Below are 72,089 nucleotides of genomic sequence, written 5' to 3' on the forward strand. Positions count from 1 at the left end.
TCTGTGTGTCTCTGCAGTGTGTCTTTCACCACCTGGCTGACCCCACTGTCTCTGACATGCCTCCCCCAGTAACACCATTAGACCTTCTATCCATGCCTCACTACTTCTTTGAGCTCTAAAACAATTTTCCCTCCCTTCTGACCTCACAATTTCCTTTTTGTGCACCACGCAACATCAAAGAACCACAACCACTCCAACCTGGCCACAACATTTACCTTGGTTTCCTAGGCTGAATAGCTCAGATTTGGCCCCAAATTTCAAACAGCACTGAGTAGAATAAAGCCTTAACTTGACCTAGCATGACTCTTCTAGCTCTAGAATTTCACAACAGAATTCAGTTTAAGAACTCATTAACTGAGGGTACCAAAATTACCAAGTATTAAGTTGTATTATATGAGATAAATATCAACAAACTTAAATATCCATGTCTGCATTCATGTGACATCCTGTGCTTTGTAGAAATTCCCCTTCTCAATGATTTTTCACAGCTATTTACAGCCTGCTCCCATTTAAAAAAGGTATAATACCCAAGAAGGAAAGGCCTGTGAAAATACCATTTTTTCTGAAGTTGAGCAGCGCAGAAAGATTTTACTTCATGTTATTTTGCCATGAATGGCTGCAGTGAAACATAAACGCTGTCTTCCTCCCCTTGAGCGTGCAAGGGCCGTACTTTCCCTTGGGTAGTGAACTTTGTTAGGATATTACATTTAGTCAATTGAAGGGCAACACAGGGTTCATCCACAGCACCACAGAAAAGACTTTCAACCAGCAAAAAGAAACAAGGCACGGAGGGGAAACCCACCATCCACCCTCCCTCAGCGCGAGCCATGGCCGCCTCCAGCTGCACACCCATGGCCACCACGGGCAGCTGCAGCCCTGAATAAAGATCCAGGCATGGAGGATTACCCTGTGGAGGGGGGACCCTCTGGCACAGTGGGCTCTGTCACCCCGGGGTGTCGGGCAGGACGTGGCACTGGCACAAAGGAGCAGGGCCAGCAGGTGCAGGAGCCCCGCGGGGTCTGCTGCAGGCTGATAGCATTGAATGAGCCCAAGCTCTGAGACCTTCAGCACAAAGGTGCTCCCGCTCCTTCCCCACCACCCTCACCCTGGAGAAACAATTCCAGCTGGAAAGGTCCCAGCCCCTTATCTCCAGCCCCCATCAGCACGAGGGGCTGTCAGTCTCATCTCTGGCTTATCGCGCCCCAGGGCTGTCCCAGCTCCCTGACTCTGGGAGATTTAAAGTTGCTCCCGTGAAGTCTGAGCGAGTTCTGGTAAACCTGATCCTTATTAAAGCAGATTACAAGCATCCCCTTGAAATGTTAGCGTGCATTTACAGAGACAGCCGTACAAAAACACCCAGCCATCAAATTCTTCCCTGCAAAATGTACATTCAGGGAAAGTGGGCACAGGTAACTGTGTGAGCAAACGGGGCCTGGAAAACACAGAGGACCAAATTTAGGATTTGGTCCAATGCTCACAAGAGCCTAAAGGAAAATCTAACAAAATTTGCATTTAAATGGCTCCATGCAACCCCTGACAACAGTGTCTTACACACGTGTGTGCACACAGGTCCTGACAAGTGGAAACACACCCCGACATCTCCAGTTACCTGCAAGGACCTGTGGCTGAAGGATGCAAGGCCCAGGATTTGGGCCTACAATAAGAGAATAAATAGTTATTAAAATCTATTTATTGTGAGCAGAGTTATGGACATCTAATTGCTGCAGTTAGAGGAACAAAAAGATCTTCCCTGGCTTCAGCCATATCCAAGGGGATTAATTTGCCACTCTTCAAAAACAACTCATTGGAGGAATGCCCTCTTTGATTCTTTATTCTCACATTAATTAGGAGCAATAAGTACACTAGATACACTCTGTACTTAAAACATTAGTAGGAATAAATCTGCCACACATCTCAAGAGGGCAACAAAGATCTGGCTGTTCAGGGTGGGAGCCTTCAAATCAAATCCTATTATTGGGACAACCCATCCAGCACAGCCAGTGCTGCCCCATCCCACCTGCAATGGCCACAACGTGGACATGACTGTCCAGAAGAGCCCGTGGTGGGGGCAGCAAGGCCATGAGTGGGGCCCAGCTGGTCTCTTCACCATTTTTAAGGAACATGCTTTTTTCTGCACTGAACCCACAAAGCACCACGTGCTCCCTGTCAAACCTCCCAGCCCCTGTCTCATGCCCAGGTCCTTTGTGGTGGCTTTGCTTCTGTCAGCAAATTCCTGTGTCTAGGAAGACAGCGGAAAAAGAAAGAAGAATATTTTGTGCTGAAATATAAAATTAAAGACAATTTTATCCTTATTCAAGAAAAGTGGATGCAGGTAACTGTGTTTTTTCTTATTCAAGAAAAAATAAACAACACACACACAAAAAAATGAGGCAACAGAAAATTTCTACATAGAATTATTCTGGGAGAATTGAACCAAACTATTTTCTCCACAACAGATTTCCAGGATGCTTTGTCATTTCTCTCACTCAAGGACCATCAGTGGGATTGCTCACCTGAACAAAGCCATCCCCTGTTTCTGGGGACCCATGTCCTGCAGTATCCCAGGCAGGACTCCTGCCACAGGAGAAGGCTGGAGGAGCACAGGGATGCCAGATTTGCAGCCAGCTGTTGTGGGCTGGGAGTGCTGACATTTCCTCATACCCTTGGAGCACTGGGCTGGAGAGGCAGCTGCCTTTATGTCCTGCTTGTTTAAGGTAATTACTGCTTGTATTTCCTCCCTGCTGGTTCTGCTGGAGCGGAAAAGGCTTTGGCCTTCACTTCACCATACAAAATAAAGAAAAAAAAACCTGGTTTATAAACAGCACTTTTTCTATACTTTCAAAGGCAGGTTGTAGGGTGAGAGTCAGGAGAATGGTCCCTATTTGGAAAGCAGGCTAATAATAATGATGAAGTTGCTGCAGGGAAATCTCTTGTCGAGCCTCCCTGAGCACTCTTTGTTCCCTTGGTAGTAAACAATTATCTTTTAAAGATGCTCTGCTGTCTCCACCACTCACCCAGCTATAAGATATTAAACAACCCCAAAAAGCAGCCCAATTGTGCGCAAAGAGTGGATTTCCTTTCAGAAAGGGTGGGAATTTGCAACTCTTTAAAGACACTTAGTGTTAATTAAAACCTATGCAGCCCAAAGAGAAATATAGCACCGTTTTTCAAGGAGGGATGAAGTCAGTCTGATTAGCAAGTGTTTTGTTACCATGCTAAAATATAATTTTTGATTCTTAAAATTCAGTGCTTACTACTGAGGGAAAACAATTGTTTGTGCTCCATGGCAATGAAAGTTCAAGTGACTTAAAAATACTCCACAATATGATTAAAAAAATACACCTGCATGTTTTACAAGGAAATTTTAAAAAATAAGATTTCTTTTAAAAGTACACTTTGGAGGAAAACATATCAGCAATAAGGAATATGGAAATTCTTCATTTAAAATCTACCTCACAGTCAGCACTGTGTTGATTTGAAATGCTCTGCCTTTCTAACTGTTCCCCTCCTCCTAATAAGCACTGCATCCAATTTGTATGTTGTTCTGATGAAATGGTTTAAGCGAGAGAAAATGAGTAGTTTGAAAAATAAAGGAAAGTTCTACAGAAGAAATGAAGTGCTATCATTGAAATCTTTATTTATGTGAAAAGAAAGGGCTAAAACATTACCTCAGAATTCAAGATTACAACATCAGTAGGATATAAAGTAAATCCGTTCTCGTAGTGAAACATCAGAAACCATAATCCTTTTTCAAAGACCTTTTGTTATTTTAATGTCTGACAAATTATGCTTTTTTAAAAGAAGAAAAACACTTAGATTTAAGAGGTTTCTTTTACTCCAGTAAAAGTAGTTTCACTATTTAAAAGTTTTAATTTTCTGTAACCAATAGCATTTACTATGCTGGCTAAGTATTAACACAAGAGTAAGGTTATTTTAGCCACAGTAGGACCAAATACAAAGTTTCCACCAAAGATTTTTGCATCAAGTTGTTATGGCAACTTAGTGTTCTAAAAAGTATTAAGCTTGAGCAAAAGGTTTTGTTTTTTTTAATTTGATTGCTTTCCCTTCAGGTTTTGAACTTGTTAAGTGCTATGAAAATGTTACATCATTATCATTCAAATGATGGGAGCTCTCAGAACATATTTAAAACTTGTTTATGTCGCAGGATGCTCTGGGATGAGGTCCAAGCACCCCCAGCCCTTGGCCTCAGTATGAGCACAGGAGTCATTCCACAGCAATCCTAGCACCAAGAAACAATGATAAGAAGAAAAAAACTGCATTATTGCCTCCAATGTACTAAAGGAGAGACAGGATGGAAGAAGGTACCCTTCCTTGTGTATCCAGCACGCCTCTTTCATGTGTTCATGTTTAAAGGCACAAACAATAAGTTCCTTGTGGTATTCTGGACTCTTGACATCACGTGAGGAACTGGAAGAGTGAAATAAGCTCCTGAGAGCTCTGCAAGCAGAGAGCAGGTTTTGACTGGTGCAGACACGGCAGGAAATTGCTGCGAGAAGCCTGGTTCAGGTTCTGTTCCACAGGTAGGGAAGAGACAGAATTATGGGCTTAAAACCCCATAATGACCAAGAGAATCACAGGTTTTCTGTCACAGCCATTCCTCTTGGAACGTTCCCAGTGCTGCCAGTCCCAGCTCAGACTCTCAGCTCCCAAATCCTTACCTTGCCCCAGATGTGCAGCACAAGCTCTCACACAGCCCAGTATGTGAGCTCTGGCACCATCCTGGCTCCAGCACTTGTTTGGGCACTGCCAGTTTGGGCAGGGGAGCACTGGGGTTCTCCCAGAAAAGGGGGAACAGTCATGGCAATATTCAGAGTGGCTGGGCAGCCTCAAGGCTGTATGGCCAAAAGGTTCTGCTGGCTTCCTCTCACACTGGGCTTGGGGCCTTTCCTGTATGTGGTAAAAGAAGGGGAAATAAGAGAGAAAATTAATTCTGTCCGTCATGAAATTAATGTTTTTTTCACCTTCACCAATTTTCTGAGTTTTTAAATGAAGCTAAAAACTATGGGGAAGTGGTGTTGTTTTAATTAGAACTTTTATGTATAGTTTTTCCTCACCAGTTCTCTCAACTCTTTCCTCTCCTAGTTTTTCTACTCATCTCTTTTTAAAGAGAAAGATGGGTGGAAATAAACTGGAGAAATTGAAAAGAAAACCAAAATATTCAAAAATAAAACCTGATATTCATGTGACCACAATGGTGGTGACAAAATGAATTTATTTCTTAAATCTGAAATTATTTTGACACTTAAAACCATGTTTTCCTTCTTTTGCAGGAGGAGATCAATCAGCTAAATACCTACCTGGCAAAAAACCAAGAAGCTTTTCCTGCCAAATTCTGCCAGATCTCGCATGAACTTGGGCAAATTATTTAATTTGCCAGTTTCTTAGTGCACTGTTTGTGCAGTGAGAACAATACCAACTCCTTTTTCTCATCCCTTTGTCTTGTTTATTGAGATAGTCACTACTCCAGGGAGTACACAATCTCTAATTATGAGCAACCAGCACAATAGTACCCTGATCTCCAGGACCTACCGCAACACAAAGGACTAATAATCATCACAAGTCTTCTGTTCTGATGCATGGTCTGCAAGAGTTATGAATACTAACATATGCTGGAAAGTTCTGTTTAATTTTATGTCTTTGAAAGAAAATAAAAGCCTATTTTTCCCATTGGTGCCATTTATAGAGGCTTCTACTTTCCAGGAAGCTTCTGCCTTTCCATGTCTTCCTTCTCCCTTTCAAAAGAGAAATAAAAGTCTCACTAAATAAAATAAAGATTATGAATGGCCAGTCTTTTCCTTCCTACCAGTTATTGTCACCCAGGAACATGCAGCAAAGGATGTCTACGTTATCATTCAGTTTTGCAGGGATCTGCCAGCTGCTGGCCATATGCTAAATCCTAAAAGGAATTATCCATGTTCTGTGCTGCCTGTACATGTCTGATTCCCTGTTTATGTATTTTTACTTGATTATGGCATATTATAAATCCAGCTAACTTAAATTTTATGGTTAGAATCCAAATCCTCCAGTTGTTGAGGGTGATTTTTTTTATTCAAAAGAAATTCTACTGCCACTGTGGAAAGTTTATGCGGCAATAAATGGGATGAAAACAGATTTCATACAAACGCATCAAAGACAACCCAAAAAGTCTGTGAGATTTCATTTACAATGACAGCCTCTCTTTAGAGTTTGCTTTTAAATGACGTGATAGCGTTTCATAGCAGACAGAATTTCCCATCAGCTTCCATGGCCCTGCTCAGAACCTCTGTCCCCAAAGCGACTCTTACGGTTTCCCCTGTGGAGATCCCAGGCCATGCCAGCCACTGCAAGGCCAGGAACATATTCCTTCAGCCCCCTCACCATCCTTGATGAGCAGGGGAGGATGAAGTGAATTGCTCAGTCAGAGGAAATAGCTGACCTGGGAATTGAGCTCCAGGAGCCAAACCACAGGCTATTGTTTGTTGTTGAAGCCTGTGGACATCTCCAGATATTTGAAGCCAGATTTTGTCAGTGGTCTCTCACACTCATCTTAAAATGATACAACACAGGACAACACCAAAGCAGGCTTTTATAAGCCTAGGCCATGGTAAATTTTTACTACAAAAGCATTCTGAAATGCTCTTTACAGAGGAGACTTATTTGTCAGAATGCAGGAACATTTCCCTTGGGGATGCAGATTGTTTCCTCAGGACTCAAACATTCCCACGTGGTAAAATGAAGTAGGAGGATCCAGTGAAAGGAGCTCTGGCTTCTCATTTAATTTACTACCTAATACTCAGCAGCCCAAGATTTATAAGACACTACAGAACAGTCTACATGTTTCCCCTTGTGGCAGATAGCAGATAACTGTTAATAGACTTGCTCAGAAAGTTTATTTAAAGGAAGAACTTAACTGTATTATTTTTCATGGAGGTGTGAACATTGCTTAAGGAGCTTAAGTCTCCATGTATAAGTATTATCAGATAGGTTCATGAGGATGCTAATGTGCATTAATATGAAACTCCACAACCAGCTTTCACTGGTGTACATAGATAGGGCCATTTTGTAAATAATGCCCTTTCTGATATTGCAGAGTTCTGGGATTGCTGAATGCATTATTATTTCCAAATATAATAATGTTACTCATACTGCACACCTTCTCTATCCTCTTTCTGCAGCTCCTGTTAAATCAACAACAAAGCCACTCATGCAGAATCCAGGCTCTTCTACAGCTGCACCTGGCATCTGCCTGGATAAGATTTTGCCTGCCCTTCTACACAGGACCATGCAGATGTTGTAGGAAAGCCAAGGGGCTCCACATCACTTCTCATTTTCACTTGTCAGATGTACCCACATATTTTCCAATCCTGCCCTGCTCCTAATTTAAATCCTTCACCACAGCAGTCAGTAGCTCCCCGAGTGGGGCTGGGCTCTGGTTTCCAAACACTGTGAGAGAGATGCCTGACCCCTCTCTGTGCAATTGAGCACCTTTGGAACCTTTGGCCTTCAGTGAGAGGGGAAGGCACACACCCCACACTGCTCAGCACTTTCCAGGATTTAACCTGCTCTGCACATGCTGTGTGGTGATGAAAATGTGATTAAGGGAGAGTATATTACATTATGTCCAGCTTTAGAGAAATATTTTAATGGAATAAAGAAAGAGCCATACATTTTCTTTTTTTTTTTTTTGGTTTAGATGTAAGGTTCACCTCGTGGTATTTACAACCTAAAGCTCTCCAATATTGGGTTAGCTAATAGGATCCAGACAATGAAGCTGACTACAGGGAAAAGCAAGAGACTGTTTTAGTTTCACCAGGCAAGGAGAAGAAAAGACCCAGCTTGATAAATGGTGAGAAGTATATTAGATGTTAAAAAATATTTCATTTTTAATAATCCTAGGTGTTACTGACAACCCAGGTAAAAAGCAAAGTTCATTTCTTCAAAATATATTTAATCTGACAGTATCCCTTTAATTAAGTAGCAATTTAGATTTTCTTCTCCTCCACATACAAAGCTTTAATGAAACATGAAAGCCACAAAAGAAATTTGTGTGTGTTTCATGGCCAGGCATGAGAAATGATTTTCTGTTTAAATTCACAGACAGCAGCTATACAAATAACATTTAATATTTGTCGGAAGTATTATCTGCCTTTTCCCCTCACAGCATTACATTACTAAGGTAATAAGTACATGAGAATACATGATTTCCTGGCTACTGTATTGAATATGCACCTTTAAACAAAGTTAGACTTGGGAATTTACCCCTATCTTCAAATGCTAATCTAACACTAATTAAAAGGCCAGTGACTAGGCTTTGATGGATTCCAGTTCCTGGGATATGACAAATGAATTCCGATGGCATGCACGACTGCAGCGGAATGACAATGGCAGAGCTGCAGCCACCAGGGAAGGCAGGACGGCGCATTCCTGCATGCACAGGGGCAGGGAGGAGGAGGCACTGCTGGAGCTTGCCATGGTTCGTGTGGGTGCTGCCGTTCTCCCAAGGTGTGGCCAGCCACAGCCTTTGTTTCTCACTTCACAGCTGCTTCCAGGCTGTGCTGAAGCAAAAATTTGGCTGCTTCTGCACCCCACCCATCATCTCTCTAATATATGCACCTCCCTGCTGCTCCCTGTGCAGTGCTGGGCTCTTCAGGGGGGACAAAACCCTCCCTGGGGAGGAAAAACCAAGTGGTAACATTACCTTTCTCCCACAAAAATAGCTCATTTCATAGACTTCTTCAGCCATAAGCTCCATTGTTAAAAAAGCATAAGGAGATCAGAAAAATATTTCTAAATGAGATTCCATGCCCAATATCTCCTGCAAATAACCGTCTTGTTGATCTTCCTTTCTTAGAATTAGAAGAGAATTAAAACCCTGGTTGTAATACAATTTGGAAGTGTGGCCTATGAGCTCTCAAGTGCATGCCTCTTTTGAACTGAGTGCAGCCCTCTTCAGAGGTACTTACTGCATGATGATATCCAAAAATTGCCTTTACATTCCTTCTTCCCACACAAGCAAAGCCAAAATTTAATTCATGCTAATTAAAAAGTTTGGTTAAAAAATATAAAAGGCCATATTTTTTTAAGAAATCTGCTTAGATGTCATTTTGGAAGGATTTGAAAGTTGGGATTTCCATGAACCTTTACTTGCCTCCCTGTGTAAAGCAGACTCAATCAATTCAACCATGCAATTCTTGCACAGATTTTTGTCCAAATCGTGGCAGAATTCACCATGTGTCCCCCTTACACAGGACCTGAAGAGCTCAACCATGGAGAAAGCAGTTTGAAATTAAACAAATAATGCCTGAAAACAGGCATTTTTCTCAGACCAGGTCCTTCCTCACCAGGGCTCTCCTTATAGGTGCAGTTGAATTTTGAGCTTCCCATCCATACTGGAGTCTGGAGGACACCCTCTCCACAGTAAGGAAATATCCCAGCCACTGAGGCACCAGGTAGCCCAGGGCTGACTGATCCTCCCCAAACGTGTTGAGTTGGTTTGTGTAAATATTAAATTCCCAGTGGATTTGGAATGCCTGTACTCAGGGGGGGATGCAGGAGTTCATTCACAGCCCCCCTGTGAGGCAGTGTCAGAGCTGGGCTTTGCACACACCCTCTGGCAAACCCAGAGACTGCAGCTGAGCCTTTAAAATCATTAATAAATGCTGATAAAATGTTTTGGGGGTTTTTTTTGGTTTTTTTTTTTTTTTTTTTTTTTTTTTTTTTGTTTGTTTTTTTTTATCAGCAGCACTTTACCAGTGGGCTCTGGGATGGCTCTGTGTGTCTCAAAACCTGGCTCAGAGCATTTTCTCCAGGGTCTCACAGCGAAGTGGGGCCAGTGCTGGTCACTGAGCTGTGCTCTTCTGAGGAATGTCTGTCCAGATTTTTTTTCAAACAAGTCTTAGGGGCTCTCAGAAGGTTTAATGGAGTGGACACAGCAGCACACAAATAGAGCTGCACAGACTTGGGAGTGGAGCTGGAGCTTGCTTGCCAGCTTGGACAGGATGATCTTAGTCTGGCCTGCAAAAGACTGTGGAAAAATACCCAGAGTCCAAATCCATACCTTAAAAACAAGATCAGACTGTCTTTTCAAAGGGGTGGGGAAGATAGTTTTTTCCCAGAGTTTTTTCCCAGATTGTTCTTTTTTTTCTTTGTGAGGGAGGATCTTATTATGAGCACAGCTGAATTTCTAGATGAGGTAAATTCTCCCTGTTACGAGTTCTGCTTGATCTCACTATCACAAACTCTATACACACCTCTAACATGTTCCTTGACTGCCACTTCTGTGTTCCCCTGCTCTTCAATCAGAGATAAATAAATGAAAGGCAGCATGATGCCTCTTATCTAAAAAGATTCAGGTAGAGCAAGTATCATAGCACAATCAGGGCGCTTGAAAATTGTATTTTCCTGGAAAGGACTTTTACTTGCCTTTTTGGATCATACACAGAGGAAGTCCAAGGTCTAGAGGGAGAAAATAACTCTTAGTAACCAAATGTTTGAACATTCATACAGGATTAATTACTTGTTTTATTTTTTTTTCTTTAATTTTAAATGACTGTACTGCTAGCAAAAGTGAGAAGTAAAGACTCTGATCTATGCCAAGCACTTAGTGCATGCAAATACTCTGCAAGTTTTTCCTATCTTGAAGAATTTCAGCATAAACTACAAAGGCAAAGTGGACTGAACTGATCCCTGGAGAAAACATGTGCAACTCCACTTACATAAAAAGACTGCTTTGCTTCAATAGATCTGTGCCCATTTATCCTCAGGACCAATTCACACATTTTTTTCTATTATTAGATGGACATCCTATTTCTAATGGAGTCTATGTGATCTAAGCACTTCTACTTAATTTTTTCTAGAAGTAAGATTCTGTGCTTAGAGGATGAATTGCATTGCTGAGCAGGGCTGGAAGGATCAATTGAGGTGCATTAACATTTGCAGTGCCATTATTCTCCATCTGAAATACTGGGCTGTGTAAGAAATGTCAAACAAAGCACCTGCTCAGTCTTGGTAAAGCAAATCTTTTGTCTGTGGGATATCCCACCAGCAAATTAGTGCAATAAGGATTAAACAGCTCTTGAAATGTCATCAGAATGGATGAATTTCACAACAAATAACAAAAGAATTGTGCATGTCTATTAATTATTCCCCAAAACATATTTCAATAAAAATTTGAATCCTCTGTGTCATGATGGCTCATAAAGTTCTAGTTAACATTTACTTAGGACAATAATTAAGTCAATTGAAACACTCAATACAAGACGTGGGCAGAAGGTGTAAGAGGGTTATGAGCAGTGGAAAATAGGTGCTCATTGCAGGGCAGGTGTGAATCACAGGAGCTGCAGCCAGGTTTTCACTGTGTAAAAGTCAAATGTCAGGGTGCCTGTGCTTGGTTACAATTACTTGAGATCAACTCTATCCTGTGAGTCATACTCTCCACAGCCTCGGCCAACTTTCCTAACCTGTGCTATTATTTGGGAAGAATAAAAGGAGTTTTCATCCCAATACTTGGGCTGTTGTGAGTGAATGGTCCTGACTGAGCTGTGGGCATGGCCACCGTGACAGGAATGAGCAGCAGTGACTAGGGGCAATCCAGCTGCAGAATTTAGCTCACATCTGTGCAAGCAGCACATGCTCTCTCTACACCAGAGGGAGCTCAGGCACGAGGTTATTTTACAGCTTTTTTTTCCATATTGCGTGACCACAGGGAGACTCTCACAGAAATATTCTCACTAGAGTACACTGATGACCTGAACAGTTTGTATAATCCATGAACTTCCTCCTTCTAAATTAGGGGCTCAGCTGATGAAGGTGCATGCACTCCACATCGGCACCAAAAATGTGTCCTACAAGATCTGGCTGGGAGCTTTTCCAGCTCTCTACAGTGGTGGCAGTGGTGACTGGTAAGGCTCTGGTAGCAGTCATCTGGTTATTTTATGTGACAGTAACAAAAGGGATGTGTCAGCTGTGATAAACTCTCATTGAACAACTAAAAAACATTTCTGAGAAGGTCTTTTTTTTTGTTATGGCAGCAGCAGTTGTGTTGAATTGACAGAGATCACACACTGAAGTATAAACATCCAGGCAGACTTGAGGAAGGTGTTTAGTACTGCCCTGTACCTAAATAATACAAGTTATAGTATTCATACCTTGTAGAAACCAAGCTTTTTTGTTTTAACAAATTCTCACCATTGACAACAGTGGAGCTGGAAGATTTTCCACAAGACATCTGCCTTTATCTCTGGTCCTCCAGCCTTTTCTGACCTCAGTTACTCCCCACTCCTCCCCCTGCTTCAATATACCCTTTTCCTTGCATCAAAGAAATAGGATCTGAAGCCTGGACACCTCACAAGAGTCCCTTCTCCAGAACTCATTCCACTTCAGCTTCCTCAACACTGTGAGAAAGCAAATATTCAAGAAACTTCAGAGCTGAGGCACAGATATTCTGACGGAGCCCCTTAAATCCACTGGGAATCTCATTCTGAGGATCTGTAAACACCTGCTAGAACTCTGACAACATGCAGTGCTGGGACCACTGAAAATTAATGCAGAAGAAGAGCTCAGGCACCTGCAGGCAGTTAAAACACTGGAGAGGTCTTTCTATACAGGCTGCATCAGCACTTAAGTGCTAGATTGTTTAGCAGCACCAAGTACAGCACTGCCTGCTTAATTTTCTCCTCCTAACAGTTGCCTTCAGATTTTAAATATTTATACACCCTTCTGCAGTCAGCATTGAAATAGGAGCTAATATCCACACTCCATAGCAAATGCAGGTCGATGTCTCCAGTCCTTTGTTTTCATACCAATTTTGTCACCCTTATTGGTTCCAGTTTGACAAGTTTAGGAGTAAAGGCTCTCCTTGATTGAGGGCAGCAGAATATGATCCCCAGAGATTGTGGATCTGTAGCTAAATTGTGCCACTTCCATCATGAAAGGATCTGGAAGTATATCCCTAGAACTAAGGCTTTTTGATTGAATCAGAAAATTAATTACATCAGATAATTTTATGCTTCAAATACATACTTATCAACAACAGTGTCCAGCTATCATCAGCTATTCCAGTGGGAATGCTGTGAGACTAAAACTGAGCACAGGGCCCTCAGTATGACCTGGATAATGCCAGTATGAGACATTTTTCGCTCCCTCTTTCCTCTTCTACAGGAATCTCATCCTTTTGCTCTCACTCCTCAGCCCATTCTCTACCACTCCTCTAATAAGCTCTGTGCAATTATTTGTGGATGTATGTTCTAAACCAGATCACTGAAAAAGGACTGCTTTAAAAGAAGACACTTTTCCTTCAGGAAGGAGAGATTGGAAAGGAAGCAGCAACTGCTCAAACACACCCAAGGTAGCTAACCTTGAGGCCTGACCCCAGGGCAGGCAGTGCACACCAGCCTGTGAGATGTGACACTGATCTTTAAAAAGCCTGCTAAAAGTATGGCGTGAAACAGCAGCCCCACAGAGCTGGGGAAAACGTGCTGTTGTTTAACAAAGTGCACCCAAATCCCTTCCCTGAGCCGGTCTTTAAAAATTAAAGTGACTTAAAGCTAAGCATATTTTAAAGTGTTGTTTGTTAAACAAACAAACAAACAAACAACACAGCAAGAGAAGCAAAGGCAGTAAATTCTTAACAAAGAGCATTGTGTGATGTCTGTATTTCTGCGAGAAAGGCCCTTGGCATTGCTGCGCTGAGAGTAGAGGACATTTTATAAACGTATTTCTAAAAAGAGGAAGTATTCAAATTGGAAATGCCCGTTTGGCTGACTCTCCCCCTTTGCAGCTTGTGTACTCCTCCAGCAGATAACAGAGAGGACAGCTCTTGCTAGCAGGCTGCTCTCAACATTCTCTTCATTAACTTGCAAAAACTAAAAGCTCCATCCTCCATTGTTTGATGGTAATTAGAAGCTGAATCACGCGATACGTCAACTTTCTGATGTTCTTTGCATGTTTACACTTTATACCAGCACATTACACCTAGTTTTACTCAGGGCTTTCTTACAATCCTGTGCTATTACAGAGGGGAGTTTGAGGAGCTGGTGACATACTTCAAACATAATTGTGGAAAATGTATTTTTATAGAAAGTTTCACAGAAGAGGAATCGATGTTAAAACAATCTCGGTGATCCTTGGTTATGCTGGGAATCTTTTCAATTCACAAAAGAATGCAATGATTTTTCATCACAGGTGCTGATGACTGGACAGAATCAGAGCAAACAGAGAAGATGCAGATTCTTTTTCTTTCTTTGAGCAGTACTGGGCACTACTAGTTAATTAATTAATACTGGTCTGTACCACTAGAGGCCAACTGGCATTTCAGGATTAAAGATCTGACAAGGTCAGCATCCACTTTTCCACAGAGAAATCCTTAAAATACCAGTCCACAAGCAGCATTACACTTTGCTTGATATCTGAACTTGCTGTTTGGGCTACCTGAATATATTGTTCATTTCAGAGAGGCTGTGAAAAAAAGGATGAACAAAATTCTCTCTCTGGCTACCAGAAAGCAGTCAGTTCTCATTTGGGTAAAACCCTTACTTCTGTATCTATCTATTCTCTTGTATTTATTTTCCTCAGTTACAGAAAAAGCTGCCAAAGGCTGACTCATTAGGACACGTAACATGGAAATACAAATGCTCATTTCAATCTGTGGTCACTTCATGCCAGCCTGAAGTCACTTCCATCTGTGAGTCAGGCAGCCAGCACACCTGGGAAACTCCAAGAGAAACGAACATACTATTTAAGTCAGGATGAGTCAATGTCAGAGAATGAGCATGGCAAGCACAATCACATGTAAAATAGGTAGAACTCCTTTAATAAAGCTGGCTGTTTTCAATTTCTTAGTGTCTGTTTAGCTTCTATGCTTTTTTTGGGGCAAAATATTTTATTCCAGGTCCAATTACAAGTAAAGAAATAGAAACCTCTCAACTCTGTTACAACCCCACAGAAACTGGGAAGACAAGATTTGATGGTAAAATAAACACAGCTGGAGACAGATCAAAGCAATGCAGACATTTTTCAACACGAAAAATGACAACTTTTCTCGAATGAAATTCAGGCTTTTACTTACTCTTGTGATGCCCAGAACATCTGCATTCAATATCGCAGTTCTTTTACTCTCTCGGTGGGAGAGATGGTAATGAGGTGCCCAATTCCCAATGACTTTCAAAGAGGATTAGGCACCTGCCACAAAATTGTTCAAGACTGATTTCTCTCTGTTACTCTCAGCTTTGACAAAACAGCAAACCAGGAGATTCCTTCCACTCGCCACTTTGCTGCCAGCCAGGAGTTTCCCTCACATAAATTGCTCAACCTTTGTACTCCTCTTTTTAGCCACCCCATTTGTGAAGTAAAAATCCCACCCTATTATTAATATATTTAATACTTTTTAAGATGCTTTGAGCTTGCACTAAAGGTACACTACAGACACATCTGTACCTAAATTACCAACACTCAAAAACAACAGGAAAAATACTTGTTGGTGGCTTAGCTACATATGATCAATGCCAAATAAAAATCTACTCTGTTTTTGCTAAGGTCAGTTAGTGCTGTGCAATTCTCATGAGGTAAATATTTTTGAAAGTGGGGAATGCTTTGAGATTAAGCAATACATTACAGTTTTTGATCAAATGCCAGAAGCCATAGGTGAATAGGAAACAGACATCAGTAATTACAGTTCGTACTTCAGCTATTTCAAAACCCCTTGCTTCAATGAGCAAGTATTAACTGGACAGACACTCCTTCACAAATTAGAGGCTGCAAAGACTTATTACACACCACATTTATCTTTGAAACTTGTCCAAGAGAATTAAACTAAAAAAATAATGATACAGATTATGGTTGCAGGCAAAAAACTATTAAAACTCTAACAACTATATATATGTTTTTATCTGTCAAACTGTCCCTGCAGCCACTCTTTGGTTAAGGAGCTCAGGAATGCAGTATTAAGAAATACAAGTAATTGTATTAGTATGCTGTTGTCAAACTTCAAACTGGATGTATTTTATCACAGGAGCTGATAAAAGAATTTCGTGTGTAGGCCTTTAAACACAAAAGAAGTGCAAGCACATGAGATGGGAGCAGAAATGAAGATATGGCAGCCGAGTGAGGAGTGTTCAAGGAGCATCAACACTGCGCAATAAAATGGTGGATGGCCAGGATGCTCCAGAGACAGCCTTGCTCAAACAATTTCTCACACAGAAATTGTGAGAGCACATTCTACTTTCCAGGTAGTTTCTTGCTTTACTTCAGAGAGCCACACTTGGGAAGCTACACAATTATTCCTCAAAAGACTTAAGGCTACTCAGGATATGCAAGAGAATACCATGATTGATCCTGGATTAAATTGGTGGAGAAAAAAACTAGGGCAAAACCAGTGCATGCATTTATGTTTTTCAGGATTCTGAGGAGGAGGAAGCACTTTGGCAGGGCTGCTTTTGAACTGTTGCCCAACTCAAGATAGCATCAAATGTACTTCTGATAAATATTTGGTGTCACAACAGATTTGTACTGATATAATTTAAGTACATTCCTCTAGATTGGTAATTTTAGTCAAACAAGGAGATATTGCAAACTTTTCATCTGCTAAATGAATTATTATTATTACATCTCAAATTTAGATCAGTGTAAGAGGTTGTATATTTAAGCTGATTAAAAATCTTTCAGTTAACTAAAACAAGCATTTGGATTGGTTTAACACTGTTAAACAGGAAACATTAAGTCTCAGAATGCACTTCTAACTTGCTTGGCCAAAATTTAGATCACAAACCTGAAAAAAAAAATGTGCACAATGCAAGCCATTTAAAAAAAGACCAGCAATTTAGGAAGATTATTAAAGGTACAGTTCTGCATTAATTTATTTCTTATGTATTTATAGAAACTCTATAAAGCTGTATTAGGATTTTGTATTTTCCCTGTTAAGAGATTTTTGAACATAGTGTAATTCTGGAAATCAACAAGTATTTTAAGCAAATACTTTAGGTGGATAAAAAGTTTTGAAATGTGGTCATTTTTGAATTCATCACATAAGTGACCCAATGCAAATATTCTGCATACTTCCTAAACAGTTCTATTATTAATGGCCTAACAGAAAACTAATGGATTTAATCTAAAACATTACAGGTAGCTGGACAATAGCTGTTTTTTGAAGGCTTGGGTTTCTGTCAAAGCCCATACTCAAAACAAAGAACATTGATCCTTGCAATTGGATGAAGATCTTGATTTGAGAAATACTGTTACTCTTAACAGTAATTACAGCAAAAAAGGAAACAGCTTATTGAATAAATGATACTTTTAAAAGTTTAGTGGAATGCTGCTGGTGTTCAGCATCAATTATCAGCATCATTCTACTTTTCAGTATATAACAAACAAAGGTCAACTGTATCTAACACCCATCTTCCAGATGCTTAAAAAAATCCCAGAAATTATGGACAGATTGCCTATAACTTCTGGACAGGAACATTTGGAAGGGAGGAAGGTCCTGATGAAGGGTCATGTGTAAACCTGTGTGTTTACACATGCAAACATGCAATTTACCTTTAGAATCCCTTCACTAGAGATAGCACTTGCTTCCTTCCACACCAAAGTTTGCAAAGCAATGTACTTTGTAAACGATTGTGTGAGATTTATGATGTTATACTGCAGAAACCTGTTTAGCCCCCAATTTACAATCCTGGCAATTGTATCCAACTCTGTCATCATAACTAATTACAGCTAACTGCAGATTACCATATTGCAAACTCTCATCTGTGTGAAAGAAATATGATGTTAAAAAAAAGAATCAAACATCCTGAGGGCTAATGAACAAAAATGCACTATTCCATCTTGGACTGCAAACCTGAACTCTTCGAATTGCTGCCGTAAAACTTCAAATTGCTATTTGCTGGCAAGTTGTTTTAGCCCCAAGTACTTCCACAGTAAATCACCATTACACTAATACCATACCTTTGGCCTGAAACATATTAATCTTGGTTAACAGTAACTGACATTTACATTACCAATTCAATTCAGGCATTGTGGTGACTAAACATATATGCAAGAGCTTCAGGGAGAAAAGTTATTAGTTTTGAATGTGTACTTACTTTTCACTGAGAACAATTTTGAAGAAACATTATCATCAATTCTTGTTATAATCTTACAACATAAACATTCAAATCCTAATTGATCTGTAAAACATTTGACTTGCAGTAAAATCTGCATTTGTATCTTGGATGCAGTTAACTGCACAACATAACAGTTCAGATATTTTTCCAAGATATGTATTTATATATTTTTATCTGGAACTTTTAAAACCTGTGTTCTTAGGAAGGAAAGAAAACAGGCAATCTGAAATATTATGAAGAACATGGTACCAGGATATGATCAATAGTACCAGATCATTCCAGGAGAGGGAGGATGGACTTTTTTTTTTTAGTGTTTATATTTACTAAGGTTATAAATGCCCTTGGTTTAAAAAAGATAGGTTGGGTTTGCTCTTCTTCATTTAGTGTCTTTCCCAGCTTACAAGCAGAAAATAAGTACTTACTGCATTAAGTCTGTGTAGCCCCACAAGCAAAGATACCCCTCTCCTCATACCCACACATTATAATTGCAGTACAGCACAAAACACATCTGGACCAAGGATTTTATTTTGACTTCAGAAAATTCTCTACCAGACTTCAAATTCATCCTGAAATGCATTATCTTTCATTTCTAGGAGGAAAATTTAACAGATAGTATTTTTGCTGTATTATTTATAAGGGAGTGACAAAACAAGACAGTGCAGTTTAAAAACATTAAGATAAATACTAGGCATTTGATGTGTTGTGTTTTGAAGAGTTTTATGTTTAGATTTAATAAGGTGCCCACAAAAATTCTTCAAGTAACAACAGGTATTTGACTCCTGAGGAAAACAGGATGGACTACATGTATCCCATGTTGCTTTTTGTTTCCCATCTTTTCTTGGCTTCAAATCTGAAAGAGAGCACAAAACCCACATTAGGAATGATGACAGTACGTGTTTTAGGTATTTAACCATGTTATTCTTAACAAAACAAAAACAACTTATTTTTAATACCGTAAAAAAGACATGAAGACAAGTATAGCCACACAACCTCCACTTTATTTCGGATAAAACCTCTGTACTTAAGTCTGATACACTCCTAAAAAAAGCCCACCAAAACCCAACAAGGTTAAACTAAACAAATAAGATTAGCACAAGCCTATTTCAACTAAAAAAAACATTTAACTGAAATTGTATTGTACACATTTAGTGCCAATGAAACCACAAATGTTTAATTCCATACTCAAATGACTTACCCCCAAGCAAGCTTCTTTTTCTTTTGAGCTTCTTGGGCAGCCTCTGCTTCTTGCTTGGCTTTTACAAAGTTGCGGCAAGCGGCAGCTTTGGCAATTTTCACACCAAGCTAAGACATGAAAAGGAACAAAGGAAAACTGATTAGATGCAAATGGCTCATATGAAATTTAAGCCTCACAAATTACTTGGTCTGATATTGTTCCTCAAAAGTCAATACATACTAAAGCATCTTTCAAATATTAGGCTGATGATGCACTGTAGGACTGGATAAACAAGAATGTCTCTTGAGGGAAATACAAAGATGTAGGATCCTTTTCACCAAATCCTTCATTTTCAAAACCAAAAGCAAAGGGCAACAGCTCACTGGATCCTTTTGTTTGTTTCATACAGACAGACGTATCCAAATACACAGTTTCCATTATAAGGACCAGTCTGTGACTTTAGCTACCCCAACACAATAGAATCAGGTCTTACCAGTGTCAAAAATACCCAAAAAGACATTTTTATACAGGAAAAGCTGCTACCATTACAAATTCTTCACTAAAACCACTAGACATGTGTTAATCAGTCTGTCCAAAAATAAACGATGCAGTGTCCTTAGTGTCTGTCTCCACATTACAAGCTTTTAGACTGCAAGGATGTGATTTTCACCAGGTAGGTGAATACCACTTCCATAAACTGATGCAAACTGTGAGAATTAAGTTCACTTTAGTGAATGTCAAACACAGGAGGGAAAGGCAGGGAAGAGTAAAGTAAAAAAGATGGGAGAAGATACAGTGAACTATGACCAGTTTATTTCCCTTAATCAGCATTCATAACTTGTAGTTACACTTTGTGGCTGTTGCCTTGACTTGACACGATGAGTTATGAAAGAATTCATTCTCAGAAGTTACTGCTATTCTCCAAGACAAGCATGCAATTCATTTACCCCAGACTGCTACAAACTGATGTGGACAAACAGATTTTCTTTCAATCCACACCCAAACCTCTTGAAATTAGCAAACAGTTATATCCAGCAAACTGGATATTCTAAGTGTCCCCCAAAATGTCACGGGAGCATCAAAGAAGAGGAGACCCAAGGGGAAGAATACTCTAACACCTTGGCTGAAGTTCCACTATTAATGGTAATACACTTAAATAATCTGCAGCATCTATGCAAATATTCACTCTGAGAAATGCTTTATCCAGGTAAGATGAGAGAGAACTCAAGAACACATCTGTGGGTGTAGATGCACTGACATATTTTCCACAACTATCCCATCAAACACACAATAGGTAGGTGATCATTTTTTTAGCAAAGCAAAAAAAACAAAGAAAAAAAAAAACCAACCCAAATCCATCACTACAAGCTCTTCTAGGTTATGGTCCTCTCAGGGTTCAAGAATGGAGAAAGCAGCCTTTAGGGAAAGGCAGCAAGCACAACTCAGCTTGTGCTTTGTTTGAGGCTCTAAATGCTGGCAACACAAGCAGTTAGGAGCTGAGTGTAACAGTTTGAAAGGAAAATAGATATTTTCTTAAACAACATTTAAAGGAAAAACTGAACAACTCTCCCATCCACTATTTCCATGTGTTATAAGGTCCTAAACATGTACCTTTGGAATCATCTTCATGCACAAAATATTGTGACCAGCTACTTCAGAACTTTTATATTATCACCGTAATTTTCCCCTGAGCATTAACGTTTTTTATTAACTGTAATTCAATGCCAACATCTGAACTGCTAAATTTCAGGTCAAAGACTAAAACATAACATTCTTTTATTTGCATTGTCACTTAATATTTAAGGGCTGCTATTAACCTTAATATAATTGCAGTATAAAAATGCTTAAGAAAACTCACCTAAAACAGTCAAAAAAATGTTTACTTTTAAATTGAAACAGGAGTAATTATTAGTTTAAACAATAGAACAATCTGATGGCTGAAGTCAGTCAGCAGAACCATGCCTTTATTAGAGGCATTTTACCTCCTAACACACTTGAAAATTAACTTTTACTGTGTGATGAAGAACAGAATCTCCTTAAAATATATTCTAGTGGCCTATTGAGCACTTATACACATACAAATATACACAAGGGAGCTCTAAACAAGTGCTGCAGAAAAATCTTTTTATCTGCATTTTTGGAAGACAAAATGAGTTCTTCCATCTTTGTAAAGTACAGAAAAAATGGAATAATAAGATCCTCTGCAGTGTATGTGGAAGTAAATGCAGAAACATATTGCAGCATTGTTATAATTTCTAGGCTACACAGAGTCAAATTTTCAAGATATGAAAACAAATGTTGCATATAAACATACACAAACATTTTAGTCAGATTAAATGTCTTCTGCTCCCACCCAAACCCAGACATACATCTTCACTCCCTGCTCCCCCCCACAAGAAATCCATAAAAGCTTGGTCAATGGATTTTACATTTAAAAAAAAAAACAAAACAACCCCATACTAACATTTCAGGTCATCAGATAACTCAATAAAATACAATCTTAAAAGAAGTAAGAAAGCATGAATAAAAATATATACAACAATTTCTTGTGTAGTCAAAGTATCAGCATTTTCCATATAGAACATCCAATATTTTGCTGCATTTTAATTAAGGTGTCTAAACATTATCACAAAGAACTGCAAATTGGTCAGAGCACGCAGTAAGGAAAATTAAGCTCTAAAGGCTTTTTATCACCATATTTCAGGAACCAAGGGTGTAAAATGTTCTAATTTGGGATATATTAAAAGCCATAAAAGGTCTTTCAAAAAGATTAATGGTACTTTGCTTGGATTTAAGATAAGGGCTTTAGCTGGTTGGAAAAGCAGGGCCCTGGCTAGACCCTTGAGGCATTCATCTTTACAGCCACTTGGAAGATTTGTAAAAGCGTCTGCATAACCTCAAGCAAACGCACTGCGACATTTTTTTTTCAAATTCCTTTCAATTTTACAGGTTTAAAGTGTGTAAATCATACTGGGTAGTAAAGCTGATATAATGGTTCATCCTTGTAACACTATATATATTTGTATTTTGAGACAAACTTGAAAAACAACTTAGTTTTGACAGGGCAAAGCCCTTTCTATTTTGAAGTTGACCAATAATCATGTCAAATATCTTACTCTAGATGTTTAATGTGGCATAAATGAAAATTTCCTACTCATCTGAAATTGTTACCTTGTAACAAATATCTGAAGCTTTGCCTCTTTTTCAACACTTTCGAGGCATTTATTTAAAAATACCAATTATCATACTTTAACTTTTTATGGAATAACAGGTCTCTATGAAAAATATTTATGCCATTCTCTTTTGTTCTTTAATTAAATGAAAACAGATGTTTTCTGAAGTAAAGCGGAACCATTACTGGAGTACTTAAAGTGTTAAGGTCTTTAATTTTTATATCAGTTTGGTCTACAATTCCTGATTGTCTTTACTCAAGCTCAACATTAATGTCAAGCAAGTTACCTAGGAGACGAAAGAGATCAAAGAGACAAAAAACCCTCAAATGTCTGATTAATCAAGCCTGCAAACAGCTTATTTCTTTTAGCCTGCATGCAAGTATGAAAATGAGATTCTGGGAGCCGTACATTGTGCAGATTTGTTCATTCTTATCAGAACAAAGCCAGCGGCAGCTTATTTCATGGATCATTGGCACTGTCATCAGTGCTACACAGAACGGGTGACAGCTCCTCATTTTGAGGCTTGAACAAAATTAGCAAAAAGTCGGCACAAATTAGCCTCTCATCTTTTTAGTAATATGACATTATTCATTTACTTTTTATCCAATTTTTAATTTTTTCCTTGTCAGCTATCCCTTTCTAGTGTTTCTTGCACAGCATCGTAAAACACTTTTAAAACAAGCAAAGAAATGGCTGAAGTTGAAATAGAATGTAAAGTTCAGGCAGAAGAGTAAACATTTTTATTAAGTTGCAACAGAATCTACTGTAACTTCCAGAAAACTTCCTTGCAAATCAGGACATTTAACATAAAATATCACAAAGCAAAGATTTGTCTTTAAGACAGGACTGTAAAATGTAAACGCTGAATGATACAAGTACGACACAACGGAATCAAGAACTGCTCCAGAAATACTGAGGTATAAAATACAAAATATTAAACCTACAAAAGCTCCAACAAAACATCTATATTCAAACAGGTCCTGAAATATCCTATGATCATAGCAGAGAAGCCAAACAGCCTTTTAATACAGTGTTACAGTTTCTCATCAAATATGAATCTAGTTATTTCAGGCTTGCCTCTAGCAATGATTTTCTCCTTTTATGTTATGGAATGTTATCCATTGCTGACGTATATAAAATATATAAAGCAAACAAGAATACCGAGTGGATTTTGCAGTGAAAATTGTCCCCTTTCAATGATGTGCTCAACTTCCCCTTTAAAATACTTTGTAATACCTTTGTTGTATTTTTATGCTGTGTATTACAAGACCACATTATATTTGGATGACACAGTAATGGAGCAAGGACAGAAAACTGCTCTCATATAAAGCTCTTTCCTAGACTTAAACATTTAAATGCAAGTAACTTCCTCCATTCACGAGAAAACACAGCATTAAAAAATTAACCATAAGCTGTTAGATGCTTTACAGAGCCCCCTTATAACAAAGGCAGTTTTAAAAAAAGAACTGTAGTACTGTTTTCAGCAATTTCTTTATCTCTGTTCTTCTAAGTAAGAAAGCTTATTAACAAGCTTTGAACTTAAAATCACATTTACAATAATGTGCCATCAACAGTTTTATAAGCTAATTAGAAAAAAAGATTAATTAATGACTGGCTGCTAATAAAATGGCAATCATGAAGAAAGAAACCAAGGGTGCTAAGCTTCAACTACCACCAATTAAGAGCTAATTACAAACAAATTATATATGTGTTTTGCTGTGGGCTTTAATTTACTAAAATGGTTTTAATTAAAAGAGAAAACATGCTGATTAATTGAACTGCAGAAAAAATCTACAGTATAAACTGTGCTTTGTCTGTCTCTTTAATTAGACTTGTAACATCTGAAATCTTTTTTTAAGGTTTGTTAAGGAAAAGATATACATAATTAAGGGAGCATAAGAATGTAATTCTAGGTGATAACCCTGCCATGTTCCAAAGGTTAAAAGAAAACCACCTCAATAAAGAGGAGTATTTGGAAGCACCTTTGCTAAGGTAAGAAAGGAAATCCTTCACAGATAAAAAACCTCTTTTTTTTTTTTTTTTTTTTTTTTTCCTTTTTTTTGGAGGGGGGGTGGGGGGGACAGTTCTTCTACAACAAGAGTTCCAAGTTAATTTGTGCTTGGTTACACTCCACATAAAATTGCACCACTTCCAGTACCTAAAAACACTGTGAGAAATTCTGAACACTGCGCAAAACTTAGAAATTTTATTTTACCAATAGAATAGCACCAAGTACTAAGCCCAGTCCATCTCTGACAGTAATGTCATCACAACCAACCATTTCCTACCCAGATTCTCACATGGAAACCAGAATGGTTCTCAGCAGTTATAACCAACAAACTACCTTGTGTACTTCCCTTTTTAATTTATATGACTAGAGGTTACTGGCAGACAGGAGATACTAATTTGATCATGAGAAAATGGTCAAAACTGATGCATCAAATTTTAAAGACAACAACAGGACTGATCTTGCTGTAACATGAGGATGATATTCCAGTGAATAGCCAATTAATTTCATCAATTACAATATAGATCTTTCGTTTAAGTTGGATTAAATACCAGTGTCCCCATAAATTGCAGCTTTTTAAGTCTTTCCCCAAAATGCCAGAAGACACTAAGCCAGGTGCTTAGGAAGTGCTGTCAGAAAGTCTGGGGTATTTAGAGACTGACAAGTGCTACAGCAGTTTAGCACACTAAATTACAAAATATTTTAAGAGTTACTTTTGACAGGTAAGTCTAATATGGTCAAGATTATTTAATTGTCTTCAAGTTACAGTCCTCAGGCTAACGTGTTCTTAGACAATGTGGCACCTGCCTGCCAGGCAATTCACAAAAAAATCCCCACCAATAAGTGCAAAGTTTGGGCTTTAGTCAGATCAGTTCTTACAGTATTAGAGCCATAAGAAATCTGTATTCTGCATTTTGCAGAACACAACCAAACCACGATGTGAGTACAAAAACACTACAGAAAAAAACCCACTTTCTCTAGGGGGAAAAAATATATGTAAGTGGTGGTGGGGAATCTTTTAAGATTTTTTGGTGTACCTATGAAAAAAATTAGTTGCAATCTGGAGTGATACTTGTAAAAATTAATAGCAGAATGAAATTAGCAGATATCTGCACATACCATCCTTACTCAAAGGGATGAACACATCCAGCTATGCACAGTCATAGTGCTCCAATTTATCAACATTTATTATTTTAAAAAAACTAGGTGGATTCCCACCAACACAGTAGGAACAATTTAATTACATCTCAAGACAGAATTCCAGAAAAATTTTTACAAAGCATTAAGAAGTTGACATAATTCCAAGTGTCTGTTCCCAGCTCCATATCCCAAGTATCTGTTCCTATTAGATCTCAGCTATCCTACCCTAAGGCATCACCAAAAAAACTTGTCATTTCAGCCCAGATACGTGTTCAAATGAACTTTATTCTCTTAATAACTTTCATTCTAAAAGGCTCAGCTTTTTTTGGGTAACTCCTACATGAACATTTCTATTGGCATCTCTCAAGTTAAATAAGTCATCCTTAAATGCAATGTTCAAACAGCTTTAGGTAAGCCAGGCTACATCTGAAAAGCACAACTATAAAACATGAAGGACTCTGCTCATGCTGGAAGCCCTGGAACGTGATAACAAAGACAGCAACTGGATCACAACAATAAACACTAACTGTGCACATTGTACCATGCACACTGCAATGAATGGCTCGTTTTTTTAATACTAATAGTACTGTACTGCAGGTATTAAAGAAATAAGGCAGTAGTAGAGCTTGAAGCTCTAGAGCAAATTAAGGAGTATGACCCACCTGCAACATTTTGCTGCTCAATACATTTATCAAAGCAGTGCTGATCTTGGACACTGTAATTGCATCACAGCACTGAGGTGCACCAGCCAGAAGCTGAAGGAGCAGAGTTATTGAAGGCCTAAATTATTCTCAGTAGCACAAAGCAGAGATGCCCATATTTTTTTCAGGAAAAACTTCACTTATGTATAAAATATTGAAATCAAGAACTTCAGGATCACTAGACCTCTCAGGGACACAGAACATCCCACAAGAGAATGTGCTGTGGGGATGGCCAAGGATGCCACAGGCAGAGATCTGCTACCCTGATGACTGACAGCAGGAGACAAGGGGTAACACTTGGCAGTGAGGTTTGTCCAGAGATTAGACAAAATATTCAGCAGTGTAATATATACAGTTCATTTTTATAATAGAAATGCAACTGCCAACAAAAAGGGGGAACACACCAGCCAGTCTCAAAAGCTACCTATGAAGCTACCCATGCAGTCACCAGTAAATACAGCCTCATCCAGGAGGTGCTCAAGTTCTAATTCTCACTCCAAACCCCTGAATGCTCCTGGACTGAAAAGCTTTGTTTTAAAATCAGCATTTGTGTGTATTTGTCAAAGCAAAGAAAAGAAACAAATAATGCACAAAGCCTCATTTAATGCAGTGCAGTAGCATTTTCCTTAAAGAAACTGCAACAAGTACCACTTGGAAACCTGAAGACCCAAAACCTTAAAGCATTTAGGATTTTAGAATGCAAAATTTCATGATGCACTGACAGCTGCTAGATTATGCATATTGCCTAAGTCATCAGTGATTTTAAATGAATCTGATTTTAGAAAACCTTTTCTCACTGTGTCACAATGACAGGATATTGACAGCATCATTTTGACATTCCTTTGCTTTTTAGGACATGTTTCTACCGTCTATACTCATCATCTGTTTATTTTTGGCTTCATTTTTCTAAATACTGAAGCTGCCCTATCAGTTTCACAGGCTTATAAATGTTATACATCAAAAATTAGTTTCACTTATTAAGGCAGGAAACGGCTGTAAGAACTCTGGGATCTGTGCCTCAAAGCAAAAGCTTTATCAGCAGGTTCCAGTCACTGCTTCTTGCAAAAGAAAATGGTGCCGATTAAAACCCCATACACCTGATTTCAAAAAGAACACCTACCCACTGAACATTTCTCACATGGCTGCAAGGGGGGCTGCACCCCAAACACCAGACAGCTGGTTCTCACACACTCTCTGTCCCCAGCCCTGTGACACTGCTCAAGAAAAATGAAAACTATACATAAAGAGATGAAGTTGCAATAAAAGAACAATAATTCATCCACTTATTAGTCCAGACTTCAGAAGTGGTGTACTTCAATACAGCCACAGTGCAGTTCCATGCCTGACTTGCTCACAGAGCTGTGTTGCTCTTTGGAAGTTAGAGGGATACAAATAGCCACATAATTTAAAATTAACTCACTACTTTGAGGCATTGTATATTAAAATCGACATTTCTGTAAACTGCTAAGAGAAGAAAAGTAGCAACTGAATGAATACAACATGAAAGCAATATTTTATTAAGTGTACTTGTGTACAAAACAATGACTGTTCAATCAGCCTCTTCCATAATCAAATCCTCTTTTTATAGCTGTTCACTGAAACAGTCACTGTTAGAAGAATTTCCTTAGGAAAAAAAAGTATTTTAAAAGATCCATTAAAAAAAAAAGCTTCTGAAAATCACAAAGAAAAATGAACCTTGCAGTGAGCAATGCAGCACATCTCTACAAGAGCAGAGAACCCCAGTGAATTCACATGGATTCTGCCTCGACAGAACTCCTCATGAGAGATCAAGCCAGTCATTTGAGTTTTCCTTCTTTCAACATATTATTTGTTCAGATAAACCCACTTAACCAAAACCAAGTTAAGGCTGTGAATACTAATAATGTTTCAAGCATTTTGTTTTCAGAATTACAACATGCTAATATTTGAAAGTCAACAATTTGGAGCTAATGTTCCACAAATAATAATACACTGCTGCAGCACCTGGGATATGCTAGATGCTGTATAATCCCATGGCTACCAAAATCAGATAACAGTTTATCATAAATATTACAAAACCTTAAAACTTCTTACATTAATTTGTTTTTATAGTCAAACAATTTGCACTAGAACCTCAGTATGTTTTATTGATTATAATACTCCAAGCACTTTAGAGAAGATGGGATAATGACATTTGTGAAGGAGAACAGCAAGCGTTTTTCATGTTGTACACATGAAAGGTAATAAAACAGTCAGAAGCTGGTCAGACTTAAAGGGAACATCAGGACACATTCCTACCACTGTCAATAGCTGTTATCTTTGCAGACTGAAGTTTTGTGATCACTGGTGACAAGGCAGATAAGAGTCTAGTCATTAGAAACTGCCCTGAGTGACTAAATGGAGGAGTTTAATGATTTTGTAAGAACACTCACTGAGGAACAGTTACTTTTACCTAACCTCAGAGAACCTTAAGAACTGTATTTCCTACTTCAAAAGCAGTCTGTTTTTAAAGCCATCACAATATTGTAATACATTGCATTAAACAGATTTAAATCTGCAATTTTACATTAAAGCTTAGTTTAAAACACTGTATTTAAGAAACATTTAAAATATTTGTATGAAATGAGAAGCAGCTAAAATTTGTCTTTGCTTTCCTAATCCTTTTCTAATACCTTTGAATTTTGCAAGCATATACAGTGGACAGAAAATTCCCATTACCTCTGTGAAGATGGAAGAATATGCAAGATAAAGCAATGAAAGCAAAAATTATATAATTATTTTTTGTATAAATCTAGAATATTTATAGTTTAAATCATACTACTCAGATGACTTTAAAAAGATCACTTTTCCACTCACTGAAATAGTACTTTTATTTTTCTTACCTGGCTTCAAAACTGGTAAAATATCTTATTATCCTAACCTACCTTTTCCTCTGCATTTTCTCTCCTATGCACAACTAGCAGTGGGGAAAACAGCCTTTGTGGGCTTTAGCCATTTTTACTTCAGCTGCCTCCACCTACCCTATGTGCACAAATTGGACAATTTGTTGGGTGAAGTTACCAGAGGTATCTGATAGTGAATACTTAAAACTGGTGAGGAATCTAAGACCTGTACATACAGATTTTTTTTCTCCCACTTTTGTGGCAAAGAGAGCACAGCTTTCATGAAATTACTCAGCTACACCAACTAACAAGACAATATCTTGAAAAAATTGTGTTACTTTGCACTTGGTTATAGATATGTATCTATACACTGAACAACTATGACAAGAAGAAAAAAATATCCCTCACAATTCTAAGGCTACAGCAGTAGTACAGAGAGACAACCATCTACTCCCACTCTTCAGAATTCTTCCAGCCATCAATCCTCACCATATAAATACACAGGAAAACAAGTACTGGCACACAGCTTGGGGTTTCTATGTCCTTATTTGCTCCAGGCTTGCTAAATCTCTGCCTGTATTCAGGCTTCCCAAGCTTATGGGCAAGGTAATGCAAAAAAAGTTATGAGGCACAGGGAGCTGACAGGAAGGGAACATCCTACTCCTGTCCTCTTGGCTTGCAACATGGAAAAGAATCAAAAACTCAACACAAATGACCAGATACCAACTGCTCTGAGTTGTGGAGTGAGCAGCAAGGCTCTAAAGCCAAGTTACTTGGGACAGTTGATGGATGTATTTTCAATGCTTGAACACAGCTACAGCTGTCCAAGCATTGCTAGATCAGCAGCAAAGTTCTGAAATCACTGACAGGAATCTGCTCAGGAAAGGGAAAGATGCTGCAAACAACCTTCAATGCTGTTCTACTCATGTCACTTTCAGTCCAGATGTGCAAAACTCAATGACCCCTCAGAGCTTTTGTTAACAGCCACTTACCTCACGAATGGCTAATCTGTCACTCAGCTCCTCAGCCTTGGCAATGTCACCTTCAGCCACACACTTCTCTATGCTCAGCTCAAGGCCAGACTAGGGAAAAAAAAAAGGTAAATGCCTTCAGAAGAAAAAGAACATATTTAAAGGGAGTACCTCCTTTCTAAAAATATTTCATAAAATTCTTTAAGACACTGCATAAACCTGTAATTTCTGTGTGCCACAAATCACTCTGTCTGTGTATTGTAATGGACAGTATAATTAAGAATTCACTGAGAGGCCGCCTGAGCACAAATCATTGCATTAGTTCCACCTTATGTGCAGGATAATACTATAGGTTAAAAAAATTACACGGGCTAGTTTATGCCTGTCACAATAAAATTTCATCTGAAGATCTGGCTTATCTCTTCCATCCCTGGAGCTTTCTAAACAAAATGTGAAATATATGTGTCAGGTAACATGAAGAATGGCAATTACCACTGTATCGTTACAGTTCTAAGATCTTATCTTTACCCAAAAACCAGAGTTCTGGCACAAAGCCACTCCACTGTGCTAATAAATTAAAAATTCTAGCAGTCCTATGGAAAATAATGAAAAAGATTCAGGATTTAAAGGTTGTTTTCTTCTTTTCAGAGGGAAACAAAACTTGTTTAATGGCAACACTTACAAATAACATAATAATAAAAAGTAACTGTCTCCTGGAAATTACAGTTGCAAATTTCTGACGGAGTACAGAAGGGTAGCACTGACTTCAGAATTTCACAAAAAAACCTCACTCTCATAACAAAAGATCATTTACAGCCTCACTGGTTTTAAATATTAGTGAACTAAAGAAAACACATTTGACAGTTCCATAACATACACTTTTTAAGAGATAAAAAGGAAAAAGCTAATGGAATTCTTGAGAAACAGTGATCTGCAAACACTGCACTTGAGTTATTTCAGGTGGTAGATAAAAAAAAAGCACAGTTGGATGTTGCAGTGATGGCAAATTCTGTTAAGATGCCTTTTCTGAAAATAGCAAGACATATCTTCCACTAGTGATAATATCCCTGAAATTACAATGAAATCATCTGCATTTTAACACTCCGGGCCTCATTCCAGATCTATCCTGACCACTTCAATGACAACTAAATAGCAACCAAAAGTAAGAAGCAAACAAATCTTCATGACCTGCAAGTAGAAACTCACTTTAAGAAAATGAAAAATACAAAAATTAGCATAAAGGAAGCTAACACAACATTTCATGTAAGAGAACTCACAGAGAACTTTGTAAGAAATATTACAGAGCCAACAGCACTACCAGAAACTCACAATGTAGTGAGAGTCTTAACTCATCCATTGTGTGCTAATTATTTCAGATATGACTGGTTACACAGTAATATTTATGAACAAAATGTGTTATGAATCTAGTCAAAAAGCATGCTAGGTTTGCACCTTTAATTCCTGTAGCCACTGGTGTCAACTGAAAAATTTATGTGACACATTTTAAAGTTAAAACACAATGAAGCAAAACAAAAGGAAAAGTCAAACAATGCATATGAAGTGTTCTGTCTCTCACAACAGGAAAAACAAAACCACACAGGAAACAACCCTGGATACTGTCTTAAAGGAAAGCACAGCAACCATTCAAGGACATTCATTTAAAAAGCTCAAAAAATCATCCTTCCTCAGAGTGACTGTATCCTTTACTCTCACATAGCCTCAGTTTCCTGTCTCAGTTAAGGACAAGCTCTTTTACAGCCAAACACAAGCTGACACTGCCTTGTAATAACAGTCACCTTTTGAGGAGCCCTGCTGTCCACAGGTGATTCAAATCTATCATTGATTCCAAAGTACTGTGTGAGTTCTTTCCATTTGTCTTCATTTTCCAACTGCTGACTACTAAAAACAAACAAACAAACAAGTCATTACTATAACACTTCCCCCTCCACAACTTGCAATACCCTTTTCAAAGCTACAATAAACTCTTCCATTTGGAAGACATGGTCTTTTCCCCATTCAGTTTTTAAATGAAGTGAAATTAATTATTGCTCCCCCTTTGTGTAAGTGTAATTTCACAATCTTGAAAGCAAGGTGATAGAATCATAGAACCATTTAGGTTGAAAAAGTTCTTTAAGATCAAGTCTAACCACAGATCTAACACTGCCAAGGAGGAAATGGAAGGGAAGGAGCAGGCTGAACAGGAGCTTGTACGAAGGAAGTAGGAAGAACTTTAAGTTTATTAAAAGTTACATTAAATGATACATTTGTGTTGATTTTTAAAATCAAGCAATCACCAGTACAAATTCAGCCTGCCCAACAGAGACACTGAGCAAATTTAAAAGATACTTTACACAATGCTCAGAGCTAGGCTTTGGCTGTGAGTGTGGTCAGGCTTATTTTAAGTTTTGCCTGCTACCAACTGACCTCAGGTAACCCCATTGACCTGGTTATACCTTTTAGCCACTCCATCGGTCTTTCTCTGTTTTGCTAAGGGGAAAAAGAAAGAAAAAAAAATCCAACGTTACACAGTGATACCCCACAGCATCCAATGAAGTTAACAGAGCTCCAATTGGTCACATTGCCTTTGAAAGATCAACACACAGGCATTTTTTACCCAATGATCATGTGGATTTAAACCACTCAGCTGTAAGAAACTCCTGCAATATCTGTGAAGTTTTAACCAGAATGTTCAAAAGTAAGTTTTGTAGAACTACTGAAATACACTTAACCATTATAAATCAGTATTAACTGAGTAAGTTCTAACTGCTTTTTAAGAAGAGGACAAATATATTACTTGCATTCTATGTAGCAATCTGTCTGCAACCTCACAAGTGATGCATACAAGCAGAAAAATAAAATCCTAGACAACAGCTATAACACAATTCTTCATTAAAAAAAAAAAAAAAACAACACAAGAAAGAAAACCTCAAAACCCAAAGACACCAACCCCACAAAACAGCATGCATTGATACTAATTCAATTTGAAAAAATAAATGTTGTTAATCATTAAAAAATCCACCTTTTCGGCGGCGCTTTCTTTTCCTGCATCTGTTTTCCTCTTTCACTTGCATTTTCATTTCTTGGTGTTTCCTCTGAAGCTCCACAAATTTCTACAAGATGATGAAAAACCGAGTGAGCATTTTTAATTTTCCCCCCATTTTTAAGAAATCACATAGAGAAATGTGTAATTACCCACAGTGCCTTGTGTTATCTATTACATCCCAATCTACAGCTCGAGACCATGGGACTCTGATGGGGTTAAACTGGAATTGCTGCTAACCTTCCATCACCTCTCTCTGACTTTCTGCCCTCCCTGCATCCCAGGACTGTTCAGATCTGGCAGCTATCCCATGGGATGTGACACAGAACACGCTTCTGCTTGTTGTGCACTCCTGAGCTACACCATGTATTTTTATTGGTAGTTTGTAACCCACAAATTAGTGACAGCATGGTCCTTGCACAGCAGGCCACCTGCAAGGATTGAGGGGTGAAATAATGCAACTATTTGTTGCCAGTTCTTATTTTGAATCCAAAGCCTAAAACACATTGTTTTGTTAAGGGTTTTTGTTTTGTCCAGTCTTAAAATGCAACTGCAAAAACAGGTTGTAAGGAACTCTTGAGTCTGAATGCCTGCAGTTAATCCCTACAGCAAACAGCAGGGCACACCTCCCCTGCCCAGGCATGAAACACTGAGCTGTAAATCCTCACCAATGCAGAAAGCAGCTACCAAGCAGCTCAGAGCCCACAAACCACTGAAAACACAAGATTTATACAACTCTAGAGTTATGACAACTCCTTGCTGTACTTTCAATCACCAGCAAACTACCATCTAATGACTCCCTAAATTCCTGTTCACCTTGCCTTAAACAATCTAAGGTCTGTATACTCAGATCACATTTAATTCAAGTTCAGATCTATACATTGACTATTCAGCAGTGAATTATTTTAATCTAAAAACCAGGCATATGAACACACTGCATTATGCTCATTTGGGGACCTGTAACGATACATACATTCCAGATATTTACAGAAACTCCAGGAGGGCACGTTTGAGATTCACTTTCTTCATCTGCCACGGGTACAAGAGGTTCACTGCTGGCAATGCTTTCCTGTCCAGTCCCCTGAACTCTTTCAGCATCTTCTTTTGCATCTTGCTTTAAACAGGAATCAGGTGATTCGTCTCCATCATCAGAACTTAGATCAACATCACTTTCATTCAGTCCTGGAGGTAACAGCCCGCTCCACATCTTCCAGTTTATATAAAGACCAAACTATTTCAAGTCACTGCAAAGACACCAGGTTACCCATCCCAACACAAAAACAACCTGCAGAAGAGAGAAACAGAAACGGCAAAATATGTCATTAGAAAGATTTTTGCTTTTCCTACATAAATATCATTACATGTTTTAGACAAGCACATTATAAAGGTGCTAATACTTACTATTTCAGAAAGAAGAAGACAAGGCGATTACAGCGGCTGAGACTACTCTTTTTTCCCCCCCTCCTTGTCCATTAAAGTCCCTATGGACTTTAAAGAACCCCTATGCGTTTGCTTACAGCTACTTTCAGTTTAGGGGCGACACCGCAGCAAACACCTCCCGTGCCTCCACGGGAACTTCCCGGGACAGCACCGCCACCTCCCCTCGCCGCCGGGCCGCGGCACGGAAGAGCCGGGGAAAAGAGGGGGAGGCGGGGAGGCGAAGAGAAGCGCGGCCCAGGGGAAGGCAGCGGGCTCTGGCCGCCCCGGAGCCCGCACGGCGCTGCCGCGGCCCCGCAGCCCCTCAGAGCCGCCCGCGGCCGTGTTTACCTGGCCGCCATCTTGGCACCGCCGGAACACCCCGCGCGCCCATTGGGCGGGGCGGCGCAGCCAATCCGCGGGCGCGGCGGTCGCCATGGCAGCGGGGCGGGGCGGGGCCCGGGTGTCCCGGGGCGGGGCCGCCATGGCGGGCGGCGCTGTGAGGGGACAGCGCCGTGAGGGGACAGCGCCGTGAGGGGACAGCGCCGTGAGGGGACAGCGCCGTGAGGGGACAGCGCCGTGAGGGGACAGCGCCGTGAGGGGACAGCGCCGTGAGGGGACAGCGCCGTGAGGGGACAGCGCCGTGAGGGGACAGCGCCGTGAGGGGACAGCGTGTGCCACCGAGGGCTTGTCAGAGTCTCGGAATCGTTTAGGCTGGAAAAGGCCTCCGAGATCACCGAGTCCAACTTAACGACCCAACGCCACTGTGTCCAGCAGACCATGACACCGGGTGCTACATGCAGTCTTTTCCTGGAGTCTCCTCCAGGGCCGGTGGCTCCATCACCTCCCTGGGCAGGCCATTCCAATGTTTAGTCACCCTTTCAGTGAAAAAATTACTCCTAATATCCACCTTACTCCTCAGTGATGCAACAGAAGGCCATTTCCTCTCACCTTATCAATTATTCCCTGTTATCAGAGCCCGATGCCAGTGTGGCTCCAGCCTCCTGTCAGGCAGTCTCAGAGAGCGATAATGTCCCCCCCGAGCCTCTTTTTCTCAGACTAAACCCCCCCAACTCCCTCAGCTGCTCCTCATCAGACTGGAGCTTCTTTCAGAAGAAAGACAAGCATCAAGTTGTACAGCAATTCTTGCTGCCATAAGGGAATATGGCATCTCTTCCAACAGTAAGCCTTGTAGTTAAGCCACACCAAAATGTTTGTGCTGGGACACAAGGGTCATGCTCTTCAAGAATTGAAAAGTCCTTCCAAAGTTCCCGGTAGTCCCTTGGACTAAAGTGGTAAAAAGAAAACCACCAAAATGCAAACTCTGTGCAGGGCAAAGGACTTGTTTATCTCTAAGATTCTGTTACACTTTGTCCTTTAATCTTTCCTAGGTGAGGCAGACGCCACAGGTATTCAGGAGCAGCCTGAATGTGATTCAGCAAGAACATCTTGCATGGAAGGAGCAACGGGAAGGGAGGCACAAGGAAAAGATGAAGGAGCAAGGCTGACATCACCAGCGCTGATATGTGTCTGAAAGACAGGAGGCTTCCCATCTTCCAAATAATTTGTGAGAAGATGTACTTTTGAGTGACAGGTTGAAAACTGTATCTGAATATGATAATGAGGCTTTTGAGAAAGGAGTTGCTGATCCAAAACTACAACACAACCCAGCTGTGGACAAACAAGAGGAGAATGAGAAAAGGGCAAGGGTTATTAAGGTGGATAATTGGGAACATGGCAATGATGGTAGGGATTTCTTGGTTGATCCCAGCTTCTGGGATTGGCTGAGCATGGAAGGAAAATCCAAATGCCTTTCTCATGGACATAAATCAGATCTTCAGATTGTTTTCCTTTTATACCATAATTTTACATCCTCAGATTCATTTCTAAAATCAATTAATTCCGTAAGTAATCACTTTTTCATGAACTACATGTAAATTTCACACTCAGCTTGCTAACTAGATTTTCCTCTCATCTGGGAAATCAATTTTTAAGAGAGTTATTTTATTTACATTGAATAATTGGTTGTATTTGGTACACAGATAACTGGTAATTAATAACTGTATTGATACTGGATATTCATTGCCATTTGTTCTAGCAAGTTGTTAGACCATTAGGCTGCATGATATTTTCTTAATGTGACCCAATTTAATTTGAACATTAAAAGGTGTGTGACATCTTTATGACCTGTAAAGTTATATGTTTGGCAGGGATACATTTTCAGAAGGCAAATTTAATTTCATTACACAATTTGTATCCAAACATTGTGCTCCTTTTTATCTACAACCAGTTTGTAGCAAGAATGGCGCTGGTGGTGCACACAAATGAAGTACTCAAATATCCACATTAGCTGCATTTTATAATTACAAATTAAATGTAATTGTCATTTTAAAAACCACATTTTCAGAGCAATCTCCAGTCCTGCCACAAAAAAATTCTCACTTCTCACAGGTTCTTCCGTAGGAAAAATGGTGGCAAGAGTTCCTGCTGGACTTTCATCAGTCCAGAAGTATTTGTATTCACAAAGTAAGTGCTTGATGAAACTACAAAAGAGTTTGCTGGCTATTTATCAGAATTTGCAACTTACTGCTGGGTTATTGTGTTGAAATAATGTGTAAAGTCTTTTTTTCTGCAGAAGAAAATAGAAGGCAGCACAACTTTGTGACCAGCCCTGATGTCCCTACTATTGTGGTCAACACTTGATTCAATGTTGAATTTTTCTGATGGCAATTTTCTGTTCCCCATTGAGCAAATATTCAAATAATCTGATTTATTTCCTTTTGGTCAACTGATCTAATTTCCTTTCTGACTTGAATTCCTGTCCTGGAGACTTGCCAAACAATGACTCTCATGAATGAAACGAGTCATGCCTTTGAGATTCCTGTGGAACATCAAACTGGCACACCACAGTAATTACAGCTTAGCTATTTCTGATACTGTTATTAAAAATGACTTGAACTTTAGAAGGAAGGACTACTGCAATTAAATGTCACAACAAGAGTAATTCGAATCTTCCAGGATCTCTATGATTTGTCAGATTCTAGGCAATTTTCTCTTTATCCATCTTTATCTCTACCTGCTGTGGGATATTTACAGACACTACCATGAGTCCCAGTTCTCATAGTGCACTTTTTCAGATGTATTTTGGGTTCTTTTTGAAACTCTCTTAATGAGTACCCGTGACAGAAGTGGGGAGAGCTGTCAGATCCCAGAAAAGCTGCTGGCTGTGTGTGTGCCAGGTGCCCATGGCAGGTTCTCACAGTGCAATTCACATTTTCAGCCCAGCTATGGAACACACTGAAGGCCTGAACTAGGTCCTTGGATATAGGTTTGAAAACATGTTTAGCTAATCACAAATACTCCTGCACATACTTATTTCCACAAAATATACACAATTTCCTAGTGTAGAAATGAAATCTACTCCAACATAAATTTTAAATTGCTATCTGGTTTTTAGCACTAAATGAGGACATAAGAAACTTTTTCTTAAGAAGTGAAATATTCCACATTCTATCCTTTTGAAACTGTGTTTTCAAACTGTGTCAAAATGATCAAGAACTGGATTCTTCTTTAAACATAATAGGAAGGCCTTATTGTATTAGCAGATTACAGTCATTGTGTTAGTATACTATCTACCTTGTATTCATTTTTGCTAACTTAATGAGAAATTTTTCTAGCATGGTTATATTTTAATACAATAAAGTAGTGTTGGAAAGGAAAATTAGTATGATTTTAAAGAGAGATGTAAAGACAATAAAATAGCCTCTGAGTTTTCTAAACTTTTAATTTGATGCTAACTTAAAATATACTTTTTATCAATCCTCTGAAATAATTATAGTCAAATGGAGTTTTAAAGTCAGTTAAAAGGTTTACAGATGGCTTTTTTCCCACATACTCTGCTATATAAGATCTAAGAAAGTCTGCCCAGATGTTTCTAAATTTTCTTATTTTAGAGGAGTACATCTATAATAGAGAAGATTATTGTAGCATCAAGCCCTGAGCTTTAATGAGAATATTTCATGGCACCATTTACAATGCCCTTGTTCCTCCGAGGTTTGCATTTTGATGAAAATTCTGACTATAGAATCAGAAAGAAATGTCTGTGGTTTTAAACATCAGCAGGCCATGAACAAGCTGCTTTCTCTACTCTTTAAAAAAGGCATTTCTAAAGCACTAACACACAGTGGGTATTCAAGGAGGAAGTAAGACCTGTTCAAAATTCCAGATTGAAGTTGGAAGATCTGTGCTCAGTTCCCATTCTTGGCACAGAATTCCTGTGAGGAATAAACAAGGTATTTTCAACTTCAGTGCCTCACAGATGGAACAGTTCTCATCACCCTTGTCTGCTGTGAAGGTTTTGAGCCCATTTGGACTCCAGGGCATCAACAGAGTCTGGCCAGGGCTGCACTGGATTTCAGAGGGTCAAGCCAAGGAACAAATAACAATTACACAAATTAATCTTGCAGTCTAGGTCTGACAAAAAAGTGCAAGGGCTTCAAGGTGCTAATGATCTGGATTCTCTGGAATAAGTTTTTTCAGAAGGCAAAAGTATCAGTGAACTTGGAGATGTACCCAAACCAAACTGAACCTGGCTGAACTGGATCCCAGCAGGGGCAGGCAGTGAGGGTGTGAAGTTCACTTCTGTTGTGCCACAGCATTTATTCATCCCTTTGGGCTTCCCTTGGGGTGTGGGGACTGTTGTGTTTTCTCACCTGACCCCTCTGCTGTTGCATTTGTTATTTTGAGTGCAGGATATGTTTTATGGAACCTGAAGTCATGCAATTCATTACAATGTGAGGTTTTTCACCTATTATTTGACAAATTTCATTGATCCACATATATCAATCCCAATTTTGTTGTAATGAATACAAAATCTTTATGCTGGGTTGGGATCTTGGATGCATTTCTCTGGAGTAGAAGAGAAAAACCCTTCTGCCATACCAGCAAATGGAGTAGCACCTGAGTTTTTTACACAAAAAGAGTCAGAAAGCAGTTTTCTTAACCTCTCAAAGAATTTTGCTTTGAGTATTAATGGATGTTGTTTAGAAGTACAATAGGGAGTCTTACAGCTCATGTGGCACTCAGATACGGAGCTAGGGCATGGTACTTAACCTCTCCTTGGTTTAGTTTGTGAAACAAACAACACTATTTTAACTACTTTTCAAGGATATTAGATAAAATTAATTAGTTTTGTATTTGTACTGCAATAAAGGTCTATATAATTGGAAAGTCTTATAAGAATCTAAATCAATTTATTTTTATGTTGATTTAACTTTGAAGGGCTATTTTTGTTACTTTGTACTGTATTTGAAGTGTGCTATTGTTTCATTTTTATAAATAACAGCTGATTTTTCAAGCTCCTGTAAGGAACCTATTTAGTCTCTGTGTATGCCAATGCCCTCTACTGGTTTGAAACACAATCGCTCAACAGAGGGTATTGCTCTTCTCCTTTATTGAGAAAACTATAATATTTAAATTATTTTCCTTTTAAGAGCAGTAGAGTTTAATATTTAAATTATTTTCCTTTTGAGAGCAGTAGAATTTTGGTTGTGTAGCCAGGCTTTCTGTGAAGTACAAGAAGCTGCACCATGAACAAGCTGACACTTGGGTGACTCTTGTGCTACACGTGTGATTCTGTGCCAGTATTTTCACGGCCTTCTGTGTTTTTGTTTCACTGGATTTGCTGTTCTGGCTCATAGGTAGCAATCCTGAGAGGGAGGAGGACACACACCTGAGACTTGCTCAGTACAGAGCTGCCGTGTAGATGTTCCCTCAACACAATGGCCACCACTCCAAGGAGCCTCTCTGCTCTCCATCCTGGTCCAGAGCCTTCCAAAAGTGAGGGGTGGTTGTGTTGACAGGCTGTGATATAAACAACCCTCGAGGCACAGGAGCTGCAGAGGTAATGAAGTGCCTTGAGGAAAAAGTCTTAACTATCAAGGGATGGATCCACTCCCCCCTGCCACAAACCAGGGGTCACGTGGCTGGGAATGTGTATCCACAGATAGTGCTACCTTCAGAGAACTCTACTTACAGGTAAGTAACTCTTCTTTAAAGGAGGTATCTTTGTGTGGCAGACTGTTTATGGGAGCAATTTGAATTGAACTTTAAATGAAAAAGGCATATCTCTGTAAGTGGTAATAATTTTAGTCATCTCGCTGTGGCTAGGGGTTGTGGAATTCATTAGCACAGATTAACATATAAAGTGGGTGAGATATCTAATAGCAAACGTAGAGGTTTAGGGACCTTAATTCATCACTGAATGAACAGCGTGTACAGTATTAGGGACTATGAAATTTTTAATTTACACAAAGTGTCCAAGAATATAGGGAATAAATTTAAACCCAAAACAGATAATGGAGCTGTGCCCTGCCTAGCTGGCAAGTTGAATTGTTTTTACACTGAGTGAAGAAAGCTAATTATCCCAAGCACAAGGAGACTGCTAAAAATAATAAGATTATAAAGAATAATTTGCTGATATAATTACAACAAAATTGGGTACACACAATCGTCAGATACATGTATTGCTTGACCTGGGCGAGAAAGTGAAATAAATCCTTCCTCTATAGCCTTCGTAAATTTGTTTTTATCATCTCCAAGTGGTGTTTGCACAGGCAGCACAATTTGCATGTGTAATGTGGCTGTACAAATTGACAACAAGTAAATTATTCAAGGAAATAGGCTGGTCGTGGGTCTGAACTATCTCGCAAAGCCTATTCATTTTGAAGAATCACTGAGACGTGAAGCTCATACATCAACCATTTTCTGACAATCCTCAGACTTATTGTCTCCTAAAATGTCATTATGGCTATTATTTATGAAGCTAATTCATTTATTAATATATATTTAACTCTGACTTGTCATGCACCTTAGCAGGCATTCTGTGCACTGCATATTTTTGAATAGATGAAAGAGTTTTGCATGCTTTAATGATTACTGTAAGCTGCTATAGATTTATAGAATGCAGCTTTATTATCTACTTGCATTAATACCTTTTTGTAACTTTTTTTTTCCTTAAGGCCATCAAATATAAATGGCAAATGACATATCCAAAAGATTGTATAAAAAAAGAGATTTTCTCAGAGTTTGTTGAATTTTAGAATAAAATGAGGTAGCTAACTGTTAAGGCCTAACTAGTTTCTAAGAATCTACAATAATTATGCTGATTTTTTGTGTATTTTTCTGAAAAACATGGAATAAATGATATAAATTTAGATGTTTACTGTATTTTTCTCTTTGAGGACAAGTGGCCATCTTTTGATTATGCCAACAGAGGGGGGGAAATGTAGCAGATGGAAAATAGATCTGTTCTGCTATAGTATACATATAATATAGATAATTTCTCTCATATAGAACACTCGTTAGGAAATGAACAGCACATACAGTATGGATTATGAGGTTGCCTATGGTTCTTGGATTTTTTCATCTTGATTCACTTATCTTTAGGGCATATTAAAAGACCTAGGGATCACAGTAACCCTTTCCTGGCATCTACACAATGTCAAGAAACTAAAAATGGAAATCTGCTGTGAGAAACATATTTGAGGTAGTTCTAAATTTTATTACACACACAGAATTCAGATTAAACTTGTAATTATAAGAAACTGTCTAATTTAAATGCATTGTTATTATGACTGTGGTCCATTTGACTATTTTCAAGGGCCCTATGATCACAGTTTCAGGAGGTTTCTGGCCTGATTTGGAAGTTTTGAGCTCCTGCTTGTGAGGCTGATATCACCCACGGGTTTGGTAGGTCACTTGGTCCTGCTCCCTCAATCTGTAAGATGAAGATGAAGTTTTCCTTGTTTCCTGATGGCGCACAGAAATAACACGTAGGGGTAAATGCATTCTCTGGGTAGAGTTGTTCTTTAGTATTAAAATTAGGAATTGTCATATTTTTCACCTGCTCCCAGGATGTGCCAGGTAGTAAAAGCCATGGGATTATGTTACACCATGGGATGGACAGTCTGTGACCAAGGAGGAATTTCATACTCTATCCTTACTTTTCCATCTTACAGAGCAGGGCTCTTCATGGCCAGAGGTATTTTACCTGAGCAGAAGAAGAGATGAAAGTTTTCAAGGTCAAGACAAGGAGTCTTTGCATAACAAAGAATTACCAAGCCTGTAGGTAGCATGAAGGTCATTTAAAGCTAAATTTATAGTGGTAAATACTATAGATCTTCATACTGGAAAACTTATTATTTTGAATTCTTCATCTTCTTTAGAATGTGAATAAGAAAACAAAAAAGTTAAAGAGGAGCAAACTTAAGTGACTGAAATAAGTGAAAATCCAACTCAATCCAGACAAGGGCAAAGAAAGTCATGTGGTTCTGAGTATGTGTGGTGAATAAATAAGGCTTTTTCATGTCTGGATGTCAGTAAGAATAATAACTTTCAGTGCTTTGGAAATAGAAGCTTATGTTTTCTAAAGTATTCTGGTACTTGCAATTTCAGGTGCCTGCCTTGAGACATCTTAGAAAGTAAACCCAGACTTGTAGAATACTGTTTTTAAATGGAACCTTGTCAGGTGATCTAAATTTGCCCTATGGTACCTCCAAATGTTTTAAAATTGAAAAAAAAACAAACTACATTATTGAGCCTTTGGAGCATAGATATATTTTGCCACTTCAAAAACTCCCAGTACAAATATTGGTTGGTCTTCCAGACAGACATCCATCATTCAGTAATCAATGCCTTTATAGTTTTTGATCTTGATGACCAGTTTCACTAAGAGAAGAGATTCACAAGCTCTCTGAAGGCTTGTTGACTGCAGCCAGTTAGAGACTGAAATTAATGCTATTACTGAATCAGTGTGGAAGACTGATTTCTAGCATATTTTCTGTTTATATTTAATAAAAATATTTAAATAATCTCAGAATGGCATGTTAAAGGAGAAAATTCATTGTGTTTCCTTGTTATATCACAATGTTAGAGACATCCCACTTACATTTTTTACAAATAAAAAAATAAATAAAGATGAGATTGACTGAATTGTTTGAAAAGAGCTTTTATTTTTTTCATCCGACAAGAGATTACAGACTTCTGCAAAAACCCTGTATGGCACATCAAACTCTAGTTCATGCCATTGCTGTTTATGGTAGTGGAGCTATTTTTTTCTTTTCAGGAGATCGAAATTCCACCTGCTACATAAGATATTCATTCATCTTTATTCAGTAACCTGTAAAATTCAGAGTGTAGAGAAGGTGCAAATCTGCTTGATAGTTCTGGACAAAATTTTTTCAGCTGTGATTTTCTGAGTGGCTCAGCTGTAGAGCCTCAGAATGATGAGTGAAGAAAGTGCCCCATCAGACTGCCTGTGCGGCTCTTGCTGCTGCTCCTGATGACACTAATCCATATTCCACTTCTAAGTTGGCTGCTTCTCAGGGAAACGCTGCTGCTTCAACATCTTTTACTGCTGATCCTGTTTTACATTTTTGGAACGACCGAGGAATCCTCGGATCCTCTTTTATAACCAGGGGAAGTAAACACCATTTATTGTTTCGTAAAACACAATTTGTGAAGCACACAATCGTTGGGTATTCCAGCTGCAATGCCTTGGGCTGTGTTTCTGTGTGTCCTGTGACAGTCCTTGTTGGCTACCAGCGTGTCAGGCTGTATGGACAGCCTGAGTGACCAGTTTGAGACTCTTCCAAAATGTCAGGTCTCTGTGGCTGTGGCAATAATCAACTTATTTTACTGTCGGCAGTGTGTCAGGGACATGCCAGCTGATAGCCAGGGGACTGCCTGGAGCTGGCTGCTGCTAATCCCTTCAAAGGGGGCACGTCCAGGAAGGACGTGCAGTGAGCAGCTTCCAGATGCTACAGTTGCAACTGCCCTACCCATTCCTACCCCAAAACTGCTTTCCTTTTAGTTATACCAATAGGTGTCTTGGGAAAAAAAAAAAATTGAACTCTTATATTAAAAAGAAAATAAAGGAAAACATAAACCAGTTTTTTAATTGTGTATTATTCTTCCTTCTGATGCAGTCACCCAATCAAACATCATTATTCATTGTGCAGCTAAAGGATGCTAACCATCAAGACACCTTGGGAATGCAATAAAAAGAGCAGGGTTGTAAACCCCAGGGCTTAAACCTGATCAAATTCCAAGTTCAATGATTATATTTGCCCCCTAGACTGATAACCAATTCTTCATTTTAGTTTTAAACATTTACACAATATTGCCAAGTGCTGACAGCTTCAGAAATAGCAGTTGCATATCAACAGTGGATATTGATGCCATGTTGTTAATTATATTTGCAAAGCACGTTGGGATTCTTTGGGATAGAAGAGTCACTGCAAAAGGTAAGGTAATTGGTGTGTATGTTTGGGGGGATGAAAGGGTCCTGAACACATATTGTTAAGTGAGTGCTGTTTAATTTTTTTTTAATATCTTAAATCATCTTTGATTAGAAATAAACATGTCAGAAGGAATTATTTGTTTACATAAGGAAAGGAATTAATGGTGATAAATCAACACACATTTTGGAAAATGTTTCTTCTTAATTCTACATAAGACACATCATCATAGCACATTTAACCATAGGTTTAGTGTGTCTCATCATTCTTCAAGAGTAATTTTCCAGAAGCTTTAGGGTTGGAATGCTGTTAAAAAATTGAATGTGATGCTTACAATAGATGGAATCCTATCTTTACTCATTAAGCATTGTCTTGCCTACTTGCAGTTTACACAGAGCTGGATTCCAAGAGAAAGATGTAGTTTAAGTGATGGAGACATCATCTACAGCATCTCTTATCTTCTAACAGCCTATCATTTATGTTGTAAGAACCCAGGATATTTTCTTCATCCTTTTTTTTTCCTTCAAAACTGCATAGTATTGCTCTTCCTTTTTTTTTTTTTTTTTTTTTTTTCATTCCAGGAAAATACATGTTTTGATAAGGACTTACTTAAATCAGTGTTGAGTATTTTAAGTTCTACATTTAGTGTTCCTACTCTAAATTCTTCATATATTGACTTTCATCTATTTCAAAGTGTCAGAAAACCCCAGCACATATTTTCTATATATTGAACGGTGTGTAAACAGCAGACGTCTCTCTGATGTGGATTTCTGAGTGGTTTGGGGTTTTTTTGAAGGTTTGCACCTTCCTTACTGCCACTGTTTTATTATGGGTAGACACCAGTAAGACTGACTCCTGTAGCCTGTCCTTTGGTGTAGGAATCAAATCCAGGCTGGTTTGTATCAGGCCCTTGATGAAACTCAGAAATACTAAATCAGGCTGGACCATTTAGGTTCCCAAATTGAATCCAATGCTTTTAATCAACAGTCCCAAAGAATGGATGCCTCTTTTGAGGTACAGGCACCACTTGGCATATAGAATATTGTTTCTTAAGAGTGCTTTGAATTTCTTCATGAAGTGACTGCTGCATTTTGCAGAAGGTTGGATCAGCAGTGAGATCTGGGCAGCTGTGTGTGGTTGGCAGCCAGGTGTGTAATTTTTGCATTTGTGAGTTAAACATCAGCAAGAAGAGATTTTAGCAGCAATGGGAAAGGAAGGAGTTGGGTGCAAGGTTAACCTTGCTATTCACACATCTACACAGCCAGTGTCAAATTCTGACTTTTATGAGAATGCAGAGCAATGCAGTGTGTCCTGGAAGTAACTGAAACATGCAGTACATGAGTCATGAAGTGGAAAGGGACAGTGAGCTCCCGTAAAACTTGTTTACATTGTGTTGGGTAGTGACAGGTTTGTGTATAATCATGAAACAATCTGACTTTCTTCAAAACATAACGGGTTTGTGCAAAAAAAAATTACTTTTTTAAAAATTACTTTTACATTCTTTGTTTTTTTTCCAGCTTGACACTCTAATTAGGGAAACATCTCAAAAGCACAAATTGCTTGAAGTTATCCCATTTCTTGTATAGCAACAAAGTAAGTGCCAAAGAAATACTATGTAGCAGTCCTTTCAAATATTCTCTTCAATTTATAAAATATAAACAAAAAGGGATGATAGAGGAAAAAACAGTTACTTGTGCAAATGTCCATGCATTGTAATGAAACAAATTACCCACAGCAGTCACTTTTGGAAGCCATCTGTACTATAGTCTATCTTCCTAAAAGTTAGGAAGAGACTTGAGATTGAAATGTTAAAAAACATGCTAAAATAGAGATGGATTAGGGAGCAAGGATACATTTATTAGTCACCTTTAGTGAATAATCCACTCCCCTTTCCCTTTTCCATGGTTTCCACTGATTCACATAGAAAATGTTCAGAGATGGTTGTTAAACTCAATCTGCCCCATCCATTATTAGTGCAGGACTGTGCTGTTTGGTGCACTAATCTCAATAATATGTATGTATGTATTTTCTTAAACTTCCAGAGTCATGTTTCTAAGCATTTGAAGCATAGATCCTATAGGATTACCTAAATCTGACATTTATCTGGGTAAAAGCTAACATATAAAGCGTCATAGCTAATCACATGTTTTTTATACTTTCCCTTGGAAAAGAAAGAGTTCTGGAAGTGACACACTAACAAATAATACATAATCTGCACACGTGAAGTAATCTTTACTGCTTTGTTAGTTCTTAAAAATGCTACATGCACCACTCACAAATGTTATCTTCATAGTTGAGAATCATGATATTTATTGTAAGTAGCACAATAAGTAAATCATCACTGAAAATTTGGATTAGGAAAAATTAGCTGATTGGGATTCCAAAGCATGCTGTTATTTTTTTAGTCATGTAACTTTAAAGTGGAAAACTCTGCTTTCAGCTATACCCATATGGAAAGAAAATATGTAATCATGAGATTACATGAGAGATCAAAACACCAGAAGTCTTATTTTGCACTTTTCCTTAAAATCTGAGGTCTGGAAGGAACTTTTTAAGTTCATCCAGTCTATCTTACACAACCCAAAGAAAGCTTAACTATGTCATCTTTATCTTACTCTACCTCACTGGTCTTAATAGTCAAAAGCTTTCCCTAAATACTTAACTGATGTCATTTGGACTGAAGTTGAACCTGTTCTCCCCTCTCCCCTGACCCATTCTCTAACTTTCCTGTTCACAAGACAAAATCCAAAAATAAATGTATTAAGAAATATGTTTGCTTCTCGTACTTACTCTAAGATGTCATGAAATGCCCCATGCAAATTCTGACTGAAAAAATAAAACTATAAACAGAAATGATAAAAGCAAGATCTATTACTTCCCTATTTCTGTGCAAAGTACATGAGACTATGGAACAATAAATGGAACATTGTATCAGACACAATCCACTATGTATTCTAGTCAGATATTGTTCAAGTGTGGCAAGACAATCCAGCTTCCTAAAAGAGTGTTAAAATTAACCCTGCCTTGCTTGTGCCCAAAGAAGCCCAACTATATGTGCTATTAGTGTATAGCTGTCATAAAAATAAATTAGCCAGTCTGCATTTTCAGGTTAATCTTCAATTTCATAATTGAATCAGTAATTACTATAAGTTAATATAATTAGGTGCTAACACTTAATTGAGAATTATTTATTCAGGAATCTTCACTATTGTAACATTTTTTATAGCTCTAAATGATTCTGAGTAATGGACTGCATCAAATAAGCTTAAGCAGAAACTGAATGGTCATTACTGGGAATCTTGCATTCAGCATTTCTGAGCTACTTTTTATCACTAAGTTTCTTGTGGAAACAAAAGTAGAAACAGTGGTTTTGGAAGTCCTTCTAATTTTACCCATGGCTGAAGTGCCACCTGAGCATTTTCAAAGGATTGAGCCAAATTATATTGGAGACAGCTCTGCTGTGTCCAGGAGTTGCTGATGAAGGGCCCAGGAGGACACTTTAACTCTCAGAATATAAGTGATTTACAAACCCTGACCAGTATCTGGTGATTGCATGCGTGCTTCTGCCTTTAGCCTCATATCCAAACATGGATTCAGAATGTTTATTTCAAAAAAAAAGAGTCTTTGTGTCATAGTATGTTGGTGCTGTGGCTAATAAACCTGAATACACAGTGGTGCAGGGTAAAGATCATCTCAAAGATCAGTGAGATTTTCTCTGTTTTTCTTTTATTTGGATTAAATTAACTCCTGCCAGTAATTTAGTGAAGACACACCAGTTAAACTCTGTGGCTTCATCTTTGTTGTCTGTGCTTGAGTCAAGGTTCACTTTTTCTCTACCATGATTTGATTTGAAAAAGTTGCATTTCTTCTGTGTACTTCAGTTTGCTTGAGTTTGTCTCATCCTTCTCTTTGCTGCTGCACCTGGTGGCTCATTCCAGTTTTGGCCAACCATAAATCAATGTGCATCACTTGTGAGGTCTCTCAGGGGAGTTTGGGCTGGAGTGTGAGCACAAGTCTGGAGTTAACATGACAATAGATTAAGAGAATGTATCTAACTCTGGTATATAATACTCAATATGCAAAATTAAAGCAATATGGAATAATCAACTTTTTACCTGAGTCCTACTATAAATCAGGTTAATTTTATAGAAGGAAATATGAAAATGCAGAAGGTAACTTGTGTGTTACATCCAAATCTTGCATTGCTGATTCAGTGTATTCCAAGATTTGTCTTGGTGAGCACTTCACAGTGGTTTCATTTGCTGGTTCAGCAGAAAAAAATGCATTTTTCAAAATGGTGTGAAAGTGTTAAGCTGACTCCCAGGGAAGTCAGTGTTAGTTGTGCTCTCAGATGTCTGTTTCCCACTTTATAAAGTAACAGTGAAGGGCAGAAGGTTCAACAGAACTTCAGAATTACTTTGATAAATTTGTCAGAGGGAAGAAATATTAAAATCTGTGTACGGTCTGTTTGCCTTTTTTCTTGAAATATAAATTAATTATGACTATATAAAAACCTTTTACCATAGCTAATTAATCAGAATCTCCTAATAAACTATGTGTCGACAGCACTGTATGTCTAATTAACTTTTTCACTTCAGAATTGTGCAGTTGAATAATGAAGAAAACATTACCTGATGAATTCTTTTATTTTATGATGATATCTCTAGAGACGGAAAAGACAGAGCAGCTTAAATGCCATCTTAAATTACATCTTGGCCTTGGCAAGCTTTCAGCTGGTTTTGATTTGCATGGAAACCATTTTTGTAAGACTCTTATTCTCTGAAAAACAGAACTTAAAGCTATAACTAGAATAAATTATCTATAGCTATTTAGGGCTCTATTAAATCTAGATGCTAGGCACCCTTTTCACATGCAGAATGCAAGGGAACAGCTTTTAATACCCTGTCAACCTGTTCTGTGAAAAGTCGATTGGGCAGGGAAGGTTTGATTTGGCTGGTTTTATTAAAATATCTTTCCTCTCCTTACACCATCCTGAACCACTCAGCCTAATTTAAACCAGGCAAATTCACCAATCCGTCTTGCATGTCTGTAGAAACAGCTTTTATTTTTTAAAGTGATGACATCTACCCATAACTGTTGGCATGCAAGCTCATGACACAGTTATTCATACACTGCTGATAGGGAATTGTTCTTTCTATGATATACCAATATAGAGAGTACGTTCATGGATTAACTGCATCCATGCCTCCCTCTTTTGATTGCATCATCCTCTCTGCAGCCAGTTGACTTATCCCCGGGACACAGGGGAAGGGTCAAATCAAATCCCCTTAGACTCTTGTTAGCCAACCTTTTAAGTTTGTTATGCTTTCATAATTTAGAATATGTCCACCTGCAGTACCACTGTGGAATGTAAGCCTCGTCACACCACACAGGAGTTCATAAGAAGACCTCTTAGTACAGTAAAATTATGATCCCATCAAATCTTAGTAATTGTTTACATCAGAGTTTAATTTGATCTGTCTGAATTCAGTGCTCATTTACTGTTCTGCAGACCAGCTAAACCAAGGAAACTTCTTTGGGTGTACTCATGGGAAAAAGGAAAAGTGATAAATATCTTAAAAGAAAATGCTCATTATATTTGCAATAAATACTTCAGAACATTAAAAAGATAGTTCTTCTCTTTTTCATCTGCTGTGCTTCCTGGAAATATTGATCTAGATCATGTTGTCAAATGTGCTTTAAAGGTAGGAATGTCTTGTCTGAGCTTTGAATTTCCATCTGCCCAGTCTTTTCTTTGTGGACTCTTACAAAGTTATTGGGAAAAGTTACAATACAAAGTGGGGTTTTTCTTGTGGTGCATAAAGGAAAAATAACCCTGAGACACGACTAATTCCAGCTCTGAAATACTGACACTCAAGGAAATGTACAGATGTGAAAAGCTATTGCAACTTAGTAGAGATAATCATATACTTTTTATACATCCTGATATAAGCAATCTGAAAACGTGTACCTAAGTTCAGATTTAGAGCATGTTAGAGAGTCAGCCAGTCTGACCTCCATGGTTAATGAATTCCATGAGGAGCGAGCAAACACTAAAAATGCCCTGTAGCTCAATGTCTTCAGCCAAAAAGAACTAATCCAATTGACTGAGACCAAAGGAAACGACTGGGGATGTATGGTTCCAGAATGTCTCTGAGGTATTCAAACCCAAGTCAATTTAAGGACTTGTAAGTTAATAACTAGGACTTTACACATAATCCTGTACTTTACAGGTAGCCAGAGAAGGTTTTTTACAACCAGGGTAATGTGATTTTCATGCATGGTGTCAGTCAAAATTTCAGAGCTGATTTCCAGACTAACTGAAGTTTCTTCATCAGTGCAATAGTGAGGCTGACAAAATGCTGACATGGAACTGCATTATCGAGTTCTAGAGTGGGCACAGCCATGCAAACCTGCATCAGCAAGGGCAGCTACCGTGGGGCTTTCTCTGGGTTTTAAAACACAAGGAAATAAACCTGTCAGTAACTCAGTATGAATACTAGAATATACTACAGCCGCAATTATTGCCTGCTATTATGTCATTAAGTCTCACCAATCAAATATGTTAAATCAGTGCCTTTTGAACCTTGAATCTATAAAAGTTGAGAATCTATATTAGAACAAACTAGTCACATTTTTAGTACATTTGTGTTAGCTCTAGCAGACATGTAGTGAGGGAGAGGATGGGAAATGGTTTTCTGACAGAAAAAATGTCTGTGATAAAGGGTTGCTTTTACCTTTTCATGTTCAAAAAAGTTAAACTGTTCTTTCCAGACACTTGATTCCTGCTTTAGGATTGACTGAGTGAAGGATATCGTTTTCATCTTCAGTGCTTGTTGTTGTAATGATGAGCTGTTTGTACCTTAACAGATGATAAATAGATACACAGACATTTAAGCATAGAGCCACCTGAGTTCATCTTTAAACTTGCCTCAGCAGATGAAACTTGCTTTTCAATAGCTCTCCTCAGATATATTGCTGAAAGTTAAGATACGAGAATCAATCATTAGGGATGAAAGCGCTGGGTATTTATCGGAGAAGGGGTTATTAAAAGAAGATCAGCAATGGTTTTACCAAGAATAAATCCTGTCAGACAGAATATGACCGAGTTCTTTGAAGGAATGACAAAAGATATAAATGATGGGAACGTGGTGGACATAATTTATGTAGACTTCAGTCAGGGGTGTAGCCAGCAATTTGAAGTTTGTACACATCCTGGCTGATCCCTTGCCCCCTGCCTGCAGTATCCCCATAATCTCACACAGCAGACAGGCCATTGCGTATGATCACTAATGCAGCAGGCACACAGAGATGTAGATTTGTATCAAAGCTGTGCTTTCAGAGCCCAGGAAAAAAAAAAAAAAAGCTGGCCCCAGGAAAAAACAGATTGTATTTTGCACGTGCTGCTTAAAATGACAGTTTAAGAAAACGTCTTTAGTAAGACAAAATCAGAAATACAGGTATCAACATTATAAAGGCAGAATGGCCTAGGTCAATTAGAAATGTATTTTGGACATGTAATAATATTTATTATAATGTTTTCTCTCTCTTTATGCTGACTGAAAATCAAATATTGATTTGGAGAATTTACCATTTTTTCTGAGTTTTTATGAGTTTAGTAACTCTCCCCTCTAGTTTCTGCTTCCAACACCAGGTCCATAACACAGTTCCCTGTTTCCAAAGGTCTCCTCCACTATGTTTACATCATCTTATGTAAAATGCAGATGTTTTCACCATGTTTTGCAAGTACTGTTAATCTAATGAGTCAGAAAATCTTCTGACAGTTTTTGTTCTGCCTTCCCTGAAAAACTGAGCGGGAATTATACAGAATTTCATCCATCATCCCTGTGCAATATTCTAAAGCAGTTTCCATATCAGATCCATGGGTGGGAATCCATATGATGGTTACTTTCTTGTAGTCTTTTCTGAATGCATTGAAAAGACTCTACTCTTCTTCCACTTATATAATCTGTGATGTATTACTGCATGTTATTACCTTCAATAGTGTCATGCTCCTAACTCATATTATTTCTATTCTCCTGCATGTAATTAACTAGACATCATTCTTCCATATTTACCTACATCTTAAAATTACTCTTTGTCTTACATTTTCTTGCAATTCCTCTGGTGAACTTAGTCTTTTAATTACTATTTCTTCATAATAATAATGTTTCAGCTAAGCTTGGAATAAATCTGTGGCTTTGAAGAGCTACACAGGTACAATTTGAATTAGGTTTCAGATCTGAACTTTACAGGTGAGCTACACTGGGTTACTGAGTCCTGAAAAATTGCATCTGTTTTTCAATTTATAGGTCACCTTAATTTCTGAATAATGTATATATTAGGTACTTGCTGTTTCTTTACGGAATTATCTGGAACTGAAGAAAAGGAGGATGTGTTTGTTTGAAGCTGGATATAGGTGTTGAAAATGTAAACCAAGTACTGCTTCCTAAATCTTGTACTACAAAGATTCTGCCATGTGGAATAACGTTGAATGTAATACAGAGTACACTGGGTGGTTTTGGTAAAACACAGTTTGCAGGAGGTCCAGTAATTCTGCCCTCAGGTGTCCAAACCTCTGTATTTTTGACCACAAAGGACCTGTGTTCTTGGGCCTTTTGGAACCTGATTTGAACCTAACATGAGAAGTACTTTACTTGCAAGATGTTGTTTCAGCCTCCAACACTTTTAGATTTTGTCTAGATCTTCAATCTCCGCAAAAATTTGTTTTCACTCCTCAGTATTTTGATATAGGAAAGACTGGAATGGCATAAGGAGAGTCTGCCATAAAGATCACTGCTTTTTCTTTTTGTTAGCATCACATCTGTTTGTTTCCTCCCATTGCTACTAATGCTCGCCACTAGACAGCCGGGGAGATTTGTTCAAGTAAGCATGTAATCACGTCCTCTAAGAAGTGGTGAACCAGATTACCACAAGGCGTGCAAATGTTTGACAGATTATTACTAGCTGTGTGCTTGCTCACAGGAGTCAGGCCAAGCCCTTCCCTCCCCTGTGCTGGGGTTTTAAATACTGGCTGAATTTGGGTCTGATTGTGCAGGCTCCCCACAATGGCAGTGCAGTGATATGTGGTGGTCTCTCCACCTGAATTCAAGCATCCAACATCCTGAATGTCTGCCTGGAATGGCAGCAGCTGGGGTTTTGTTGTGTGTTCATCCTTCCACCACTGCTATCCTTCAGGGTGTCATTGTCAAAGTAGAGCATACTTCTCAACCTCAAGCAGTGTGAGTCTTGTGGGAAAAAAAAAAATCAAGCAGCGTGATATGTGAAATTCTCATTGAATTAATGGGCTCCTTTGATTTTTTTGCCCAAGAGAATACAAAAATCAAAAAAATTTTAAGCCAAAAAAATCTGGCGTCTCCTGGGTAAAATGTGAGAGTTGAGAAGTATGACATAAGCATTAGTAGCCTTTGTGCCTCTTGATAGCTCTGCTGAATCTCCCAAGACTCTAAAAGTTGATTTGTCAGCTTAACATTAGCTTCAGCCTTAGCTGCAGCAGTAGCTGTTGTTTCACCTTTATCAGCAGAAATGGTACAGCTACTGGAGGGACTGATGTGGTAAATCTTTTTGTGACACCATTTTGTTTTTGCCACTATCTCTAATTGGTTTGCTCGTGCACTCTGCATCCCTAGCTAGATAGGCTGAAAGCTTCATCACACTTTAATTAGAAAAGAGCTATTTTAAAGTTACGGAGTTGACTAATTTTATTCATCAAGTCTCTAAGGGTCATATTTTCAAACTGGACCACTAAAAATGCCATTGGTGATATTTTGCAGAGGCTGAATCCACAATACTGCATTATAATCACCATAATTTGACACATTCACAAAAATTAATGTAGGTCTGCAACTACAAGCAAAACACGGTGGGTGTATAAAAAATTAACTGACAGCTTCCATCTATTTGACCAAGTCTGGATGCCCAATATTGAGTGGTTGGATATAAAGTCACTTTAGCATGACTCCCTCTTCTTTTTTCTTCTATTTCCTAGTCACATTTCCTAACTGAAATTAATATATCAGTTTGCAAAATATGGCCAAAAAAAAACTTACTAGAAGTACCTGTGGCCTCAGGAGGATCCAGAGGATTTATTGGACAGCCTTAGAATGGCTGATGGAAAGTTCAAAGCTGATGGCACTGAACTTTGTGAATGTCCACACCCTCATCTCTGAGCCAGGGTGTGGGAGGGTGAGAGAGGCAAAGATCAGGGTGATCACCTGAGGTGAACCACACTCTGTGCAGGGAAACCTTGCATTGTCCTGCTTGTGGCCCTCCAGAACTGTCCCTGCAATCTCTCACCTGCAAACCCCTCCCTGGCTTCATTGTAGTCAGAAACATTTCTTACTACAACAGAATCCAGTTGTACATTGTTCTGAAGATATGATATCTTCAGACAGTCTCCAGGACAGCCTTTATATGAGAAGAGATTTCAGTTTGGTCTAGCATATTAGGATTTTTATTGTTCTGTGTCTGTGATGCAGCCTGTTCCTTCTGTGTTTAGCTTATTTTTTTTTCCTGCCAAATAAAATCCATTTCTGTTATACAATCCAGTACCATTGTAGTTCAGGAGGGGTCTCTGGCTTGGTACTCCAGATAGGTGGTAGGTCACAAACAGCCACATCACAAATGAAAAAACACACCTTGTTATGCAGGTATGCTGAATGTTTTCTTCCTGGTGCATTTTTCTCCTGTCAGGTAAATAACATAGTAGATATTATCAGGTATATATATATATATATATATATATATATATATATATCTAATAAAGCTAAACTGGATAGCCTATAATCCAGTTTTGAAGATAAAACCAGTCAGCCCAGGGCTGGTGGAAGGTGTTGGTAGTAGGAAGCCACTGCTGACATGCTGGGAACAGTGAGAGCTCTGTGACCTACCTGCAACATGAGGAGGCAGCACTTTATTATTATTCTTTTGTGTTTGTGTAGAACTGTTACATCAAATTGCTCTTTGATTTCTAAAGCCTTCCATTTGTTTGTTGCTCTGGTACAAAGAAATTTCTTAAGGAACAGTTAACATAATCTCTTTTTCTTATTATGGTTTTAGATTTTATCTTAGTATCTTTCTTCATGTTCTACATTAGAGAGAGTGGAGCAAGAAATCTATCCTCACTTGATAATCATCAGAGAGGGATTCACCTTGATTAAATGCAGTTATGCTACATCAACTACATCATATTTCTCCTCTCTCACTGTAAGGCTTTGTGTTAACAGAATTTGGAGCTTCATGATGTATTCAAGCAATTTGGATGGCACTTACTGTTTTTGTGTTTCTTTGTTTGTTTAGTTGTTATGAGGGTCTGTCTGCTTTTTCTCTAATCTAAAAATTTCATTTTAGTTTGTTAGACCAAACAGGTGTTTTCTATGGTGTAGTTGGACCTGTTTTTCTTCACAATACACTGCAGCGACTCGTGGGAAACACAATTCAGATGTTTTCAATTAATCAGTTTCAGTTTCATTTTAAAACAAAAACAAACCCCAAACCTCCTCCCATTATTCAAAGGGAGCTCCTGCCTGACAGATATATCCAGATTTTATGACAAAATCATAATGTTTTGATTCTTATGACAAAAGCACTATTTTTCCTGGAAACAGCATTTTGTAAAAAATTCTCACCCAGCTGTAGTGAGATACTTTCATGATTACAGCCTTGCAGAGAGAGTGAAACATGAATGGCAGTTGTTTTTCCTAGAATCTTTTCCAGTGTCCTCTACATCTCTATCCTGCTGTGTATTTAGGTTTTCTCATTTTCTTCCGAGTTTAGGGCTCTTCCTTTTTGTCCTTGTTGTTTCAGGAAGTTTTATGCAATGAGAAGGTTGGGCTGCCAGGAAAGTCAGACTGGAGAGCACTAATATGTGCTAATATGCAGCCAGCTCCTTTAATAAACATGTGGTTATTTCATATCTGAAAGGTGAGGAAAATGGCTCTGTTTGGGACCTACTTGGAAGAGGCAAAACAGTCTGTGACAGGACACTTCTGTCTGCCAAAAAGCCAGCTGTAGTGAAGGCTTGGACGATGCTCAAAGGAAAATCAAACCCAAAACAGGATTACCTTCCCAGCCTCTGAGATGGGTTTGATCTATACATCACAAAATGCAGGTTTCTCTGTTTCTTCTGTGAAGACCTCTTTGTGACAACTTCCTTACTGATTCTGGAACCTAAGTAGCATTGGGCCATGACAATGTGCCACTTAAAACTCAATTATCTTGAAAAAAATCTGAATTAATCAATAAACAGAAGGCCTCAGATGAACCTCTCATTTATTCTGTGTATGTAGGACTTTTATTTCACTCACTGAGATCTACTTATGGCAGGTAATTAAAGTGTCTTTAAATGGTTAGAAGAAAGTTGTGTTCAGTTTGCTGGGGTTGAGGGCTGACTAGACTGGCTTGAAGCTCACACTGTTTACATTTTTGTGGACAGTAAAGACAGATTACAAATTAGCTTGCTTTATTTTACCAGCCTCTTAGAACCAAGGTATTGATGTAGATGAACAGGCACCCAAATTTTCATTACAGCTGATATAAAAGTATGTCTTTCAGTAATCAGTCCTGTGAATTTTGTGTTGGTTGTTTTGGGTTCTACTTCCAGCTTGTTCCAATGTCCTAAAATTAAATGCCAAAGTAATCAAAGGTGGTAAAGGCATTTAGAAACCTGGGGCTGCTGGCTGCTCCCATTTCCAGCACAGCAATGGTTCAGGGCTCCTGAACTTCCATCAGCTGAGCCATGACAGGTGTATGGCAACACACAGGGCACTGCTGAGGGGCTCTTCTCAAGGTACATGTACAGGTTTCCAATATTACTGACAAAAGGAGAGAAATTAATTGTGAGTATTTTGTTATGGTTTGTGGGTTTTTGGTCATGTGCACTTGGTACAATATTAAACTTGCAGGTGTGTATGTGTGTATATATATGTTTGCATGCATAGATGCACATTTACCTTGTGTTAAATACTTGAAACATGCATGACACGGAAATTGTGACAATGTGTATTAAACAAACACTGACATTTCTGAAGATTAGATTGAGTAGATTGTAACAAAAATCTTCGAAAAATAACAATGTCCCTATCTTGCATTTCTTTCCTACACCTTTACTGTCCTGGGTTATACTCATAGAGTGGGATTTGAAGCCTCCACTCTTGTATTGCTAAACAATTATTTTCTGTTTTCCCTTCCAACTCCAGTCTTTCTTACACACCCTGGAGAAATAGTATATATGAAACAAATTAAGAGTAGGGGGTAAAAACTACCTTTAAAAATTTCTTGCTAATTAAATTTAGTCTTTTGTATCAGAGTCAGACCAAGAGCCTTTTGAATATCAACAACACATCTTGAACTGGTTCTAATTTCCATGGACACTATCATCTGGATCTGTAGCAACACTTTGACTGGATCTGGCCAGTGTTGTTGCTGTGGTTTCCTGCACTGGAACATTCCCTCCTTGCCCTCCTCTCTGCCATGCAGGGTAGCACCTTCTATTCCAGTGGCAGCAACATGATCAGAAAGGAATCCATATTGTGGATGGCATGTGAAACACAGCTCTACATAATGCATTTGGATAACCATTGATTTCTGAGTTTTGCAGATAATTCTTCGCTAAAATTCTGTAACTGAAAAAATTTCTTCTTCCACATGACAGAAAAAAGACAAGTATTTTTTTAACAGAAAAAGAATTTTTATTAGGCTCTGATTTTTGTATTTTGTAAATACAACTGCATCTGCTTAAGAAAGAAATATTAGCAATTTTTATCCATAATCAAAATGCTAAAAAAATATTTTTTCTCATCCTGTCTTTTAGCTTTCTTTGAAGTCACAATATTAAACCTCCTTAAAAATATTTATGTGTATTTAGTTAACAAAAGCTCCTGTAAGTTGAATCCATGCTGGCAAAAGGTTCAGGTAAGCTCTCTATATAAGCTTACAGACAATTGTGTAAATCTTCAGCCATTAAAGAGAAAGGAGAAAAAAGCCATCCTCATTACACTGCTGTCATTTACTCTTCATCTCCTGTCCTCTTTAGCAGCATTAAGATGGGATGTAAATTTGCCAGTTAATGCTGTTAGAAAATGGATGGTTCAAGAAGGGCAGGAATTAGAGATCAGTATTAGGTGCAGATAAGCTCCTTTTCCTCCGCAGTGGCGGCTGTTTAACATTCATGGGAAAATCATCATCAAACAGCGTTATCACAGCTCTGTTGATGGCTGAGGAACTTCATCACTATGATAATTTTTTTTTTTATAGCTGTGAGCCAAAAAGCTCCCTTTTATTTCTGCTGTCTATAACTGCGATAGAAGCTTGTTTGTATGGGTAGGGTATTGCAAACTCTTAGCTCTTCAGCCAGGTTTGATTTCTTTCCACCACTGCTCCCCCACTCAACCCCTTGTGTATGTTGCACTAAACAGTAAAGCTGATAAATTTTTTTTTAAAAAGTGCTCAAACAATCCTTCAAAGAATAACTGATATTTTTATGATCAGTAATTCAAAGTTTGACAAGTGATGCTATTCTGTAATAAGACTGTCATCCATTTTGTGGTGAGTTAAGGGTAGAGACTATAAAGCAAACATCCAGGGATGAAGTAGATATCTGGTGCCATGTGAACTTGACCACGAAGTGCTTCAAGGATCACAACATGTTTTGCATTTGTTTTGCTTTTTTCATCATCAGGTTAAAAGGTGCATAGCCTTTTATCAGGTGAAAAGCCTGTTACACATTTTTATCCCCTCCAACCCAAGAAAGGGACTGTACTTCTCTGTATTTTCTTGAATTTCTTTTAACTTAAAGTTACGAGAGTTCATCTGTAACTGTTTTGTCACAACATGCAGTGTCCAATTTTAAACTCATCGAATTTCTGCAAGGAATGGTATTTCTACCCCATTCTCAGCCATCTTTGAATGTATCTGGGATGTAGATCATGGTTCTTTGCCTCATACCTGTGAGGAGTGAAGACACACAGGTCCAGACTGTATGCATTATTCCAGGGGAGAGAAGGTGCTATTCAAGGACATTTTTTAATTTATTAAGGTTCTCAGCTAGTGCATCTTTGCAGCTTTGACCTCATTTTTTGTAGTTTATCTACTCTAAATGACATTTTTCATTTTGAATATAGCTGGAAAACACTGTGCTAAACAGCAATTTTGTAGCCTCCACAGCACCACCTGATAATTTTGATATTTCCACTTTGAATTCAGTATTGATTTGGTTACTTAGGTAATTTACGTTTGACACAAGCTCATTCCTTGTCTTTTCCTGAGCAGGGAATTCCAATCGTGACATGTTGTGCTGAGTTATGTTTGGAGTTTAGAGATAAGGACTTTTCTCTACTCAGTACTCCACTTAGGCCACCAAACTAATTTCCCATAAGGAAGAGGTTTTGAATGCAGTCAGGAACCTAAAGGTTAAAGGCCAATGGTTTATAATTTAAACATTACCATATAAACATGTGTTTAAAGTACTTATTTTGTGGCTGGGGGAATAGTAGAGTTATTTTGAGTGAAATTTGAAGGAACTGTTGCCTAAAGAAGGGGACCAAGAGACTCCCAAGGCTGCTGAGTTCCAAAGGTCCCAGTTGCCTCCAGGGTGACCTCTTGGCTTTGGAAAGGGCTGCCAGGCTCCTCATCTTGACTGGCATCATTGGGAATGGTGCCAGGAGAGCCTTGCTGGGCTGCTGCCCTGCTCTCCCCGGTGCTGTCACCAAGCTGCTGCTGGAGACCAAGGAGATCAAAGTGAGCCTTCATCTGCTGAGCTTCACTTCAAGGGAGCTCTCAGCCATGGCCAGAATGGGCTGGAGCTCCCAACTATTATTATAATCCTGCATGAAATCATTGCCATCAGTGATTCAATCATTCTTCATGGCAAAAACAAGGATGTACTCAAACAAAAAGGTGTTCTAGTCCAGATGGCTGCTGGGTGAGAAGCTGCCAGTGCCTGTGGGAATCCAGCTGAGGCAGATGTACTCTTGCTGTGTAACAACCTCAGAGACTGAAGGTGGGTTAATTTTTCTTCAGACAGAAAGTTTGTTTCTTCTTCTGAGTTTCTGAAAGAAATAGTCACAGTATAACGTGAAAGAAAGTCACAGTATAAGATTTTTTTCAGGAACCATCAAAGGCTTTTGGAAAAGTGGAAGACTTGTGAAGGGGTTAGTTTGTTTCAGACGAGTAATAATAAACATCATAATAATTAGTAATAATTATTATAGAAAAATTTTATATGCTTCTCCTCCTTAGTTCTTGCTTTTCTAAGCAGGTAAGCCCATCTAGTTTCATCAGCAAGTACTGTAGATGAAATTATTTTTTTAATTTTTGAACTCCTGAACTAGATGAGATTTTGTATTGCAGTAGCTGTACAATTTTTTCTCTGTGTTCAAAGGGGAGGAAGCTTGTGTTTCCATAACATTGACCTTAAGATACTGTAGTACTGTTACAATGACATTTGGATGTTTTCTTGCCTTTTCCAAACTGCATGAAGCCTCTAAAATGTGGAAATATATTGGGGTGTTTCTGTATTGCTCCAGGCTGGCTTCGTGACCCATTTAAATATCCGGGGTTATATTCACTTTTTCCTAGGACAGCATAGTTTCTTGTATGGTTCATTTTAAATAACTTGACTACAAAAAAAAAAAAAAAAAGAAAAAAAACCGCCTTGGGTTCACAAGAACAAAAGACAATGATTGTAATTTGCCTCTGCCCTTTAGCAAAGCAATCAGCAATTTTCTAGTATTTTACAGTCATCCATCTAGCTATCTGTTCATCTTGTAATACCCTTACTTTTGCTTGGAAATATTCAAATTTGTTAACCTTTTAGTAACTGGCAACCCCTAAAATTCTGTATTGTATTAACGAAGAGGAAACTTGTCCGTGCAAATCTTTGGGTGCTAATTTATTGGTTTACTCCCCTTTTTATTGACAAAAATTGTCCAAATATTGGCAGCTGCTACCTTGACTTCCACCTGGGCAGGGTGGTAGGAGGGCACATTTTTCTCATTGAGAAGGATCTGTCACAGCAGTGCAAGGAGGCACAAGGCAGTTGGTGTTGGCTCACTGGATCCCACTGGAATGTGGCAAACATTGGAGGATTTTTGGCTGAGGCCAGGCTGAGTGCTACTCATGTACTGATTTTGTCTTGATTGTTTAAGGATTCTTTCTCAAGCAATAATAAAGGGCACATTTATCTGTATTCATATAAATGGACTCTGTATATCATTGGTAAAAAAGGCATCTTTTTAAAATTACAGTTCATCATTCAATGTTTTCTGAAGTATCATGCAAGGATATCTGATCAGACTCTCCATGACCTCACTCAGATACTGACAGCAAAGCACCTCCATCAACAGAGTGCTCAGCTGGCTGAGGAGCCCTGGGCAAGCTCAGGACTGCAAGGCTGTGCAGACATAACCAACAGTCTCACCCTTGATATCTGGGGAAATCCAGCACTTCTGATCTAAAAAGGAAGATGCTTTGAGCCACAAATGTTTGTTCCACATACTGCAAACCCACTGACTTCTCTTGCCTGAGTCCTGAAAATTTGCAGTGGAGATTCAAGAGTGGGCCAGACTGCATCAGAAAGATTGCTTTGAATAAGGCTGAGCTCTTAGTTATAGAAATTATAAAACTAGGCACAGATGAGATGGTTGTAGAGGACAGAACCATAAGAACTTGGGGTTGGAGAGTTAGAGAATACAATAATATTTCCATCCACTCTTGGATGGAAACAGTAGGACTGTTTTGAGCAAGAACATTCTAAGTACTGACCACAAATGGCAACAACTCATCTGCATTCCAGGAAGGTGAACCCAATCAAATTATCTTCAAATTTGATTTTAAATCTTTGATTATGTTCTTATCTCTGCCCAGGGAATCTGCTCAGACACTTTTCTGGGCAGTAGTTTCCACGGCTTAAGCTCACCTGAGCCTACATTGACAGTGATGGTATTTAGGGATTCTGTCCAGAACTGTGAGTTTCTTCTTGCTACAGTCCTTTTCCAGGCATGGAGACCTTCCTCCAGGCATGATTCTTTATCAGAGGAGTTTACATTTACTAATCTCTGTGGCTAGAATTCCTGCTGCAGCCTGTGGACTTGTGTGTTTGTTCTTGCTTCATTTATGCACTGGAGCTGGAGAGATGCAAACAATAATTGCACAGCACTGCTGAGCTTTGTGCTCTCATACCTCTGGCTACATCAGCCCCTGTATTCTGCAGGAGCAGGGACCACGTGTCATCTCCTCTCAGTGACTTCTCTATGTACCAGGACAACCAGAAACTAAGCAAATTTTGGACATTTATCTGTAACCTTTAATAATTTTCTATGCATATCCACTCATTCCTTTGTTATATTATCAATATTCTGCAGTGCTACTGGTTTTAATAAGAAGCCTTTTCACTGGTTTTCTTTGTTCTAGTCATCTAATCTCCTAATGGAAGTTTCTAATTAAATTCCTACAGCCATTTTCAAATTGTGTTTTGAATAACAAAGTCTTGCAAATGCTCAAAGTGTATCTCTTCCCCTGGCTGGGATGCTCTACCTTCCAAACAGCTGTGGAGAAGTGATGCAGGTCACCATGGAGAAATGTTGCTGAGAACCTCTCTCAGCTAAATGAGAGAGATGCAAATTATACATTTCCTCTACAGAAAATAAAGCAGAAGGTCTAACAAAAGTCTTCTAGGGTCTCACTCACAGTTTTAATGACTTTTGAACTGATGAGGAAGAAACACCAGGTATTAATGAGGCAACAAGCACTTTCCTGGTGGATCTGGTGCTTCACAGAAGCTGAGAAACCAGGATCACCAGTGAAATGCATTACTTCTCTATCCAAAACCCTCTCATTTGGGTTTGAACTTTATGCACTGGGTGCAGCTAAGGGTTGAATTACTGTCATTCATATCTCATCAGCATTCTTCAGCTACTTCTGCAGCAGAAAGGAGAAAAGTGGAAAGAAAAAGAAATGTCAGAATCAGCTCATAAATATGGTGATTATGATAAATATGAAAGACTATGTTTGTCTAATTGATCCTTCCTTTATTAATCCCAGGAAACCTTGCTACTGGCATGTGCTGCCATTTCCAGCTGGGTCAGCAGAAGTGCTGGGTCAGAGAAATGTTTCTGGCAAAAAGGTATTTCTTGGTGCCCACATCTGCACGTGGTTCTGCACACAGAGATTTATTCTCAAAGAAGAAAAGTTTCTTGGCTGCACACTTGATGTGAAATCCTCAGCCAAAGCTGCCACTTTCTCCCCTTTCTCCAAAGCACTGTTACATTCCTGCTTCTCCTTCACACCTGCAGAGGATATTGTTTTGGCCGGGAAAAGATGAGCCCAGGTGGTAACATAATGCACATTGCATCTAGATTTAACACCTGTTTCACAAAGGGCTTATGAGTTTTAATCAGTTTTATGCAAGTTTCTGGCCCTCTGGTTTTCTACTTTTTTATTACAATCCTGTTTAATATGCAGACAAAGAGCAGCAATAGATTTATTTAGAGGTGGTTTAGATTTGTTATCAGGGGGCTGCTCACAGAGGGTCTGTATTTCAGAAGAGTTTATTTCCTCTTGCAAAAGCATATATGCATAAATTAAATTTTTTACAGATCTATAAATTCAGCTTTTTAATGTTATAATAATACCCAAGTTGTGGGGATTATTATTTCAAGTTGTGGGTATTGTGGGTTGTGGTCAGTCTCACCTGACAGTCACAAAACATGGATTCCATGCACAGGTGACTTTAGGCACTAGACAGGTTTGGTGCAAAACACTTCTGGCTTTCCCCTCTCTATGGGATATCTCATTTACAAACTGCTTTCAGAGTTGCTACTCCTGGTGCTTTATTGCAAGCATAGAACAATTTTTAGGTTGAAATTAGATCTTACATAAAATGAGAAAAGGCCTTTGAAATTCCCTATATGAACAGTGCTCAGTACTCAGAAATGTCAACATTTCAGTTTCCTCAGCATTCACCACAGAGTGGTGAACACTGGACATTTCTGTCCAGCATGGCACCCTAGCACCTGTGCTTTTAATTTTGTTGTTTAATAATATATTTGACTCCTTAAGAGGAAGTTTTGTGATCTACTAGAAAAATAACTTATAGGAAGACCATTCAGAAAAATTTATTCATCTGATGGTCTTTTAAATTCCGTTTAGTTCCATTGACAGCACTCTTAACCATCACCTGAAAAAAACCCCATTTATTCTAAACATTTTTTCTGAGCTTAGAAATTTTATTCCCATTCTAGGAGAAAACTTTGAAATTGCTATGTTCTTTTAAAAGTGAAAACAGACAGACAAGCTGTCAGTTTTCCAATATGTTTGTGAATAAATTCCCTTACCTTTTTCCCCAAATAAAAGGCTGGTTATCTCCGTGGAGGAGACTCCAGTACAGAAACCCAAATGCCTTATCAGAGATGTAGATTTCAGGACAGACAGTACATTGCCTGTAAACTTGCAGCTCAGATGACAGATGGAAACCTGATAAAGTGAGTGTGCTGATCACTGCACAGAGATTAGACTCTCTAATTTGCATCTTGTCTTCCAATAACGTTTGCTCTGTTTTTGACTTCTAATCTACCTGAGCTTTAAACACAGGCATTTGGGGCCTGAGCTCATTTAAACTTTATTTTTTCAAGTATTTCTGCTTGGCTGGATTTTAGTTCTGCATCTAACAAAATACAAACACTTGAAGGAACATGTGTCAGCATTTTTGCTCCCTCAAAATTCACCATGGGGGCTTTGTCTGGCCCTACACCCTAGCAGCCAGGCTTCTTAGTTTTTGTGCTTAACAAAATGTCTCAAATATCTCTTTGACAATTCCACTCCAAAGTGTATTTCTGAGAAATATCTCCTCTTCCCCAAAGTGCTGGGGCATTTTCCAGCTGGATAAGCCTGTTTACAGACAGGAGGGAGCTCAGGGTCCTTCTTGAGAGCCACAACCCCAGGCACTGTAGAGGTGGGTTGACATTAGCTAGCCTGCACAAATATTTGCTTGCATCTTTGCCATTTTCAAATTCTGTCTCTCTTGTTTACTCTTCTCTGTCCCTGCCTATCATGTTTCTTTCCTTGCTGTTGCCATTAGCATGTAATCTTTTTGTTCTGTGCCCTAAACCAAAGTGAATTTGTCGGTCATTATCTGAAAGACTCTTTATTAATAGGCATAAATAACAGTGCACATAACTCTCGTGCCAGTACTCTTCCTATGAGGTGCCCAAAGGCTTTTCCTGCTGGCAGGGCAATGCCAGTGTGCAGCTGACCTCAGGTTAAAAACTTCACTTCATCCATTCAGTATGTAAAGATTTGTAGGATCAGAAGGGAGGAGGCTGAAGGAGGGCCAGCAATGAAGAGCTGGATCTCCTTACTTTCCCATCATTTTCACTGGAGTACAGTGAAATTCCACAGGGGAGGAGATGTTAATTCATTTAGCCTGTAGGAATGGCAGTGGATGTTTGTGGCATTGGGCATGTCAACAGAATATGGCTTGAAATGCTTAAAAATTGCTCTGGGAATTAAAAATTGCTTGAAATGCTTGACAATTACTCCTAGAAGTAGGATGTGCTCTTTAAGCAGGCTTCTTTAAATTTGAGTAAGACCATGTCACGCAGTTTGAATACATTCCCCACTCCTCTTGAACAGTAAAAAATTTAATTTCAAGCAGTTCTGCTTTCTTGTGAGTTGAAGACGTTCACCACCCATGGGACACAGACCTTGTTCCTCTTAGGAGGACCCCAGAGAAAACTGGTTTCAGGTAACTGATCACAGAATCATGGGATTGTCAGGGCTGGAAGAAACTTTCAAGATCATTTAGTCCATTTGTAAGCCAAGCACCATGATAACCACTCCTAAACCATAACCCCCATAATCCTAAAATGTTCCTTTGGATCCTAGCATCCCTTTCTAACCATGCCTTTCAAAGAAGGTGCAAAAAACCTCATGAACAAAAGCTCAAGGAGGACACAGTTTTTCCACCCTTACCTTGGAGTTCTGGATAGTCCAGTGTCTGCTGAGCCATTGAATACTTTCCCATGCACTATGGGGAAAAAACCAGTTTTGATGCTCGTGCAAGCTCTCCAGCCCTACACACAGCTCAAACCTTAAGCCTTTTTTTTTTTTTTTTAAGTAGCAATTAATGAGAATCGTGATCTAAAAATTAAAATGGTAATGAGCTTTTAGCATAATGAAAAGAGCTTGTACAGGCAAGAAAAAGCATTTGTGGGTCTCTGAGTCACATTACTCCCCAAATACAAAAGCAGATGTTAGCCTTGGCTGGAATGAGGCATATTGGCTTGTTTCATTTTGCACAAAAACCCGCGTGTCACACACAAAGAGGATGCGCTCATGTCTCCAGCCTCATATTCTGGTGCTCTTCTTACCCATAACTTTGTTAATTTTGGGCTGAGAAATCATTATGCTCATTTTGGAGTGTTTATATTTTCCCATCTTTGCATATCCTTATTTTCTTTCCATCGAATCATAGACTGGTTTTGGTTGGAAGAAACCTTAAAGATCATCCAGGTCCTACCCCCTGTCACAAGCAGGGACATTTTCCACTGGGAGGTGGAAGGTACGTTTCAAAATGTACCAGTACAGAGTGAGGTACAGGCAATGATTTAGGAGTCAAATAAATACCTGAGAGAGTTTAAATCTGTAGGAAATAATGTCATTGTTATGTGCCACAAATTATACCTGGAGTAATTCAGGTGAGATTCAACAAAATTGCTCCAAATTAAAAATAAGTACTATCTTGATCTTTCTCAGTGAGTGCAAACAAGAGAAATGCCATTTTGAGGAGAGAACGAAACTGATTTTTGATGAGTAACTTGGTTGCTTTTTTTTTGGATGAATATGTGACATTTTACAAGTCTTACAAGTATTCAAGTATAACAATGAAGCTTCTCTTGTGGCAAAGACACCTAAGAATATACAAGAGTTTGGAAGAATATACAGAAACATAAAAGTTTTAAGCTTGACCTGATAAACAACTCATTAATATTGTAGCAAGAGTTTGCTCTCACTGTTGGCTGAATTGATGAGTTGAATAGATGTCCAGGGTTTTTTCATCTGAATTGAGAGTATATTTCATTTGTGGGGGAATAGAGAAAAAAAGCATCATTCAGAAGAAGAGACTTTGTTTTTGAAATAATTTTCTTTCTTTTAACATTTACAGAACATTCATCTATTTGAAGTCTGGCTCCCAAATATAACAGGTTTTATCTCAGAGGCATGAAAAAATGTGGTAAATTAAAAAAAAAAATAAAAAAAGAAACCAAACCACATAAAGACTGAACAAGCAAAACAGAATGTATTTTAAACTGTGTCCAAGTGTTTTGAGTTGTTTAGGCAGAGGCGGTACCTACATTTGGGGTCTAATGGAGTGTCAGGGATATTTCCAGGATATCTTTTCTTTTTCTCTGATTTGGTTTTATGAGCATAATTTGAACCTACCTCATTAAACAAACATATATTCTCACAAACATTCCTTATCGCTCTTCATATTTTTTGGCTCACAACTCTATTGACTTCTTAAAAAGTTGGAAAAGTTTGAAAAACAAGAAGTCTTGCTCTCACCAAACAACTTCAAGAAACTCAGTGTGAGTTTTCAAAAGTGTTGGTATAAAGAGAACACCCAATTTTCATGCTGTGTCTAAGGGATTTGTGAGATTCATTTCCTTGTTTAGCTTTGAAAATCCTGCCTTGAAGACTCAATCTCACAGTTCAGTCTGGAGAAAGGGAAGGTCACAGATTGCCACGTCCAGGACACACATGGTTCCTGTGTCACCAGGGCAGTCCCTGCAATAGCTGTTGGAGCAGATCTTGCTGAAAACCCTCTTCCTGAACCCCCTTAGCAGGCAGCTGGGCGGTTTAACAGTTTAAATTTTGCTCCTAAACCCTTGACTGAGACTCATCCTAATGAATATGGGGCTTTACCCTCCCTGTCTAGCACAATTGTGGATGTGCTTATGAATATCGCATTTTAAACGTATTGGACATGGCTCTCCTGCCAACGCATACATTCAAGCTGTGTCTGTAATTTTTGTATTTTTTGATCTATCTAATGAAGATTAGGGGAAAGCCTGTACTACAACCCTGCCTATGAGAGGCTACTTGTGCAAATGAGGTTTTCAGGAAGGGGAGGGGGGTAAACACTAACTCTTCCAAACAGGTTTACAAAAGAGATACAGTGCACCATATTATCTAACAGAGCTCTGGCTTTTCACTCAGGGAGACAGACATTAAGGTGCATTAGTACTATCATTTGTATGTCTGTAAATATCAATAAAGTATGTTATTTGGCATTCACATTGACACAATGAAGGACGAGGACTATCCTTTTCAGGAAATTTCACAGAGCCATTCACAAACAAAAGCTCAGTAATTTAATCTTTCAAAAGCTCAATAATGCTAAGTTCAAAACTGCAGGTTTTAAACTAATGTACCTGATAAGTAATGATGACAGAATTTAAAAGGTCCATTATTTGGTAATCTAATATTCCCAATCCCAGTTATCTGTCAAAGAGAATACTCTCCCTTAAACAGCGCTAATGCGTTCACATCTACATTAATCTCTTAGGGAGAAAAGAAGCATTCTTTAGGGGCTTTATCTGCTCCCAAATGTCTGACTCCACCAGGAGCCATTTCGCACTGCTGCCGGGGCTGTGTAAATGACTCCAATGTCTTTGTGCCACGGGCGCGATTTCTGACGGATACGCGCGACGCGGAGTCCCCGAGAGGCGCTGCCGGCCCTCGGTGTTCCTTACACGCTGTGCCTGCTGCCTCTCAATCCTCTGCTGCTTCTCCTCTCCAAAACAAACATCGTGCTCACGCCTTTGCTCCTGACCTGCTCTTCTTGCACCACGTGTTGCTTTCCTGTGCGGCACAACTCTGGTTTTCTGTCGTCATCTCCCATCCGTACTCCAAAAAGTCGCGGGACTGGATTTGTGAATTTGTGAGTTTGATGGGATTCATAAGGGGACAGCTTAAAAGGGCTGTTCCTCTCTTTTCTAAGGAATGACATGTGATCATATACACAAGAGATAGGATCAGGTGTGCCACAGCTGCCCACGGACTCTGGATTCATGCAGGGTGCCACAGTGAAATGGAGTCACTCTTTTTTTACCTTGGATTTGGAGCAAAGGCTCTTTCTTCTCAGTTTACCTGCTCTGCATATTTGTCAGCTCTTTAAATCTCACCACTAGAGAAGGTTTGGGCCCTGAGTAAAGCAGAGTCTACCTGCTCCATTCTAAATCCACAGAACCATAGAATGGTTTGGCTTGGAAGAACCTTAAACACCATCTGGTTCCAACCCCCTGCCATGGGCAGGGATGCCACCCACTAGCCAGGTGCTCAGGGTCCCATCTAATGTGGCCTTGAACACGTCCAGGAAAGTGTTCCAAGCATCCACAACCTCTCAGGACCACCTGTGCCAGTGCCTCACCACCCTCTGAGCAGAGAATTTCTTACTGGCGTCTAATGTAAATCTCTCCTCTTTAGGTTTAAGACCATTCCTCCTTGTCCTATCACTCACTATCCAGATGTATAAAAAGGTATTCCTGTGCTCAGGCTGATGCAGGACTTTTCAAAGTGTGGGTGCAGTAGAATAAAAGCAGTCACTATTTCAGAAACACTTTTTCCTGGCTGGAGTTTTCAAACACTGAAGTAGAATGTACATAAGTGCATACAGAATTAAGCATTTTTATGTCTTTCTCTGTCTTGATTTTCAGAACTTAAAGACACCACAAATTGACCCAGAAGGAAACTTTTCCAAATCATTACATGTATCAATATAAAAGCTTTATTTGCAATGCTGCCTGGAGCAATGAAACAATGTGATTTCTCTGTGAATCTTATGGAGCAGCATATAAATACACTTGGCACACTGTTGTAAAGCAGTTCTGAAGGTGGTGTTAACTCAAAGGTTTTTTGTACAATTCAAAGAAAAGGAGAAATGGTCAGAATTGTGGTATTGTTGAGAAAATGTAGCTGTTTACTATGTCTGCAGGCTATTGGTTTGGGAAAGCAGTTGAGTGGAAATTACTTTTTTTAAAAAAAATCCTATCCTGAGTCAGGAAAGAAAGTCTCATGTTCACATGTGAAAGCAGCTCTGTTTAAATTTAAAGAGTGAAACGAAAGGTCCAGTTCAAGGAATAGTAACTCTCCATGTGTAAAGCACTTAGTCCTATGAAAAAAGAGGGAGTACATATTAAAAATATTAAGTTGCATATTAAAATTATTAAGGAATCTGTCACATTCAATGTAATAAGCAGATGGATGGTTATAGGCTGTCATACATGGCTATATGACAGCCCACCACTGCCCAGAGAGCAGAGTGCCTTCCCAGCTCCTGCTGAAAACTGCAGCCTTGCTGCTGGTGTGGGTGCTGCCCATGCAAACCAGCTCCAGGAATCCAGTAAACACCAGCTGCCCAAAGAACAATACTTACTTCAATTCAGAAAACCATCCCAATGGTGAAATTACCACAGCCATTTCCAGGATGCATAGGTGATCCTCTGGAAGCTGTGGAAATTTGCTAAATTTGCTAAATTTGCTGTGGAAAACAAATGCCTCCCTGCAGAAACTGAGCCACAGATTCACACCTGGCTGGAGACGAGGAAGCGGTTATCAGGCAGCTCCAGGAGAGCTCCTCACCAAGTGTTTCAATCTGCATTCATATTTCAGTGTTTTGTTGAATCATGGCGAGGGCAGCATGATATCAGCGTGACATGTGTAACCCTTGTGGGAACACTGCACTTATGCATATCCATCCTTACCCCAGGTGTGACACCCGCCCTGCCAGCCCCTCTCTGCTGCAGCTGAGGGGACAGCAGGCACAAAGACAAACTTATTAAATGTTTACTATCTCCCCAGCAGCATTTTACTCCTGGTTTTCCTCTGTGGAAGCCTGCAGGGAAAGCTGGCCCTTTTAATCCCATTTAGCACATTAGGCATTTATTTGGCGATGTTTAGAAAAGTTTTGAGAGATTGAATTACATTTTCTTGCCGCTGTATGACTCAGAGCAATTCGTGTTTTCACTGAAGTCATCTCAGTGCCACAATTTACATGGCAAGATCAAATCCTGTGTATGTGCCACTGAGCTGGGAGAATGTGCAGAATGCTCTTTGTGTTTCTCTGTCTCACTCTGACCCTTCAAAACCAGGGAGTGCCCAGTTCCCACCTGATGTATTGTATCTGATTGCCAAAG

General features: G+C 38.8%; 1 protein-coding gene and 2 long non-coding RNA genes across 7 annotated transcripts; 2 read left to right on the top strand and 1 right to left on the bottom strand.

Moving 5' to 3' along the window:
• Window positions 1-18,602: 18,602 nt before the first annotated feature.
• On the bottom strand, window positions 18,603-34,999 carry FAM204A (family with sequence similarity 204 member A). 3 transcript variants are annotated; one of them, XM_064431439.1, is made up of 8 exons: window positions 34,931-34,999; window positions 34,137-34,448; window positions 33,143-33,233; window positions 32,577-32,610; window positions 31,920-32,022; window positions 30,145-30,234; window positions 19,291-19,397; window positions 18,603-18,945 (listed from the first exon to the last, which is right to left on the bottom strand). In XM_064431439.1, exons 2-8 carry the CDS (start codon window positions 34,368-34,370, stop codon window positions 18,894-18,896), a joined length of 711 nt encoding a protein of 236 aa, XP_064287509.1. In that variant the 5' UTR covers window positions 34,371-34,448; window positions 34,931-34,999; the 3' UTR covers window positions 18,603-18,893. The 3 variants fall into 3 exon arrangements, with proteins under 3 accessions (XP_064287509.1, XP_064287510.1, XP_064287508.1); XM_064431440.1 differs by lacking the exon at window positions 34,931-34,999 and adding an exon at window positions 34,565-34,924 and having other exon boundaries at window positions 31,920-32,019; XM_064431438.1 differs by lacking the exon at window positions 34,931-34,999 and adding an exon at window positions 34,565-34,924.
• A 201-nt stretch (window positions 35,000-35,200) lies between these two features.
• LOC135306860 (uncharacterized) lies at window positions 35,201-43,570 on the top strand. 3 transcript variants are annotated; one of them, XR_010367610.1, is made up of 3 exons: window positions 35,201-42,125; window positions 42,240-42,328; window positions 42,598-43,570. It is a non-coding gene; the product is annotated as an uncharacterized LOC135306860 (long non-coding RNA). The 3 variants fall into 3 exon arrangements; XR_010367611.1 differs by having other exon boundaries at window positions 35,201-40,615; window positions 42,026-42,125; window positions 42,240-43,570; XR_010367609.1 differs by having other exon boundaries at window positions 42,240-43,570.
• An 11,874-nt stretch (window positions 43,571-55,444) lies between these two features.
• Window positions 55,445-57,154, top strand: LOC135305924 (uncharacterized). The gene is made up of 2 exons (XR_010366925.1): window positions 55,445-55,590; window positions 56,821-57,154. It is a non-coding gene; the product is annotated as an uncharacterized LOC135305924 (long non-coding RNA).
• Window positions 57,155-72,089: the final 14,935 nt, after the last annotated feature.

This window comes from Passer domesticus, chromosome 8 (assembly GCF_036417665.1).
Source record: "Passer domesticus isolate bPasDom1 chromosome 8, bPasDom1.hap1, whole genome shotgun sequence".
Lineage (NCBI taxonomy): Eukaryota > Metazoa > Chordata > Aves > Passeriformes > Passeridae > Passer > Passer domesticus.

Bases quoted from the DNA above. Each gene is read 5' to 3' on its own strand.
- FAM204A (XM_064431439.1), bottom strand. From the start codon at position 34,370: ATGTGGAGCGGGCTGTTACCTCCAGGACTGAATGAAAGTGATGTTGAT. The intron at 32,611-33,142 runs GTGGATTTTTTA...TTTTCCCCTTAG, and splicing joins AAGAAAGCGCCGCCGAAAAG to CAAAACAGAGAAAGACCGAT. The intron at 19,398-30,144 runs GTAAGTGGCTGT...TTCATGTCTTAG, and splicing joins ACAGATTAGCCATTCGTGAG to CTTGGTGTGAAAATTGCCAA.